At 36.5% G+C, this 72089-nt stretch overlaps 3 protein-coding genes across 7 annotated transcripts; 1 reads left to right on the forward strand and 2 right to left on the reverse strand.

The window, feature by feature from the left end:
* Positions 1 to 6928: 6928 nt before the first annotated feature.
* mnx2b (motor neuron and pancreas homeobox 2b) lies at positions 6929 to 11368 on the reverse strand. Its single transcript, XM_059553158.1, has 3 exons — positions 10646 to 11368; positions 8499 to 8659; positions 6929 to 7648 (listed from the first exon to the last, which is right to left on the reverse strand). Exons 1-3 carry the CDS (start codon positions 11073 to 11075, stop codon positions 7283 to 7285), a joined length of 957 nt encoding a protein of 318 aa, XP_059409141.1. The 5' UTR covers positions 11076 to 11368; the 3' UTR covers positions 6929 to 7282.
* Positions 11369 to 27178: 15810 nt separating this feature from the next.
* atic (5-aminoimidazole-4-carboxamide ribonucleotide formyltransferase/IMP cyclohydrolase) lies at positions 27179 to 34875 on the forward strand. Its single transcript, XM_059553537.1, has 15 exons — positions 27179 to 27320; positions 27987 to 28113; positions 28308 to 28451; positions 28938 to 29026; positions 29376 to 29527; positions 30729 to 30885; positions 30976 to 31101; positions 31180 to 31287; positions 31403 to 31488; positions 31595 to 31684; positions 32241 to 32366; positions 32635 to 32727; positions 32841 to 33023; positions 33465 to 33620; positions 33788 to 34875. The coding sequence occupies exons 1-15, from the start codon at positions 27305 to 27307 to the stop codon at positions 33905 to 33907; spliced, it is 1773 nt and encodes a 590-aa protein (XP_059409520.1). The 5' UTR covers positions 27179 to 27304; the 3' UTR covers positions 33908 to 34875.
* A 129-nt stretch (positions 34876 to 35004) lies between these two features.
* Positions 35005 to 57529, reverse strand: fn1b (fibronectin 1b). Of its 5 annotated transcripts, none has more exons than XM_059553541.1 (46): positions 57198 to 57529; positions 56652 to 56777; positions 56275 to 56412; positions 56037 to 56168; positions 55534 to 55671; positions 54791 to 54952; positions 54092 to 54289; positions 53479 to 53661; positions 53050 to 53226; positions 51552 to 51704; positions 50957 to 51085; positions 50563 to 50703; positions 49072 to 49184; positions 48211 to 48379; positions 47927 to 48103; positions 47588 to 47716; positions 47234 to 47323; positions 46910 to 47104; positions 45932 to 46210; positions 45526 to 45789; positions 45325 to 45419; positions 44503 to 44671; positions 44199 to 44285; positions 43604 to 43795; positions 42481 to 42759; positions 41853 to 42038; positions 41670 to 41759; positions 41303 to 41569; positions 41108 to 41224; positions 40842 to 41015; positions 40581 to 40736; positions 40338 to 40451; positions 39881 to 40177; positions 39586 to 39773; positions 39369 to 39456; positions 39093 to 39275; positions 38736 to 38825; positions 38414 to 38593; positions 38219 to 38308; positions 36700 to 36827; positions 36456 to 36594; positions 36201 to 36362; positions 35999 to 36124; positions 35815 to 35921; positions 35581 to 35670; positions 35005 to 35427 (listed from the first exon to the last, which is right to left on the reverse strand). In XM_059553541.1, exons 1-46 carry the CDS (start codon positions 57355 to 57357, stop codon positions 35350 to 35352), a joined length of 7125 nt encoding a protein of 2374 aa, XP_059409524.1. In that variant the 5' UTR covers positions 57358 to 57529; the 3' UTR covers positions 35005 to 35349. The 5 variants fall into 5 exon arrangements, with proteins under 5 accessions (XP_059409524.1, XP_059409521.1, XP_059409523.1 ...); XM_059553538.1 differs by having other exon boundaries at positions 36700 to 37172; XM_059553540.1 differs by lacking the exon at positions 45932 to 46210 and having other exon boundaries at positions 36700 to 37172; positions 45526 to 45805; positions 46944 to 47104.
* Between the last annotated feature and the right edge of the window lie 14560 nt (positions 57530 to 72089).

The raw sequence follows: 72089 nt of genomic DNA on the forward strand, positions 1-72089 counted from the left end.
CTTTAATTAGCATTTCCATCCATGCAAACCATCCCACTTAAGTCCAGTCAGCCCTCCCTTGATAATCATTCATTATACAGAAGCAATGTTTATGGTCTGGGGAGCGTGAGGGACTGGCCTCCATTGGCCGGCCGTCTCTGCTTTCATGATCCCGCAGGCTATGAAATGATGTCATGTTATAGTCCACATCAAGGTCAAAAAAACTTACTGTACCTTTGTTTTGTCTGAGGCTAATATTTTGTAGTATGTTTAATCAAAAGCATACCTTATATGATGATTAGGGTGATGTTTGCAGACGGACTAAATGCATTTAGAACATCTTGCATTTCACCCCAACGGACAAAGTATAGATATTTATAGCATAAATAAAAATTTTCTGCATGGTTACATTACACTCTCACAAATTTCATAAATCTCAAAACTGAATGTGCTTAATGTTGTGCTGTATTCCTTTTTCTTAAATTAAAGCATAGAAAAACACCAAGCCAAGTCAACATGCCAAGTATGAATACTTCATATAAATAATATATCAGTATTTTTGCATATTTTTGAAGAATTGAAAATAATGTCATAATGCAATCAATCAACCAATAAGTAAGTAAAATAAATATATAAATGCATATTTATTTATTTATTTAGATATACCATGGTCTATCACGTTTAAACCATCTGGTGGTAATCCGGCCTATTAATTATTTAAACCAGCTAATACTGTACCAATTAATGAAAGACCAGCTAAAAATCACCTTAGACTGGTTTTATCTGGATTTTCCAACAGAACAATTTGCTATTTTGATGTTTGTTAATTACTGGTTGATTACTGGCCAAAAGAGTCTAACCACTGAAGTGAATGACTAGTTTTTGTTGTTTGTTCAAATCACTAACTCTGTAGAAATAATAATATTCATGCTTAATAAAAATACATCATCCTGTATGCAACCAATTGGTCACCTATGCTATACCAACACAATAAACCATCTCCTGCTTTATTGATTTAGTGATGAATCAATTAGTGAATTATTTAATTAGCCAGGGATTATGGGTCAGTGTTGAGTGCCTTTGATCCTCCAGAGTTTCTCTCCTTCAGTAAATCACAGATGTGCCATAAAGGCCAGAGGAAGGACTAGGAAATACAGTATAAATGCGTCACATTTGTTAAAGTTCTGTTGCATTGACACTGTTTCTTTTATTCCTTTCTGTTTGTTTCCAGGTTTAAATTAGATTTAGAATCCCAGACCATCTTGCCTTATTGGACACCACTGGGTTGAAGTTCACATCTTTAAAACAGTCATTGCAAAATCAGCTATAGATTTTAAGTTAAGGTAGGCCGAACATTGAAATTAGTCACTAGCGTATAAAAGAAAAGATTAGCCGTTTTCTACATGTGCATTCAAAAATCACATCTCAAGGGTATAGGCCGATTATTTATTGCGGCAAGGAAAAACAAACACGGCCTTTTGCTGACTCCAAGCCAATCATAATCATCGTGACGGGTAGCTAGTCGCTTATCTTGATTATTAAGCCACATTTCGCATCTGTTTGATAGATTTCCCGCAAGCATAATAAATGCCTGTCCCGAACGCAAGCTTGCATTTAAAGAGAAAAGGCTGAGCCTTTTTCAATAAAGTTTATTACTAAAACTTGGCCTTTTTGTGTGTGTTTGAGCTGCGGTTAAAGTCGGGACAGATGTGAATTTATGGGGCCAGTCTGTCATTCTCTTACCTTCCCATTAGCTTAAGTGACACGACAAGGCCGAGGGAAATCTCAAGCAATAAGGGTGATTATTTTAAAAGATCACACAATCTGTTCATATTCCCGTAATGAGTCTGATTGATTAAACTACAGGGTATAAATATTTTACAGGGTCATGTCGCTCAAGTTATTGTTGCTGATTTGCCGGCAGACAAATTGGTAGAGTCGCATTTACTTATTCCACTATGAAACTGACATTTTCATGCGGATAAAAGGGAGTGGAGTAGAAAGCAAACTATATATAAAGCCGGGATATCTTTGATGCTATGCGTTCATGACTTTGGACGTATGGCAATGACGTAATGGTTAGAAGATACAGGTAGTATTGTAGTGTTTACAACAATAAAACCACCTGAAGCATTTCATTGGATATATGTTTTATATATGTTCTGCCTAAAAGACAGATTGAGTGTTTTACTGTTAATAATACTAATCAACCTTTCCGACATGACTATTTATATAAAAAAATTGATAGTGGTGTTTGATCAAGAATCATTATTACTATTTGAACAGTTGGAAAACAACTCCAATCCAGTGGTTCTCCATAGTCCCATGAAGTTTCTAGTTGATTTACTAGACAAAGATAAAAACTAAAATAAAATAATAAAATTAAATACAAAAAAAGTAATAATGTATAAAAATGAAATTATATACAGTATATACAGATTTGTTCAAAGGAAACAAAAAACTAAAATAGGAAATATTGTGATTTTTTTTATTTTATATATATATATATATATATATATATATATATATATATATATATATATATATATATATATATATATATATATATATATATATATACACACACAATTTAACTATGTTTTTGTTACACTAACCATAGTTTAACCATGGTATTTGTAATTAAATTGTGGTTATACAAATGGTACAGCTAATATGGCATAAAACACTGGAATTACATTTTTACTATAGTAAAACCATGGATAATTTTTGTAAGGGTTGTTATTAGTGTTATGTATTTTCAAAATAAGGTGGAAAATTGTATGAGACCAGCAATTACATAGAATTGTTTTTTTTTTCTTTATATATATATATATATATATATATATATATATATATATATATACACACACACACACACATATACACATATGATGTTATAGAGATGTTATAGATTTTTAAAGAAAATGTAACTGACATTTGTCTTGCTAGTTCTCAGTGCTTTTAACAGGTTGTTGTTTCTAAGGTATTGTGGGTGTTTTCTTATGGGCCCAAATCTGATCTCAAGATATGACTCGGGTCCCTTCTTCAATTTTTTTTTTCCAGCTATTTTATTGTCAGGCAAGCAAAAATATTACCACTTGTGTGTGCCATTTCTCTCTTCTCTTCTCTTCTCTTCTCTTCTCTTCTCTTCTCTTCTCTTCTCTTCTCTTCTCTTCTCTTCTCTTCTCTTCTCTTCTCTTCTCTTCTCTTCTCTTCTCTTCTCTTCTCTTCTCTTCTCTTCTCTTCTCTTCTCTTCTCTTCTCTATGAACACTGTGATATAAAGTATAACTTCTTTTAAGTTCTGTAGCATTCCTGTTGCTCAAACTGTAGGTTATATGATGCATGCAACTCCAAGGTCATGTGTTTGATTCCCAGAGGATGCATGAACGGATAAAATGTATACCTGTGGGTCGCTTTAGATTAAAGTGCCTGCCAAATGTAATGCAAATGTTAATGTGCAATTTACCTAATCAGGTAGACCGTATTAGGTGTCCTTTTCTTGACTTTAAAACCTATCCAATGTGAAACTTTTGAGGGTTTCATTGACAACTCTCAAGTTGTAAAGTCCTGTAATCTCCCGGCAGGAAGCGTATGTTATTCGCCTTACCCGGGAAATAAACCTGTGTAGTCCAATCTCTGAAAATGAGTAAACTGACTCAGACTGTCCTCGATGTCCCGGTCTGGTTGAGTTTTAACAAGGCAGAGGCACCTTTCTGAGGCCAGTTAAAAATGCATTTAATCACTATATAAACATGCTGTCCTGGAGCCCCCGTGACAGCGAAGTTATGCTGTCTGCACTTGTTCTGCATTTAATCACTGCCCTCATACAAACGCCACAATAAAGTGCCTTGTTTCAGTTGCATTCCCATCATTTATTTATTTATTTTCTGTTTTTTTGTGTGCATAAATTTAATAACCGTGATGACATCACCACCAAGGGCCTGATTGCTTTACTCCCTCTTCATTAACTTAATTATTTGACTATCAGTAAACCCGCCTGAGTAATTCATATTTGAGAGGCTGGGCTGTAAATAACCTCTTTCAGCTGGTTTATTATGGGCAGCACATTTGCAATTCTCCAGCATGTTAATCAGCCTCATTGGTTGTGTCTGAATATGAAGGCAGCTGTCTTGCTGCCCATGAAGTCAGTGACTTAAAGGGATAGTTCACCTTAAACATTTTGTCATTAATTGCTCATTCTCATGTCAGTCCAAACCTGTAAGACCTTTGTTCATCTTCGGAGCACAAATTAAGATATTTTAGATGAAATCCGAGAGCTTTCTGACCCTGTATAAACAGCAACGCAACTGACACGTTCAAGGCCCAGAAAGGTAGTAAGGACATCACTAAAATAGTGGGTCAACCATAATGTTATGAAGCTACGAGAATACTTTTTGTGCACAAAGAAAACAAAAATAATGACTTTATTTATCAATTTCTTCTCTTCCGTGTCTGTTCACGAGAGTACCACTTCACATGCACTGATGTAACATGGGCTATTTTAATGATGTCCTCACTACCTTTCTTGGCCTTGAATGTGTCAGTTGCATTGCTGTCTATGCAGAGTTAGAAACCTCTCAGTTTTCATCACAAATACCTTAATATGTGTTTTGAATATTAACAAAGGTCTTACGGGTTTCGATACGTGAACTATCCTTTTAAGTAATTTGCTTCTTTTAACCACTCTCTGAGATGCAATTTTGTCTCTTAAGTAGGATATTATTCTGTTAAACATAAATATTATGTGGGTAAATATGTCTACTACTCATTGAAATAAATACATTATTACATTATAAGTAGGCATTCATTTGTAAAGAGTTTTCAAACATTAAAGTTATGTCATAGCATGCATTTTTACGAGTCCATACTCCCAGAGATTGCATTGAGGTAACCATAACAATACTAGGCTTCTCGCACATGCTCTGTTGTGATTATGCAGCGGGACATCGGAAAATCGGGTCATTATTCATTACATTTATATCACAAAAATATCAAAATAACTTTGGGGTATTTAACGATCACCTTTAAAGTCGTAGTGTAGCCTAATCTTCACACTGTAGAGAAATGTAAACAAATATTACTTAAACATCTACATTTAAAGTCTAGACTATCGCTTCTGAAAGCAAGCTTTATTCAAATTTTAAACACAATCATTTCCACAGTTTTGTTTTTCATTTCATTTATTTGCAGCTATTTACAGCAACAAATATAACATTGATATAGCAGTGTATTGGCCTCCCTTGCATCTGTCAATGGAAATAAATTACAGACTTACACTTTCTTAAATAACATTAAAGTGAACAAACATTGAGCCACATATGAATGTAACCATGACATATAGAAATATACATGCCTCCAGCTCTTTTCCATCACACAAGTAAATGATGCATATGAGAGGTGGAGAGAAGGTTAAAAAAATGCACATAAATATTTATATGCACATTGTATCTTTCAACAAAACAAAAATATGATAAATGAATTCTAAAACAATGTATTTCAAGCTTATATAATGCCTTATAGTTGTTCTGGTTTGACACTTTGGTGTACTATAATGAGTTTATCCTTGTAGTCTTAGGAACTGATTGATTATGACTATGAAAAGTGCATGTTTCATACCACAATGAAGTTTGCTGTGGATTGTGGAGGACTATCAGCTGCCTGAAACACAACGACCACCAACTTTCTGACCTGGACATAGAAGCAGAAGGTCAAGCACCCTCTAGAGAAGCTCCGGGGAAATGCATCTATTTCAGATCCTTTTGTCAAATTATTATTATTATTTTATTTATTTATTTTGCTATTAATCTGTATAACGTTACTGTAAAACAGTAATTTGTGAGATTTCAGAAAAGATGCTTTCATTATTTCTTTGGAATAATATGTGCGCTAATGAATCTGGCACAATAAGACCAGAAATGTATTAAGAAGGCTAATTTAGATTTTCTATTCACTCTTAAAACCAGCACAAATGAAAGTTTTTTTTTTGTTTTGTTTTTTTCAGTTACTGTATGTTTAGTGGAGGATTATTTGCAGCTGATAATTATGAACCAAAAGTGTTTTACTGCAAAAACTGCACGTCTGATTCTATTTGCAATGAACAAAAATAATAAATTAACATTTATGTCTTGAAACAAGACTTAGCTCTCGGACATTAAATCAAAAATTGTGCATAGGCTTTCTGCTAATTGAATGAAACCTCGTAGGTGACTAATTTAAAATGCTCTACATAGGCAGCATATTCATGTGGCACACAAATAGCATGCCTCCTGTAAACAATTGATTCCAATAGAGGTTAAAATTGGAATGTTGCTTGCAAAATTAGCTAAATTATATTCTATATAGCAAACATTAGGTACCATACTGTTTATTATTTTTTATGATATTGAATGAATTATATATACACTACCATTCAAAAGATTGGGGTTGGATCTTGTGTTCACCAAGCCTGCAATTACTTTTGTTTAAAGAAAAAAAAAACAGTAAAAACAATAATTTTGTGAAATATTATTACACTTTAAAATAACCATTTTCTTTTTTTAATTTATTGTAAAATGTAATTTACTCCTGTGATGCAAAGATGAATTTTCAGCATCATTACTCCAATCTTCAGTGTCACATGATCCTTCAGAATTCATCTATTCATCTGTTGATTTGATGAATAGGAAAATTCATCCTTATTATTTTTATTAAATATTTATTAAATTTTCCTTATTATTATTATTATATTTTGTATTGCATTTTGAAATCAGTTAAATAATCTTTTTTTTTCAAGATTATTTGATACATGAAAAAGTTTAAAAGAACAGAAATTAATTATTTGTAACACTATTCACTGTCACTTTTAATTAATTTTATACATCCTTGCTGAATAAAAGTATTAATTTCCTTCAAAGAATCTTGATAACACCATACTTTATCAATTGTGTGTGTGTGTGTGTGTGTGTGTGTGTGTGTGTGTGTGTGTGTGTGTGTGTGTGTGTGTGTGTAGAGAGAGATTCTGAGATGCCCTTTCCTGTCTACAAAGTTTTGGATCTGTTCTGTGTTTTGGAAAACAGCTTGAATGTTTATTATTATATTTAATGTTTACTCTGTATGAGTGACATTGACACCTGTACTTACCAACACCATCAAATGTTGATGAGATTAGTTCTGGTGATTGGCTTTTCGTGTGTCTTTCGGTGGCTAAATATTTTGGCATTTATAGTCTCTGTTCTTTTAATTTTACTGTTGCCACAGTCAGACCACAGTACAGGGCTGTAATGCTGCTGGGAATTTATGTTCAGTTTCCATATAAATATGTTTTCAGAACCCTGCCCCAATCTGCCTGTCGCCTCCTCCCACCTCCTCCATGTCGTCCTCCGAGAACGGGCTGTCGGGGTGGTATCTTAACGCAGACGCATGATGCAGAAAGTCTGGTACATCAAGGTTGTCATTTATGAATTTGTGTTGCCCTTCCTCCTCATCTTCCTCATCCTCCTCCTCAATATTGTCCTCTTCCTCATGCTCCTCCACACTCTGAGCGATGGCCCTGCGACTGTCCCTTCCTGGTCTCTCATTGGTCGATTTGGTTCCCCCGCGTTGACGATCGACCTCGACCTGCGCGGCCTGTTCTTTAGCCTTACGACTGCGTTTCCACTTCATTCTGCGGTTCTGGAACCAGATCTTGACCTGTTTTACATACAATCCCATAAGTTTAGCAACAAAATAACCATATTCTACCAATAAACCAATAGAGAAGTATACAAAAGAATTGATGGATTCTAGACACCAGTGATGGTGATATGGTGTATGTTTAATCAGTGTTTTATGTTTATTTTGTTTGTCCATCCTAATGAGTAGAACTGAATATGATAACCATTTTACATACATATATATATATATATATATATATATATATATATAATTTATTTATTTATTTTTTAGTAAATTAATACGTTTTTATTTTTTCAGGAAGGATACATTAGAATTAATCAAGAGTGACAGTTAAGACTTTTAAGTAACACAAGATTTCAATATTCCTGAAAATGATTCAAAGTTTTCACAGATTTTTTTTTTAATTAAATAAATAATGATAATAATAATAATAATAATAATTATTATTATTATTATATATCATTTTTTAAATGTTGATAATAACTAGAAATGTTTGAGTATCGAATCAGGATATACTTTCTGAAAGATCATGTAACACTGAAAACTGGAGTTATGATGCTGAAAATTCTGTTCTGATCATCAGAATGAATTACATTTTCAATATATTAAAATAGAAAACAGTTATTTATAATTGTAGTAGTATTTCACAATAAAGTTTTTGTTATTAATTTTATTATTAAATAAATGCAGCATTGGTGAGCATAAGTAACTACTTTTAAAAACACTTAAAAATCATACAAATCCCAAAGCTTTGAACGGTCGTGTATTAAAGCAACATGGTGTTGTGATTTTTTTTTTCATAATCTAAAACGTCGGTTTATCATTTGTTCCACTCTCTCATCCTCTCACTTTCCCACTCCTTTACCTGTGTCTCCGTCAGCATGAGTGATGTGGCCACTTCGAAGCGTTTGGGTCTGGAAAGGTACTTGTTCAGTTTAAACTGGTTTTCCAGCTCCAGTAGTTGTTGACTGGTGAATGCTGTCCGTGGTCTACGACATTTCCCCATCAAACCGGACTGGGGGGCGGCTGTAAGACAAATAGAAAGAATGTGGACATGAATAGATCGTAACAGAAATTATGACCAGATTATGCACAAAAGACATTTAAATGAATGTTTCTAATGTGTGGTTTTGATTCTAGAATGATTCTGTAATCTGTTCTGAGTGATCGTTTCACTTGTGATCCAAGTCAAAACAAGCCACCTTGAGGTGATATCCTGTTACTCAGATGTGGCTCAGATCTTTGGGTTAAGGGGTTTGTTCAAGCCTGGGCACTGCTAACAAGTGCAATTATTCTGCTGCAGTTTAACACTACTTTATGATGATCTAATATAAAACTTTAAAATAAGCATTTAACATCATGTTTACTGAAAAGCATGTACTAACATCTAAGCTAAACCTGTAAATCTTTTCAAAATTAATAACAGGCCTCTTGTGCTTGCAAATTAAGCACCAGCCAAAAGGGATGCAAGCAAGGAACTGTAATCCACGTTTAGATTATTTTTATGAGATTTTTGTCTCTTTTATATAATGTCAAGGACTTGTAGGGTCAGACACACACACACACACACACACACACACAAAAGAAAGCCCAGAATTTGCTGCTATCATTTACCATAATAGCTTTACTGCAGTTTATTGTTAAGAGGAAGCAAGGCTGGGCAGCCATAAAACGCAAGAGCAAGCCATTAACTTAATGAAAATTCAATGAACGCTTTTGGGATTTTATTGATGAACTACAGTATGTTTAAGGTGTTTGTTTATAGTTTCCCTCTCACACAAAGACAATTCCATCCAGCTGACATTTATGGCTTTATAAAGAAGCCAAAAATAAAATTATATTATTACAGTTTGGTGTAAATCCTGGTAACACAATGTGGACCATTGTTCAGTTAGAGTGTCAGAATGACTTTATTGTTGAGTTGTCGTTTCTTTAACTATCCAAGGATAATATAATATTTCAATCATGTCTATGAAGAGTGCAATGTCTGGTAAATATATGGACTATTTTCACAACATATTGTTTTTTATTATTATTATATTATGTATTTAAATTTCTGCTTTCAGTTTGTAAAAATATGTTTCCCTCTATTTCGGTTATTAGCTATTTTTAAATACAAATACATTTAGAAATAACTAATATTTGGTCATAATTTCCTGATACTGCCTTATCATTGTTATTCAGCAAACTAATTTCGCCATGTGACCACCATGATTTCAGTTTAATAATCCATCAAACAGGAGTTATAAACATTATAATTGCTTAGTGACAAATTAACTCCAGGTCTTTAAAGAGTCACAGGTGTGTAAGCACATCTCTCACTGTGTGTGCTTTTCCTCACCTTTGATTACGTTGAAAAGGATTTCATGAGCTTTTACAATATTTGCTTTCAAACTGACAATGGCGGTAATGCAACACAATTTGGTCTATGACAGTAATGATGCTATAATGATGGAGGTGTACAAATAATAAGGGTAGACCTTACTCTGTTTTTCCCCCATTTATATCAAAGGCTTTTGTAGTTTTTAATTACATAAAAATTGTAATTTGCTCATGTGAATTGGGAATTTCAAAACTGGAATAAAGCATTATTTCTTTTGAACAAAGTTAGAACACTTTTTAAATGAACTTAAGTAACTTTTAAATAAAATGTGAATATTGTATAATTATTTAAAGCTCAGTCAGTGATATTTAAACAAGTAAATGTCAATAAACCAATTTATATTTAAAATTCTATATTTAATAGGTTTGTCCTAAATGCACATTAACTTTTTGAACAGATTATTGTTGAATTATTAATGAAAGGTTAAAAAGTGACACTCAGATTTCATGAACAAACATTATGCCGTTTCTTTGGACTTTCAAAATTTTCCTGACATTTACTAGCGTTTCTTAGTGAAAATTGCTACATACACATTTTTTTGTGCATATTGGATTCTCGAAAGGAATATGTAATGTTTATTAGTGACTTAACAGATTGTTACCCACTCATCTGAATGCTACTCCACTCACAGGTGTATTCGGGCAGTCGTGGTACCATGATGCTAGCTCGTATCCAGTGCTCCAGCGGTAATGATCCGGCCATCGCCGCCGCCTTCAGCTGCTCATGGTACGGCTGGGTCAGCTGCGTAAAACCCGAGTACGCCAGGGCAGGGTGCTGACCTCCCAGAGCTGAAATGGGGTACATGGGTGTCGTGTACATGCCTGGAAGCGAAGTGAGCCCTGGGTGTGGGAGATTGAGCAGCCCTGGTTTAGGTATGATTCCGGTTTGGAGGTGTATGGCACCGGGGGTCCCGCGCGGGGATGGAGTGTCGGAGCGCCTGCAGGACACCGGGCTACCCGTCGGGCTGTCGCTGCTCAGTCCAGGTGATACTTCTCGGGTCCCTCGACGTGGTTCTTCAGCCAGAAGGGCGTCGATCCTGAAGTTCTTTGATTTTTCCATCGCAACACTTTGAGGGTGTTTTGCAGAAAGACACTTGGATAGCTGCGTTTTACGCGCTTATACATGCGTTTTAATGTCGATTACTGATACTTTTTGTTCTATTATAACTTGGATATTTTGAGTTTAGTCTAACTGATAGTTACCCATTTGGCACCATGAGACTCGCAGAATATTTAAAGCAGCCTATCTCTGAAACTTTACGCTCAGCTCAGAAAAAGAAAACTCGCCCAGAAAGGATATGATTCGCTTAATCGTACTATATATTTCGGCGCTCTCTCCTGTTTAGAACTGTATCTCTGTCATATGCTCTTCTCTCTGTACCTCCCCGCGCGTTCACAGCTCACTCATAACGGCTGCGTCAGCGCTGATTGGCTGCAGAGGATGTCCTGCGGGAGTCGATCACTTGACATTTTTCTAATTAACTAATCATGCTGTAGTATAGACACTTCGAGCAAGTCCTTGGACTAAGAGGTGGTCCTCAACCAACATCAGAGCGGAGCCTATGCGAAGTTTCCAAAGTGCCTGTCATCAGGCGTTTCTCATCCTCTCATCCTCTCGCCAATTAAATGCACTTGTTGCAAGTTTAAAGGTATCACTAAATCATCAAGAATCGATCAAATAAGCAAATAATAATTTATTGTAGCTATGTTTATTTACTTATAGACCTGAAACACGTAAATCAGAATTATAAAGTAAATGTATAATATAAAATATAATGTATTATTATTATTCAATATCAGATAAAAAAAATAAAAAGTATAATCTCAAAGAGCAGTTGTCCAAGATCTATCTACATAGTAAAACTAATAAGTGATGATATATTTTTTACGACTTATTTAAAGAATCTCGGCTATAATATCAAGATAATTGCATTTTACGTCATCGTCCATAAAATTGTGCATTAGCTTATATATTTAGGATTTACTCTTCATGTCACGTCAAATATTTGCAGCCTTAAAGGGCTTGATAAAGGTGTCCGTGTTTAGGTTCTATAGCCTAAAAACGTCATATGGAAACAAAGTAATTGATTTCATTAAAATATTTAATTATTTAGAATGACTAAATTTCCCAGACTGTTTTAATTAAGACAAATGATACATATATATATATATATATATATATATATATATATATATATATATATATATATATATATATATATATATATATATATATTATATTATATATATATATATATATATTATATATATATTATATTATATATAATTAAAAGACAGATCAGGTAGAAATAGATCTAACTGCATGCATTCAATATCCAATTTACAATAGCCAGCATAAATAATAATATAGAATTTATTTCTCTTTCAAGATCTCATTGCTTCGTAAATGCAACGTGCTGGTAATTTTCATGGACTTCAGCATCTATAATAGTAGCCTATATATGAAGGGTTAAGATGCCTTTTAATAAATTTAAGTCGGTTATACGAAAACGCAAACAAGAATAATCTCCGACCGCATAAGCATCGTGAAATAAATAATTATCGTTGTAGATAAAAAATAAAACAATATAAGCAAGCCTGCGATCTTCTTTATACAAGCGCCAACACTCCGTATGCATTAGGCTATATGTGGAAAAAAATACAAATAATAAAAAGAGTTGTAGATCTATATAAAATAAATAAACGAAACACAGGCAATCCATTCAAAACCTTCATGGCATCCATGGATTGCTTGTCGTAAACACGCAATCAATCGAAACGAAATGGATTGAAATTCGCAGTTGTTATTTTAAATATTGCCTACACGAAACCGGAGTGGACTGTGGACTAATAACATGGGAAACAGTCGTGAGGCAGAAACTCATATTTTCGCTTTGACCCGAGAAGATTGGAGCGGCCCGCCCCTCTATCCCGCTAATGCGGTCCTGATGCAGGCTGTGTCTCCAAACCTAGTGTGTTCCCTAACTAGACAGCAAGTTTGAGGAAGCATTAGATAATTACTGACATAAACAACAGTCTACGTTGGTCATTTCTTTGATATTTCACATTATATGGTTTATATTGTACATTTCATATTACAACAAAATGCACAAATATGGTTTTAAATTATATATATTTTTTTTCAATGTCTCTCTCGCTTTGGTTTGAGACAAATCCAGAGCTAATTTTCTCAAGCGAAATCAAGTGCTCTCCGCATAAGCTCTCCCTCCATCTCGGTCGTTGCGCTGCTATTATGATTTAAAAGTAAGTTAAGCAGGCCGGGCCCTGGTAAATCCGTCATTGGCACCCGGTGACAGAGGTGCGCAAATTAAATTGAATCAATACACGCGGTGGCACGTTCTCTCTTTAGTAGCTAAGGTCTTTCGCATGTTTACCAGTGAGTCTGTGCAACGACAGCCAATGCTAAAACAAGGCGGCTGAATGAGATGAATAATATATTTCTTTTTTCTTTTCTTTTTTTGGGGGGTTGGGGGGTGGTTACATTTAAAACTGATTTAGAGAAGGTAAATAGGTGCATTTTTCTGTAGGCTACTCTATGTCCAAATGGCTTTGCTGTATCATAGTTAAATTAATGGGCATCTACCCTTTATGTTTAAGTTAAGAATACATTTTGTCTCCGATTTTTATTAAAGTTTTTTTATTTAAGTTCCTTAATTGCTGATGTACAGTATGGAGCTTTAAAATGAATGTAGCCAAATATATATTGTCAAAATTATTTCTTGATGAAAAATATTTGAGTTTTTCTTTATCAATGTTCTGTTTTATTTTTCAAACTGGCTACAGATGGAATGTTTGAGCTCAAGACATTTTGGAGATTGTAGAAAGCTATTTGTTATATATAAGTTTTATACAGACCAATGCTTATTTGAATGTTTATGTAAACAATCATGGACACTGTGCCTTAAAGGAATAGTTCACCTAAAAAAAATATTATTATTATTATTATTAATAATGATGATGATGATGCTGAAAATTTGAAGATGTAGATGAATATCTTCATCTGAAAAGATTTTTTATTATTTATTTAGCATTGTGTCACTTGTTCACCAATGGATCCTCTGAAGTGAATGGGTGCCGTCAGAATGAGAGTCCAAACAGATAAAAATATCACAATAATCCACAAGTAATCTAACTCCAGTCTGTCAGTTAACATCTTGTAAAACAAAAAGCTGCGTGTTTATAAGAAACAAATCCATCTTTAGACCGTTTTACTTTTTAGAGGACTATTTTAGAAGGAAGCAAAGTTAGACATTTCTTAATGATTTACATCTACTTCTGTGATAGCCTGAGAGTGAGTAAATTTACAGCAAATTTACATGAACTTATCACAGTTCATCAAGTCTCGATATGCCCTTCAAAGTCAAAGTTTATCATTTAATTTTAGGCCTGTAAACTTTAGTACCTGTCGCGTTTACAGAACATTAAAGGCCTTATCACCGATTACAGGCATATTTTGCGGTCATTATCTCAGCTCAACAAAGATCACACAGCCGTGACCAGTGGAAGTCATAGTATCTCATGACCTCTCTTTGATCTTCTGTCTGAGTCAGCGCTTTCTTTTATTTCATTGGAAATTAAACAGACGTTTGATTAGCATGGCCCAAATTCCAAGCCGATACAAACTGACCTGTTGGTCATTTTAATTTTGAACATATGCATATAAAACACATTACACTGCAAAAATGTTTTGTCAAGTTTGTTTGCAGAAATAATAATATCCTGGAATAGTAATGTTTGCTTGGACAAGCGCAACCACTTAAATCATAAAAAGTCAAATTCAGTTTATTATTAGATATTTTATTAAACGTGTGCCATTCACAAACCCTTTTAGTGTAGTAACTTTTGAAAAATTAGCATGAGGTTACATTTAATGCATTATACTAATTATTCCTGCTCTGAATACATCTCTGAGGACAGCTCCTTTCCTGGCATTGCTTCTGAACGCTGATAAATGTCCAGCTTTTACCCAAATGCCAGAAAGCAACTTAAAATCGTTATTTATCAATGTTTTTGTCCTACCTTCAGTGTAATTTGTGCAGCTAAAGTTAATATGCTTTTATCTGGTGTGGCTCGTTGAGACTCATAAATTCATCTAGGCTGGGATTAAATGATGTGGCTTTATTATGTTGATCAGTTTTTCCATGGCTACGATGACTCTGTGATGGCTCAGGAAGTAGTCATTCATTCAGATAAGATGACTTCAGATAATCATCACACCTCCTGTCCTCTCCATCTGAAAACATGGTCATTTTTGCAGATTATTTTTACACCGTAACTTTTTTTAATCATGGTCATTTCTGCATTATATCATATGACTGAATATTTATTAACATTAATTATTGTTTAATTACACATTAATTACATACATAATGTTTAATATTAACGTTATTTTATTTATTTTTTTTTAAGAATGAAAAATTAACGTTTTTAATCATTTAACTCTTGGTTTGAGTGGATGACTGCAGGTGCAGTCAAAAGTTCAAACGGTTCTGCAGAACAGGAATGAGCCACCTGCTTGTCTTTTCCACGCAGGTAACAAACACACCTTATGCATCCAGTGATGGTGAGAGGTTTATGGCGGTTTAATGGGCCGCCTTTAACAACCAGGGTTTTTATGGCCCCACACAAGGGCCTCATTGTGTGCTTGTAGATAAACAGCCCATATTGTACCATTCACACACAAGAAGACATAATTACTTTCACTCTGATATCCCTGCTATCTCAACGCACTATTATCTCTTTCCTTAAGAGAGAAGACGGAGGGCTTTGAAGTTTCCTTTCTCCCGGTGTATCCTGCTGTCTGTTTCCCGCTCTCACTAATCTTTCATTATCTCCATGCCTAGGCACTTACCTACAGCATATGTGCTAATTGATGTTGGTTTTGCGATGGATTACAATAAATCGGCTTTGAAGCTGGGCGGCAAAGAGACATATAAAGTCAATGAGGAAGTTAAAGTCATTAGCACACAGTAAGCGTGGCCTTTATTGGCTAATTTGTCTGAGAATGGCAACCTTTGGTTGGGATGGAGTCGGAACGCTTTCAACTTGTTACAGGGAACTAATCGAGACCTATCTTATAATTTTAAATGTTAGTGCAAGACACCACAGATTCACTGACAACCGTTGCCTTTGGTTAGCTTGCCCTATAAATGACTTTAGTGCAAAATATTTAAAAAGGATTACATTTAAATTTATTATTGAATTCAGTGGATAACCTGATAATCGCTTCATAATCACTGAATGACATGGCCTTTGGTCTTTTGATTCCCAGTCATCATGATACTTGATCAGAGTCATGCTCAGTTATATCATCCAAATTTTTTTTTTAAAAAGTGGTGCTTAAGCAAAAATAATCAACCCTTAACCGTAAATAATAAAATGCATAATAATTTGGTGCATAGTTGGTCCCAACATTTGTGAATAATACATGAATAATAAATACATACAACACACTAATAGTTAATTTAGCATGATTTATAAACTATTATAGTTTTTATTGATAATTTGAATATTTTAGTTTTCACTTTAATTTTAGTTTAAGTTTTAGCTATTTTATGTGCGTTTGTAAATTGCATTTGTTTTTTAATAGTTCTAAGTCAATTTGACTCTTTTTAAAGTTATTTTAATTAGTATATTATTAAAACATTTGTATTATAGCTTTTGTCTTTAAAATACCAGTTTTCATTATTTACATTATTATTAATGTGGATTTGTCCGTTTTTATGACATTTAATTTCAGCTTAAATTTATTAATATTTCAGTCTTAGGTTTAGTAATTTTCATATTTAAAACTTCCACTGAAACAAAAAATGTCGAGAAACAATTTTCACTCTGAAACTGCAAATAAATAATAAAGAAATGCCAAATAACACATTGAATTAAATGTGAAATTTTCAATTAGAGAATACTAAAATAATACTTTCTTTTTAAAACCTACTCCAATAACTTTTATTTACAATTTACATAATAGTATATTTTTCAGTTAGTTGCCAATACAACCTTTATCATTTTCATGTAAAATTATGTTTTATTTCAGCTTTGTTTCAATTTCCAAAATTATTTTTAATAGTTTTAGTTAGCCATTTACTTCAGAGGATATATTTCATACTTTTCAAATATTTTAATTCTTTATCATAAGCAGGATAATTCAGATACTATCCAATAAGATAATTTTTGTTTCTCTGTATTAGTTTAATCCTAGACACAATGGATTTTCGGAGTATTTTGACTGAATAATGCAGCTCAAGTCATTCTCAGAGAAGGGTGAGAAAGACTCAACACTTAGACATTGACCTCTCTTTGCCTCCCTGGTCTGAAAGCTTTATCTCCACATCCTACGAGAGGACAACCCTCAGAGAACAATGCACCACCAGCCCTCTCTATTCTTCCATTGTCTCGCTCACACGTTCCCTCTAATGACCTGCGAGAATTGAAGACTTCCCAGACAACAATTGTGACAGCTCACACAGCGCCTAAATGGCTTGATTAATGATATAGACATGTTATGTTAAAATGTGAGTGTGTGTGGGCAGCAGATGTTGTCATCATCTATTAACCACTTCAATTTGTCCTTGGTAAAAATTTGCATGGATATGCACAATTTAACCATATACAGAAAAGTAGACATCAGACTGTCTGATTATGATAAAGAGTGAAAGAGCCATCTGTTGGACCAAAATAGACATTTTGGTGGACATGTGCTTTCATTTTCAAAAGAAACATACAAGATCACAGTTGGTTGTATCAGAGGTCTTTGTCTAGGTTCAGTAAAAGTTTGAATTCTTAAGTTTTAACTAAGCAACATAGGCTTATTGAAAAAAGTAACTTTTATACAAGTTATATGATCACATGGGGCAGATTATAGAGTAATGAAGACTTTTGCGTGGTTCCTTGCACAATATGACCTCAAAACACTTTTATTGTAATGCATGACTAATACAATAATGACATTTTGACATTTGCAGCATATAATCAGCTCCATATGGCTATTCTGATATAGTAAACTTGCTCGGTAGCTTACCTGGTACAACACTGCACTTGTTAAAATGGCATGATTGCTTCAGCAAATTTGTTGGTTAAAATTAGGGTAGGCTTTAGTGTAGTTAGTTAATTAATTAAAAACTCAATAGATCATTAACCTTTTAGCATGACTCACTGAACTTCATTTCTGAACTGCCGTATTATGAACGTCATAATAAAAGTTTACTACCTGCAGATTTAACTTTGAAAGTGATGTGAAAGCAGCATAATATAATTTAGCAGAAATTTGTGTTTTTATTTATTTTTTTGTTTATGCAAAAATAGAAATTCTGTTCATCCAAATTCATCATAATTTTTTTCTCATCATTTATTTACCCACATTTCTAAAATGTGATAAAATAAAATAAAATAAAATATTATCTGGCTTATTTATATAATTTAATATGACTGATTTAAACAATTAACATCAATGGAATCATTTTTATCAGCCAGATCAGGTAGAAATGGTTGTTGTTATCCTGTGGGCTGTGTCAAGATAACTTTTACAAATGTTCATCCTAAAATAAAATTACAAAATGTACATTAAATTTAAAGAAAAGAAAAGAAAAGAAAAAATAATTTTTTTTATTGGCATCTTTGGTTCCATAATGACCCTCTAACATACACTATGGAACCTTTCTTTTGCACTGAAGGTTTATATAGCGGAATCCTTATATAGGGTTCCTTAGAATATTACAATATTCTCTATACCAAGAAAAAAAGGGTTCAATAACTGTTTACTAAAATATTCTTTGAGGAAACAAAAATGGCTTCTATGGCATGAAATACTTCAGATATGGACTATAACTGTTTGTTTAATTTCTATTTTAATCTTATCTGGATCTTGTCATACATAAATATGGACTTCTAAGAGGGACATTAATTCTTTCATTGCTATGAAAATCTGATTTACAATGTCTGTGTAGAAGTCTGTCTGAGTAGCTTTATACCCAAAATATTGACCTGATAGATTGCGGGTTATAGAGTTAAGTAGTTTAACGGTTTTGCCAATAGGAACCCTGTTGAAACTGCAACATGTGCCAGTTTTGCACTTCACTGCTGACTGTTGAGCTTTGACGACTATTGGAATACAAAATGAAAAAAAATCAATTACTCAGTCAAGCTGACAAATTTTATTCAATTCCTCATAAATTGTCTGGACAACAAATGGCTTTTTGGTGGCAGTATTTCGATTGAGTGTCTGTGTCACCTTAGCTGTGATCAAATGGAGTCCAACATCTCACTTGAACTCTTATTGGATGACATTCATCAACAGTTGCTAGGTAAAGGCCACAGTGTTGGTGAGTGGCTGCATTAAAATATAAGAGTATGGAAAGCAATGAACCTAATTGACTTCTGCCTGAATCAAATAATTTATGAGCACATGTTGCCACACTTCACTACTGTAAGTTAAGACAGATATGCATTCCTAATTTTTGTCTTGGTGTATTTTTAAATAATGTTTTTACTAATATTTTACGATTGATGTAACAGATACAGAAGGTAGTAACATTATTTGATAGATATGACAGATGTGTAATTCAACAAAAGTTAAACAATAAAATAAAATAGTTTAATTTAACTGAAAACAATAACATGCTTACAGGAAATCAGCAAATGAATGTTATCATTCACCACCATTTTAATTTTACACTTATATAAGGTCCCTTTAGATTATATTGAAATGAAAAATCCTTCTTACTGTTTTTTTTTTCTGAAGTGCTTCATTTATTCTTATTGACTTTTAGATATAATTTTTTTTTTACTTTAAAATTGAATTATAACTAATATGTAACATCATTGTGATTATAAAATCATTGTTTGACGATGATTCAAAAAATTTCGAGATCTCATTAAGTTTACACATATGGCAAAAATGTATTAATTAATAAAGAAAGAAAGAAATTATTTTGAAGTCCTCGATTAATAAATGAGATACAAAATCTCAACAATTACAATAATAACAACAATTTAAACAAATAGATAAGATCTTCTAGATTTCAATATGTTTGGCTTTGTTCAGCTGTTACTTTTATTTAAATAAAAAAGTAAATAAATATTTATTTAATACATTTCAGGATGTTTTCTCTCACAACGACCCATGAACTAGTCTGATGTCCTTCCCAAATCCTCCTGGAAACTCTACTGAAGATGAAGGCAGTCAGCGATGTCATTGATAGATGTGGTTGGGGATATAATACTGAGTTCATTTCATCAGTAGGGTTAATTAACTGGTGCTCCATTGGACCTGAGGTTAATCTGTGTGCCGATCTGACACATTGCCGTTCATCACTCTCATCACTGAATCTCCCTCTCCTCTGCTCTCGCACACTCGTCCAGAGGAGGACGGGTCAATTAGTTCATGTCTTGTTGCACAGATGGCCTTGTGGCCATGGAGCCGGCAGCTAATTGACTGAAATGAGCAGCCACGCCCACTTATAAAACACATTCAACATGTCAAGTAGCAGTGCACACTGACAAGGACTACTATTTGAACACACTAATATAAATGGAGGGAAAATTTGTTTTAAATGCTTCCCAAATGCAATTTTACATGTTGATTTAACATGAACTCTAACATCAGTCTTAAGGTTGTGAAAATGTACTTATATTGTTTATTTAATTTGCAATAATCCCTGAAAATGTGACTTCTCAGGTTTGAGAATGGAGTAACCTTGTTTATTGAGTTTGACATGAATGATACCTCAAATCTAGCAGCTTGTTGATGAAAGGTGTGCCATTACATTTCTAAGCAATTTTACTTAGAGTTATTGCTTACTGGATGATATGAAATTGGTTAATCTGCATTATTCGTTTAGATGATAAAATATAGGCTTACATTGTACTTTCCTTATACTTTAAATAACATTAGGGTTCTTTAGGATTTAAAGAAGACATGGTGTGCCTACAGATGGAGACATTTTCTCAAAAAGGTTTTATGATTTTATTTTATTTTTTTTACATTGCATTATATGATATGCACATGTGATATTACTTAAAAATGTATATCAATGCTGTATTTCCAGTTATCAACAAGGCATTGAATTGACTGCATAGGCACAAACCTGACGGTAATATTAGTATTCAGGAAAACAAATACGTTCTTGATTTTAACCAAATAGTTTAATTAACAATTGTTTTATTTACCCATAAAGATTGTCACTTATTTTGTAAATTAATAACCATTTCTGAAGGCTCACTCTTAAAGCCAGCCATTTGTTTCATTCCTAAATAAAACAGCTTTTGAACAAATCTGTTGAATTAATTAAAGACTTGTTCGGTTTCTGAATTAGTGATCGTTTTTGAATGAATCATATGAATGAATGATTCAATTACTCACTCAAAAAGACAGCCACTTGTTTGCAGAGTTTTGGAAGGAATCAATTGAACGAGACAGTTGCTGAATTTAGGCAAGCATATAACTTTTACTATTTCTGCCATATGACGAAATGGTGGTAAAATATGAAGAGTAATATGTTAGTACATGGTGCAAATTCAGCAAGTCTCTTACTTCCTTTCTGATTTCAGTTTTGAACAAATCGGTTGAATGAATGAGTAATTAAAGATGTCACATGACACAACCTACTGGTGTATCAATGTAACCTACAGAACAAGTCACTGAAAACTTTCCAGCACCGATAAAATGGATGGTATATCAGAAAATTACTCTGTTTTAACCATACACTCCCTTCATTAATAAACAAACACTTAACATAAAAACATAAATGACATGGAAATTTCTGTAATGCTTAATATATCTCACCGGACAGGCAAGCCTTCAAGGAGATGAATGTGCATATATGTGCATGTATATGTGTGAACCTGTGTATTTTTGTGTCTTGAAAGATTACACCCCTCATTTATCAGAGCACTTCAGCTTGTGGCAGAAGGTTGTAATCCAGAGTGAAACCATCCACTTGGTATAATTACAGCCATTAAAGGTGATGCCATCCTGAGTTCCATCACCTCATTCAACATTTCCCCTCATCGCTGTATGTTCCTCTAAAAATTGTTATACCAAAACTGACAATAAAGGTTATTCAAGCAATTGTAACAGTAATGTTTGCATGTCCAAATAGAAAATTGGATTTTCTGAATTATTACAGCACAATCAAACAATTGCATGAAATGCATCATTCATACAGTAATTTATAAACTTGATATAGCTATAAAGAGTTGAAAAATAACATTAAACACTCTCTTATAGGTTCATTTGGACCATCAATATCCATATCAACTAATATCACTCTTATCAACCGTTCTTTGTGTCAACATTCCAGCAAGCTGTTTAATGCAAATGGTTACCGCTTTCTCACTGTAATCATGATAAGTGATACTAAAATGTAACTGGATGAATGTGTGTGTTTGTGTATGCAATGAGATGAGAGGATGAACAGCGTCCAGGGACAGATAACCGAGTGTCACTCCATCTTTGCATTTGTCTCCTAACACTCCATCAATATGAAGCGGCTGTCAGCTGCCTATTTCAGGAAAATTAAACGGGCTTACGGTAAAGATGCTCTGTGAGGGAGGGGTGTGCATGAATTTATTGCTGTGTTTTTTTATAACCTCTGCTTAATACAAATGCAAAAGTGCTACACATACCTTGTGTGTTTGACAGGTTGTGTAATTGAGCAAATGGAAGACTAGTTGTCACACTTTTACTGCAGTGAAAAAGAACCTTTTTGTCATTGGATTAAAACTTTTGATACAGAAAACAAAAAGATAGAGTGAACACACACTGATAGTAAATCAATAAGCGAAATATTGAATATTACATTTAAAATAAGTAATTATAATAATAATAATTGTACCTTCATTAAAAACAGTATAACCAATATTGAAATAGAAAATTATTATTATTATTTGTTGTTGTCAATGTATGTTTTTGTAAATTATATACTATTTGTAAATTAAATATTCTTAAAGTTAAAATGCTGAAACTTTGATTGAAAATTGTATTGTTCAGTGTTATTTAGTATCATTGAGATATTTTATAGTTGGAATTTTGAATGTTTTTTTATATTAAAGTTTTACAAATTCTGATATGTAAATGTCATTATTATTTATTTATTTAATATTCTATATAATATATTTTTATTTTAACATCTTTTAGTTCTAGTTATTTTAGTATATCTAGGTAAATTAACTAAGTTATTTTAAATAATTATATATATATATATATATATAGTTTTAGTTAACTGTAATAATACTGAAAAACAGCCCTTCCCTGTGTGACAACTAGCCCCAGAATCCTCTATTTAAATGCATTTGTGTGCATAGTAATAGGGCATGTTTGCAAGACATTACAATACAAAGAAATAGATGCAAACACACACACACACACACACACACACGCACGCATTTCTCGCATGAGATTGATTGCCTGCAAAGCAGTCTCCTGCAGATGGCATCTCTCCTTTTGACATGATAATGGCTCTAAATTGATGAAGACACCTCACTCATTCTCTACCAGCTCACTGACAGGCCTTACCCAAACACTTCAACCTGCTGCAACTACCCATCAATCACCCGCAGCCCCTCCCACCTTATGTCCATGCGCTTGTCCATTTTAATCAGCTAATTCTCTCCTTCACATCACCTCGTTCACCGATATAACACTGTGTTTTGTCCATCTTCCCTCACACTTAATCTGTTTTAATGAAGTCCTGATCTGCCAATTAGATACAATCACAGCAGAGCAGAAGATAAATGATCACACTGATCAAGCTGGTAAAAAATAAATAAATAACCTGTAAAAGATATACAGATATGGTAAGCAAGGACAATTCAAGGACGCGGTTCCAAGATTTGTACTGTAGGAGTTTACTGTGTGAGATTTCAAACAAACCTTAACCCTAACCAGGGGCGCTGCACAAGATCCCGGGCCCTATGCATAGGCAGTCCTAATGCCCCCCCCCTCCCCTTGAAAATATATATTCCAGACTTTTCAAGGGCCCTCTCTTCCTTTGGGGCCCTGGTAATCAGTACTGGTTTTACCCCCAGTCCGGCGCCCCTGACCCTAACACCAAAAATTGTGCCGTTTGTTGAGAAGAAACTTGTAATTTTCATTTGATGGATGATAAAACAGGTGAAAAAAATCTCATAGGTTTACACTGAAGAAACCATTAGACATCAGAACAGATTTGGAGAAATGCAGCATTACATCAGTTTGCAGTGAATGGGTGCCGTCAGAATGAGAGTTCAAACAGCTGATAAAAACATCACAATAATCCACAAGTAATCCACACCACTCCAGTCCATCATTTAATATATTGTGAAGTGAAAAGCTGCAGGTTTATAAGAAACAATTTTATCAAGGTGTTGATGAGTCCTGAATGCATTATATTGCTTTCTCCAGTAAAAAAAAATGTCTCTTCTGAATCAAGAGAGAAATATGCACAGATCAAGCAATGTTTACCAGCAAATTAGTTGGAATTAGATGTGAGAGACTGACAGAAGATGGTGTTTTGGCCACTATAACTTGCACATAGCTTTTCACTTCACAAGATGTTGATTGATGGATTGGAGTTATGTGAATTACGTGTGGATTACTTTTTTTATTTTTATCAGCTGTTTTTGGGCTCTCATTCTGATGGCACCCATTCACTGCAAAGCATCCATTGGTGAGCAAGTGATGCTACATTTCTCCAAATCTACTCCAATGAAGAAAAACACTCTTAATTTCTTGGGTGAACTATTACTTGAAATAGAATGTTATACCACAAATAATATCATGTTAACCTCCTCAAATGTTAGCACAAGCAATCCAGAATATTTGACTGTTATGTTGCATATGTAAGTGGGTTTCAAAACATATGTTGTTTTCCCTGGTCTAGGCCACTCTCGCCTACCTCAGCATTTTGCGCTCCTCGACTAAAGAGAGTCGTGATGCATTTAAGAGCATCAATAACATCCAACCTGTGCTGACCCTGAGGCAAATAAAAAGTTATTGATTCCCCCAACCTCATGGCACCCTTAGCAAAAGATACTTTTTGTTGCCCCTGATGAAACACTTCCATCTAATCACTGGCAAAATATAACGAGGTGGACTGTGGAAGGCTAAATAAAGAAATAAATAATGGCTCTGGAGCTAGAGTGCACACCTTGGGAGATGAAATTAGCCTGAAGCTGTTGCAAATCAATGAAATCGATGCAATCAACTTAACTGACATAGGTGGCGCAAATCGTCCAGTTGGGGTTCACTCGCTCGCAATTCTGTCTTAATTGCCCTCCAGGGCCAAGTTTGCGCATGCCATTTGTTCACTTTAATTAAATTACAAAGACAGGTTTCCAAAAGTCATAAGTGCGCTTGGATTGGCACAAGCCCAGTAATTAAAACGACACCCTTTTTGATTACTGCAATGTGCCCTAATGAACTCGTTATGTATTTTAACCCAAACACACCAATTACTGAGCTGGCAGAAGACGTGCGGCTTACTGTAAAAACTCAAGGCTTTTGTAGAAGCAAATAATTTAAGTGCTCCTAACGGGTGGGTTTTTGATTTTATTTTCCACCTTGAAAATAAAGTGGTACTTGGAGATGTGGCTTAGTTGTTTGCACACATGCTGTGGTGCTGAGTTTGAATCTGGGCCAGTGTTATTTTTGTATCACTGTGATAAACAAAAAAAAAAAAACAAAAAAAAAAAAACAAAGGAATTATCTTTTCTATTTTAATTTCCATTTTAGGTGACGTTTTATAAATGTAGCGGTTTATTGTCACTTTTTATTACTTTTTGTGTTATAAAAATGCCTTTTTTATTTCAGTAAGTATTTTTTTTATGTAATGAAAATTTCATATTATTGTTTTAGCTTTAGTAATCTATAATAATCCTGAATTTGACTGGTTTTCTTCGCCAACTCATTTTGATGGCCGAATGCTTTAAAAAAAAATGCAACTACATATAGTGTCATAGTATTAATGATGTTCCTGCTAAATCCTGATTTGATTTCAACTACAGCACATATAAAACCAGTCTATATAAATTAGGCTATTAAATATATATACAAGGAGCAGTGTATTGAAGAGAAAACACTACATTGGATTGACATAAATGGTCAGTATATATTTTTATTATTATTTGAATATAGAATTTTTAAATTAACCACCAATTCAGCTAAACGTAAAATAGTAAATTGACATGAGATTAGTCTGAGATTAGATTACCTGAATGTACTTAAAACACACTGTTTTTATGACATGCACAGTGATCAACCAAAAAAACAAAAAACATAGTCTAGTTGTTTGCCTTTAAAGTTTGCATCATCTACATTATTATCTTGCCATAAAAATAGGTGAAATTGTTCTGTAAAAAGCCTACAGAAAAAAAAAAACATTTAATTACCTGCTTGAAACTTTAATTAAGTATTTAATCTGCTATACTCCAAAATGAGCTAGCTTACTTTACAGTTCAACTAATCTTTTATTAAGTTAATGCATTGTTACATTTTAGGTGTAGCTAAAATAGCTTTTGTCTTCATTAGAATTTTTTATTTTTTATTTTATTGTTTTTCATTTATTATTATTATTATTATTATCATTATTATTTACAAATGTGTTATCTTGATATGAAAGGCTTTTTTACATTTTGTTATCAGATATGTTGCATTCAGATAATTGGTGCCATTAAAAGGTACTGTAAAAGAGCTTGATGCTCTGAGATTTTCAGTTCCATTTTTTTAGATAATCATCATGTCAATCTCTCTGAACTGCTCATTCTCTACTGGATCAAAAGTGGATATTGAGGACAAAACAAGGAGCCTGAATGCATACAAATGATGTGACGTGTTGTACGAACGCAAGGTGTGCTCGAGGCGCCATCTATTGGTGTATTCAGGTAAATGTCAACTTTGTAATATCACTCAATTATAAGTGATTTCTTCATTCAATTTCAGATAAACTATAATATAATTGTAATACCTTGAATCCTAAACTTTACGTCTCCTTTTTTTAAGCGTTTATGTTTTTGTGTTTTCATTGCTTAACTTTCTATTTATAAGTTTGCTAATGTATTATGGTTTGTATTATATATGCATTATTTATTATATATTTTTTACGTCGATAATAAAATTGAATAAACACTTCCTTGTGCTAAGTTAAATTGGGAGTGTCGTTTGATGTAAAAACTACATTTCCCGTCATGCATCCACGCGGATAAAACTACTGCATCCACGTGTTTTGATTAACATCGCGCGGTGCACGAGACACTACAGCACAAATCTCAGATTTACTCTATTTTACCAGCAGCATGGCATCCGAGCTAGGTAATATTGTGTCTTTTTTACCTTCTGCACCTTGTTGCCTACAAATCAAATACTTTGTGTTGTGTTTGTTTTTGTTGAGAGCTGTATTGTCGCAGTAGCTTGAGTTGTCGCATAACTTACTTTACTGACATTAAAATGAAACTTTATAGACCATTTCAAATTGAGAAAAGTTTGTATTTGGTTCACATTGTGAAATAATACTTAAGATACGATGGTAATACTATGTTTTTGACACTACCGTGATAAAAGTACTACATGTGGCATGCTAATGTGTTTGATCTGGTCTGGATACAGTCCCGTATCATCAAAGTATCGCTGTTTTCTAAACCCTGGTATCAAGGTATAATGCTAAAACCATGGTTTTCTTTGAAATACTACCTATAATGCAGTGATGGACGAGTGATGAGGGTTTTTTTTGCATTAATTGTAGTAACGCTGATTATATGGAAGTACCTTCAGATTTACTATCTGAAATAGTACTGTTACAGTATTTAATGAAGTACCATGGTATTAACTAACTTAGTTTATGAAGCCTGGATTTGTGCAAACACATGCAGTTGAAGTAGTTAAAGTAAACCATCCTGCTGCAGTTGCTAAATACCAGCTGCATTTGTTTCTTGTAAAATGGGCATTGAATTGATATGACTAATTGATGATCTGTTTCAGCATTGCTGAGTGTTTCTGATAAAACCGGACTGGTTGAGTTTGCCAGGCGTCTGGTATCAGTGGGTCTGTCGTTAGTGGCATCAGGTGGCACTGCTAAAACTCTCAGAGATGCTGGACTCACTGTCAGGTCACACTTATTATTTTTTTTATTCATGTCATTTAAATGTATTTATAGCTGCTGTGATTTTTGTAATACTAAAGGAGTAACTAAATATTGCTGGTATAATTGATTTGGGGGGCTTCATGTATCCTTACTCAACCTCTTGTCATTTAAAAATGTTTTGTGTGTGTGTGCGTGTATATATGTAATTTGTCATACAGGGATGTATCTGAACTCACTGGATTCCCTGAAATGCTCGGAGGAAGAGTCAAGACCCTTCATCCTGCTGTCCACGGTGGGATTTTGGCCAGACAAACTCCCTCTGATAAGGCTGATATGGAAAAACTAGGCTTTAGTCTTGTCAGGTAATACTGTTCAGTAAGCAAACCATTCCAATGCTATCTATGTTACAGTGGTAATACCATGGTACTTGTTTTGCAAGTTCTGCTTTATTGATTTTAAATTCAGGTCATGTTATTTCATGAATGATCCTCATGTGACACCAGTCTGGATATAATCAGTTTTAGTGGTGCTAACATGCTTTCCATTGGCTTTTTTGTTAGAAGTCGAGACTCCACATGGGTAATCTAATCACTGATAATTCAAATAGTGCTGCTGTGGTGTAGCCAAAAGTCTTCATCACATTTTCTGGCTCCCAGCCATTTAGAGAGAAGTTTGATTGGCTGACATGGTCATATGATCACTGTGAATTATGTATAGTAGTAATGATGCAATCTAGTCTAGCAACTTGTAGTCTACATATTTTTGTTAACGGTAAATAATTTTTAAATGACTAAATCAAGAGCAAAGACAGTAGTGCTTCATATTTATGTGAACTTATGTTTTTCAAGAGTGGCTGTGTGCAACCTTTACCCGTTTGTGAAGACCGTTGCATCCCCCAGTGTGACTGTGGAAGACGCTGTTGAGCAGATTGACATCGGTCAGTACACTGTTAATAGTTCACAGGGTTTGATTTAAAGGGCTTATAATAATTGACTCCTTGTTTAATATCTGCTTTGAATGGTTTTTGTACGTTTAAGAAATGTGATGATGGATTTCTATTGAAGAAAACTATTAAATGTGCTTTAGAGTAAAGATTATAAGCATAAGAGTTAACTAAACTAGGAAATTATGCATTCAAATAAAATATATTCTGCACTGTTAGTCTACGGTAGTGTTACTTTAGTCTAATTTCTATTGATATAAATGTTTGTAAAAAAATGTTTACTTTATAGCCTTTAAGAGATTCACCCGGTTAACAAAAAAATGAATCCCACAATCACATTTAGGTGGAGTTACTCTTCTTCGAGCAGCAGCTAAGAATCATGCCAGAGTCACTGTAGTCTGTGATCCGTCTGACTATGATGTTGTTGCCAAGGAAATGGAATCCTCCGACAACCATAATACCACAGTGGAAACCCGCAAGACTCTTGCACTCAAGGTAACATTGTTCTTTCTCAAGATGCACACCTGTAAAAGGCATTTTTATGAAAGCTGCTTAAATACCTTAATTTAACTAAGGCCTAGTCTTGGCTTAAGCTAAGCACCGTCTGTGAAACCGGCCCTTAATATATAAAATACTACGTAATTCTAAATGATTTTGGCCCTTTTAAGATGCAAGACATGAATAGCTAGTGTTCTGGATTTTATGGTAAAACATGTTGAGACATGCACAAAGACTTGCTGTTAGCATTGAGCAATAGGCTTACTCCTATCCAATTCATGATTGCATGCCTTTTATCTGAAACAAACAGTAGACTTGGCCTATTAGTCATACTTAACCAAATTGAACAAATTGTTTTTGGTCCCACAGTTTAAATAGGGGCATTTTTGCCCTGCTTATGTTGTGACCCATTGACTTCTCATGTTTAGCTGTGCTGATAACCCTTTAAAATAAACAATACAGTCGTGAGATCATGAGGCGTTTGCATGTTTTCAATCGGATTGGGTTTCAGATGATTGCTGAAGATGAGGAAAATTGCAGCCAAAGTTCAAGCATCTGAGGTTATCAGTTTGAACATTGTGTTAAATAAAAGTATTTGTGTTATGACCTTTTTAAAAATATATATATATATATATATATATATCTTTTTTTTTTTTTATAAATGACATTTTTCCTGTGGTGGCAAAGCTGAATTTTCAACAACTTTTTCAGTGTCACATGATCCTTCAAAAATGCAGATTTGCTGTTCAAGAAACATTTATGATTATCAAAGTTGGAAAAAGCAGTGCTTCATATTTTTGTGGAAACTGATAAATTTTTCAGGTTTCTTTGATAAATAGAAAAAAACAGCAGTTGTTTAAAATGTAACAAACTTGTAACATTTTATAAGTCTTTCCTGTAACATTTGATCTATTTAATGATTTCTTAAAGTATAAATATAAAAAAGTTTGAACAGTAGCATGTACTTAAAACGGTATAAAATGTATCATTTTAATGTCAGCATTTATTTAACGGTCTCATCAAATTATCATCTAACATATTAGCACCCTTTCTTTTTAGACGCCTGCATTAATCCTTGATAAGCCCATCAGTCGATTTATTTTGTTCAACAATTAACAAGGACCCCAATTTCAGTTGTTCAAGTGTGACTTCAGATAACTTGGAATGTATGTGTGAATTTATATTTGTAATGTCTCAGGCCTTCACACACACTGCTCAGTACGACGAGGCCATTTCTGATTACTTCAGACGTGAATACAGTCGAGGAATTTCCCAGCTGCCCCTGCGGTACGGCATGAACCCCCATCAGGCACCTGCTCAGCTTTACACTCAACGCCCTGCACTTCCACTCACCGGTATATAGGATCACATATACTACTTCCAGATCAATTTTCAACCACAAAACAGAATATTAATATTCCTCTACATTTCTGACTTGGTCTCAGTGCTGAATGGATCTCCAGGCTTCATTAACCTGTGTGATGCTCTGAACGCCTGGCAGCTGGTGAGAGAGTTGAAGAGAGCTCTTGGGTTGCCAGCTGCCACTTCATTTAAACATGTCAGCCCTGCAGGTATGCATTCAAGTTAAGCTCACGTCTTGTAGAGTTTCAGGAAAGGGCTTAGAATTTTTAAGCATTTTCACCTTTCAGGAGCTGCAGTTGGCGTGGCTTTGAGCGAAGATGAGGCCAAGGTGTGTATGGTGAATGACATGCTCCAGGATCTCACCCCTCTCGCCACTGCATACGCCAGAGCCAGAGGTGAAAATTCTGTCCATGCATCTTAACTTTAGTAATAAGAATAATGCATCATCAAGTGTGTAGTTTGGCATGTTTAACACTAAAGTGTGGAAAAAAATTGAAAAACATCTTGTAGGATCTGACAGGATGTCCTCCTTTGGAGACTTCATTGCTTTGTCTGACATCTGTGACGTCCCTACTGCCAAGATCATCTCCAGAGAGGTTTGAGAGAACTTTCTGAATCGCATCTAAGAGTTCTCATTAGCCTCTTATTTAACAAATGGATTTATTTGTACATTTTATACAAAACTTCTCCCAATTTCTTTAGGTTTCAGATGGGATCGTTGCTCCTGGTTATGAGGAGGAAGCACTGCGCATTCTCTCCAAAAAGAAGAATGGAAACTATTGCGTCCTTCAGGTAAACCATACATGTTCACGACGCAAGAATTGTTACTTGACTAACTTTGCCATAGCATTATCTTTTTGGTCAGTACACATTTGTGAATGTGCATACAGTAGGTTTGGGGTCAGTAAGTTTCTCGTGCTCAGCAGGACTTCATTTATTTGACCATGAAAACGGTACTATTATGAATATTGTTACATTTTAAAATAGCTGTTTTCTATCTTATGATATTTTAAAAAACGTAATTCATTTATGGCAAACCTGAATTTTCAGCATCATTACTACAGTGTCACATGATCCTTTAGAAATCTCTCTAATATGCTGGTTTGCTGCTCAAGAAACACTTCTTATTCTTATAAATAATAATAATAATTTATTATTTAAAAAAAAAAATTATACTATTATTTTGTTAAAATTTTTTAAAAGTCTTTACTGTCCCATTATTTATTTTTCAGAAAAAAAAATTGCTGGCCCCAAGCTGATAAATGGTACTTCAAGGAATGCTCAAAGCCCATGTGTTTCAACTCTAAGGCTGCATAATGAAATGTATGTGGGTTTTTTTTTTTTATAGATGGATCCCGAGTATGAACCTAATGAAGAAGAGGTGAGAGTGCTGTTTGGTTTGCACCTCAAACAGAAGAGGAACGGGGCTGACATTGATAAAGAGCTCTTCAGCAACATTGTGTCAAAGGGCAAGGTGAGAGAAACTATTGTTTTATTTGTACAAAGTTCTGATTTCAATTAGGCAAATTGATCAATGTTTTCAACATGCATTTGATTTTGTGTTAAACTTGTGAAATATACTATTTGAAGCCATATTATATGGTAAAAAATTCAACATTGTATAGTAAAAATCTAATTTTGGTTTGCAATTTGATTGGACTGTGGTAAGAGGGCTGTGATATTAATGGTAATATGTAAATAAATAACAAATTAAGTGATTTTTATTTTTTACCCCATAAAAGCTCTCTGAGAGTGCGCTACGAGACCTCATTGTAGCCACTATCGCAGTGAAGTACACTCAGTCCAACTCTGTGTGTTATGCAAAGGATGGTCAGGTAACCAAAAACTAAAAAAAAAAAAAGTTTTAATTTAAGTGCCAAAACATGTAAATAGTTGAAAACGAGTTATACAAAGTAATGTATTACGTGTGTGTGTGTGTGTTTGTTAGGTGATTGGCATTGGTGCTGGGCAGCAGTCTCGTATCCACTGCACTCGGCTGGCAGGAGACAAGGCTGATAACTGGTGGCTCCGGCATCATCCACGAGTGCTCAATATGAAGTTTCGCAGTGGAGTGAAGCGTGCAGAGATGGCTAATGCCATTGATCAGTATGTCAGTGGAACAATTGGAGAGGTAGTGTATTCAAACATTGGTTTTGTACTGGTCATAGAGGGATGTATTGGCCAGGCTAGTTAACTATGTTCCTGTGGCTCAGTGTAGAGCATTGTGTTTGCAGTGTAAAAGGATGTGGGTTCAATTTCCAGGGAACACCCATACTGGCAAAAAAAAATAAAATGAGTAAATGTATAGCCTGAATGCACTGTAAGTCTCTTTGGATAAAAGCGTCTGCTAAATGCATAAATGTAACTAGCCGAATATTTGGCTTGGAGAATATTTTTGAGATCTACATCAGCCAAAAACCATACTTGACCAGTTCCAAAATCAGTACTTTTAGTAAATAATGCACATTTTCTGTTTTCAAGTAATTTGTTAACCAAACGTGCCATTGATTTAGTTTGTCATTTTGTTTTCCAAATTATATTGATTTTTTTTTTTTTTTTTTTTGTACATTAGGGTCCAGATATGGAAGTTTGGAAGGGTCTGTTTGATGAGGTTCCTGAAACTCTGTCAGAGTTTGAGAAGAAGAACTGGATCAGTTCTCTGCAGGCTGTGGCCCTCAGTTCAGATGCTTTCTTCCCCTTCCGGGACAATGTGGACCGTGCCAAACGGGTAAATACCCTCTGCTAGTGTTCCCAAGCTGAAGTCATCATTCACGTTTTATGCACCTCATCAAATTTGCTTGTTGCTGTATTATACATTCCTTATTGTTTCTTAAGATGGCATATTAATTGTAGATAAGTGACTTTAAGTGGTTTATATTTGTGTGTGATTTTTAGAGTGGTGTGGAGTATATTGCCGCCCCCTCTGGCTCTACTGCGGATGAAGTGGTCATGAATGCCTGCAATGAGCTGGGTATTACCCTGGTGCACACCAAAATCCGTCTTTTCCATCACTGAAAAGCACTACAAAACATCCAGTTGAATACAAATATCCAACTAGTTTCACTGTTACGAAAGTATATGGTTTCTTTTTAGATGCACATCATTTACTGTGATTACAAGTTGTTATGCATATTTCATAACTTAGCTAGTCCACTTTGACACTAACTCAGTAGTTTGAATTTTGCAAAGTTTCTCTTTGTCCTCACATCCTAAAGCCAAGAGCAAAGTGACATTATTGCTAAGTAGTTAGGAACATCATTCATACATGGCTTCTTTAATACTGATATGCTCAGAATGAGATGATCCATTACTGTTCTTTTATATTGTTTCTTTGCATAATTTCTGCCATGCCGACCTTGTTGGGAGCTGCTGTATGAAACCTTTGCTATGTGAAATTCTGTCCACAACACTTCCTGAGACATTCCAATGTGCTGCCATTAGTGTCCAAGAGCATTACAAAATAAAAACCCAAATCCGATATAATTGTCATAGATTCCGTCAAGGGTTTATTTGCATTTGTTGACCTGATTTGCAAGGTTTCTTTACTTTATTCAAAATAATCCAAAATAATTTATTTTGAGTGACATTTTATAAATACAATTTGTCATGAGTCTTGCAATATATCAGAAAATGGATTTAACAGTAATGAGAAATGGTGTAGACAGCAGAACGATGACCATCAAATGAAACAAAAATTAACGTTCTATACAATCCAAACACTTCTGAATGAAGGGGATAAAAACTCAAAAGAATTTAGAAAATTTACATTTGTATCAATCTGAAAACAGTGCTGACCCAAAATAATCAATAAGCCATGTTTAAAAAATTGTTTATATTAAAGATGCATTGAGACTAAATTTTTGGTACCTCAGTGTACCCCCAGTGGTGTGCTAACATTCTTATAAAACAGTGCTTATTTTTACTACTTAGTCTCATGATTGCCTCTATATTCATTAATGAAGTCTGAAAACCTCTGACAACAATGGTAAGGTTGATTTTTAAATTTAATTGATTAGAAAGCTGTGCACATATATATATATATATATATATATATATATATATATAATTTAAGTGCACTTCTCCGTTATAGTTTTGGTTTCAACAAATTGTTGACAAATGGGTTTAACAGACTGCAATAAGAAATATCGTTTTGACATTGCAGTCATTTTTTTTTTTATTGATTTGTATAAAACACACTAGCAGACAAAATTTGTAAAAGCCATTGAAATTCCTCAACCAAACAACAACCAATCAAAGGCTGTGAATAAATGCAGCTGTTACTATGGCATCACAACAGCTGCTGTAAAGCAGCAGCTGGACGGCAGTGGAGACATAAACAGTTTTAAAGCAGTATGTGATTAGTATGTTCTCATATAAAATCACATCTTTATTGCATGTCACAATGAAATGATGCATGGGGTGGCAGAAGGTCATGGTGCAGTTTGGTAAGAAAAATTTTACTCTCTGGGTTTGGCGTTGGCCACAGCATCTGCAAGAAGCTCAGGTCTTAGACATTCAATGGGGCATTGAATGTTCTGGAAGAACAAAAGGGAATATGTATTGAAAAGCAGAAGTATTTATCTACATACATTCAAATATATGTGATGTATATTTTCAATGAACATTTACCAAAAATGTTACACTTTTTGTCTTTTGAAATACTTGCATGGTTGAAAGCTGATACTCACCATCCTCTGGCCAGTGTTTAAGCGGACAGGTTGGAGCAGGTCAGAGCTTATCTCAGCACCAGGCCTTCTGCAGTTCTCACATCGCCAGCCCTGAGGAGCAGCACATATACAGTACAATCCATTTCACCAGACTCAAGCATATGACTTTGAAACACCCCCACTGAATTGCATTTTATTACATGTTTTAAAATTATCTTTATTCATGTTTTGGCATAAAATACATTCTGGTCTTACCTGCTGTCCGCCATAGCATGTGCAAGTGCAGATTGCCCCCAAGTATTCTTTCTGCCACTGGTTTCCAACCTGGTACATCTTTCCGTCATCGTAACATATGGACTCATCTATAATGAAATGCTAGATTTTTAATTCCACTGACTGGAATAAACTTGACTATAGTGTCTTTAGAGGAAGCACTTACGTGGTTCACACTTGAACTCTCCTTTGCCATTGCCCAAACAAGTGCAGCTCATCAACTGACCGTTTTCTGCCCGTCGCTCCCACTTTTCACCAATGCGGTAGTTGTTTCCATTGTCATGACACCATTCTGTTTAAAATTGATATTTAGAGTAGATGCACTCAAACAGGATTGTATACAGTAAAAGAATCCACAAGTTACTCACTGGAAGAGTCACATCTGAAATGTCCACTTCCCAGACCGAGACATGTGCACCAGAGTTTGAAGCCGGTGTCAGACATGCGCTCCCACTCCTGTCCGACATCATGGTGAGTGGCTGTGAAGGTGTCATAACACGAGTCCTTGCTAGATGAACCATCTCCTGGAACTGTTGGTTTTATTGGGAACAAAATCAAGAAACATTCAGACAAGCATTTTAAGTGTGTGTGTTTTTAAGCCTTCATCAATGTTGATCCTTGACCTGTGTTTCCAGCAGTGACCATTTCCTCCAAAATTTTGTGTTTGAGGGCTCCCTTCAAGGCCTCCACAATGACATTATACGAGGCACCAGAGGTGAGACCGATCAGGGTGGCACTTGTTGTTGTTCCTGGAACACGCATCTGCAAAACAAGAAAGGGTGAAGGGTAAGGTGATAAAGGAAGATTTGGGACCTCTTTCTTTTGCATTCATCTAAAGTTTTCTATAAATCCTTCCTAGGTCCTCACCTGAAACATCTTCTCATCTGGATGGGTAATGGGGTGACAGGACACCAGGTAACCAGAACTTTCCTGGTAAGGCTTCCATGAGATGGTGGTCTGGGTCTGGGCCTCCTGTGGTCTTCCAGTCTTGTCTTCTGGAAAACCAAAAGGATGGCCATTGCCAGGCCTCTCACTAACCTGAATAATTTGAGGCACACGACCCCCATCGGGTCCCACTTTGGGGATGTAGACTAGGGTCTCCCCAACTTGAGGCACATAAGGCTGGGGTCGGGGTTGGTTAGGTTGAGGGATTGTTTGACGGTGGAGAGGCTGGTAGCCTCTGTTTGGTTGACTGGGCTGATTATTGAATTCTGTGTACTCTACATGCTGCCCGTGTGCATCCCCAGTGGGACCCATTGTGTGAAACTTGTCAGGCTCAGGCACATCCAACTTGTCTGGGCCACCGTGGTGGGGTAAACCGGGCAGATCAGAGGTCAGCTCTGGGCGGAAAAAGGTGTTAAAAGCAAAGCAGCAGGTAAAGAGGCAGCCACAATTGGATCTACCAGCCAGTAAGGCACTAAAGATTCCGTCAAGTAATGACAGTACTTGCTGATATCGTTTTAAAGGGCAGTTGGTCCAAGAATATATCCCAAATTTACCAATGTTTTTCAGTAAAACATTGAGGATGATGTGCATTATATAGTTAACCTATATATATATATATATATATATATATATATATATATATATATATATATATATATATAAACCAACAGATTGAGAGTCAAGTTGCGAGTTTCTGTCTTTAGCTGTAACAGCTTGCAGGATGTTTGTTTGTTTTCAGTTTGACTGTTTGTTTCCTGCCCATTTGTTCAAAACTCTTTATTAAAAATCCCATATGTTCTCATTGTCTGTGGTTTTTTTAATCGTTAATGGAACTTTTTGCATCATGTTTGGTTTGGATATGGTGTTAGATTCAGTCCAAGAATATACTTTTCCTAAGAGTGAAAACGTTGGTGAAAGTATGGACCAGCCCTTTAAACACTTATATAAGGGTTTTGTCCATAGTAGTCCAATGAGGGAACACTTATTTTGAATAAATTAAACTGTGTTGTGATGAGCTAGCAGTCCAGTCAGCATAGTGCATCAGTTGAGCAACATTAAATGCATTTTACCACAATTTTGCATTACGGTTCTGTGTGAATTTCATCATTAAAAAGCTAAGCACTGGGAAAATGTATGGCTTTGCCAAGGATACTAGTGAAATGCAAGCCAGCATAATCAAGGTTTTATAAAATCCATTGTAGGCTAGTTCAACAAAAGGTGCTGTATCTGTTTCAATTGCTACAGCAGCAGTAGCTATCATGCTCGCCAAACACTTTTTGCTAGCTTGTACCATTCAGAAACAAAGCATTAGGGAGTACACCTTATGTCTCAATATGTGCATTAACATTCTGTATTCACATTTATCCATTAATCAGACACTTTTATCCAAAGTGACTTACAAATTTGGAAAATTAATTTTTTTATTTGCGCAAATACTTACGAGTTGTGGCCGTGCCAACCAGTGGTGCGCTTCTCTGGCTATTCAGTAGGACAAAGATCTTTATGATGTATTCTGTGCCTGGTTTCAGATCTGTTAAAATATCACAATATGGTTGCATAGTGCATCATAAATTTTGTTTCACAAGCCTAATTTACCAACATCTATTTACATCACATCTGGTATTCTGGGTCTTACCATTGATGGTAGCGTAGTTCTGGCCAACATCAGAGCGGGGTATAAGCTCACGAGGCAAACCACCTGATTCTTCATAAGTGATGTAATATCCTGTAATGTGTGTTGGAGGGGCTTGCCAAGTGAAGGAGATGGAATTGGGGGTCAGTGAGGTGAACTGGAGGTTAGTCGGCGATGGAACAGCTGGCCGAGGGGTGACAATATAGGACAAAAATAAAGTTTAAGGTCTTACTAGAAAATGTTAATTAGTTAATTTTCAGACTTAATACATTAGCATTAATACATATATTAGTCTTTCCACATTGGCAGATTTGCTTAGTTGTACCTGTGTTTACAGTCATTGTGAAAGGAGGGCTTCGAGTATTTCCATTTAGTGTGTACATGTTGACCACATACATGACGCCTGGCTGCAAACCTGAGGCATGGAATACATTTCTTTCAATACGTAACAGTAATAGTCCCAACAGGTTTTTTTTTGTTTGTTTTATTTAACATGGTAACCCCATAGATTTTAGAAACTACTGTGATGGTAATAAAACAGTAATCTTTAAAGTAACTTTATAAATACCATGGAAGTTTAAAATACCAGAGCCAGTTTACTTTTTGAGCAAACAGTGCTTAACCATTAATGTTGAAACAGATGGCCTATAAGGGGCTATTTATGGATTGTATGGTAACCTACCAGTGACAATGTAGGTACGGCTGTCAGCAGGAATAGTCTGCCTGAAGGTGGGGTGACCTCCAGTTTTGGGTGTGGCTTCAATAAGGAAACCTGTCATTGGCTCATTATTGACAACACGCCATGTGAGAGTGAATGAAGTGTCTTTCACATCAGTGATACGGACTCGGCGAGGAGGGGTTATATCTGCGGAGTCAATGAGATTATAGTTTCCATTTAATATAGGAAAACAAAAAAAAATCACTCTACTGTAATACAATATATTGGTAACCCACTTACTGTCCGCGGTGGTGCATTCTCCAGTGAGAGGAGAACTTCTGTCTGAACCTCTCAGTGCATAGACCTGAACTTCATAAGTAGTGGCCACCTAGAAGTAAACAACAGATATTTGGGCCAGAAATATCCAAGTCATGATTCAGTAAACAATGTTTCTACTTTTGCTTGTGCCTGCAAAGATTAAATGTATTTGCAAATTACAAGAAGGTAGACCTATTACCATAAGCCCAGGTATTAAGACATGTGTGGAATCTGGTGCAACATTCATTTCTTTGGCTGGGACATCATGATCCTTTGGTGATACCACCACACGATAGCCAGAAAGCCTAGCATTGGGTGCTTGCCATGCCACGACAAAAGAAGATGGACTAATGTCGGAGAACTGTATATTAATGGGAGCAGGGACAGCTGGGAAAGGTAATGGGACAAGAATCAGGATGGATCAGGACAGCGACTCAACCCTATTATCTAACTGACTAGCTTAAAAAACTAAGTTGAATTCAGACAGGTCATACCAGTGGACTGAGTCTCCTCATGGGTTTGCTGAATGCCCTCAAGAGTACGGACTGGAAAACGTCCTTTCATGGGAATGACTTTAATGTTGTACATGGTTCCTGGTCGCAGACCTTGGAGAACCACGCTTTTATCACGACCACTTACAGCTGGTTGGTATTCCCTTTCTCCCTCTTCTGGACTAGAGTACAGAACCCTGTAGGAGGTCACTCCTGGAACCTGTGGAACATCCCATGTCACAAGCATGGAGGTGGAGTCCACATCAGAGAAGGTCAGATCTCTTGGATGCTGTGAATTTGCTAGAGAGTTGGAAGGATACCGTTAAGGAAGTATGTATAAGGTGGCGTTGCATAGTGGCTAAAGCTCAGCAATGTTAATTGGAAGGTTGCTGGTTTGAGAGGTGATTTAACAAGTTGATTTCAAAGGTTAAAGTCATGTAGGATAAAAAAAACGAGTAACCTGTTGTAGCTTTCTGGACCAATGGGGTGCTTTCTCCTTCTTGGCTGAGAGCAATCACATAAATTGTATATTCCAATGTGGGAACCAAGCCACGGATGGTCATTTCTGTACGTTCTGAAATGGCAGAAATAGAATAGTTATTACATCAAGTCCAAGAACTGAACCAGTTCTTCCAAAATTAACTTCAAGGTTATGAGTAGTAATAAATGTTGATAAAAAGTTAAAGAGCAAGAGATGTCTCACCAGGGCCAACCAGCTCAGAGAATGTAGGACCTTGCCCACCTTTGGGCATTCCTGTTACTCTGTAGCCTGTGATGGGACCTCTAGCTGGGCTCCAGCGGACAGTTAAGGCATTGTCTTGAATATCAGTAACATCTAAATCTGATGGGGATGGAACACCTGAGAATGGAGGGAAAAAAACAATACAGTCACAAGAAATTTGTTGCAAGCTAATGATCAGACACTGTAATAGATACAGATGTCTTGTTGAGCATGAGTACTTACTTCCACCTGCAGTCCTGTGTGTGATGATGACTGGTGTGCTGGAGGCTGGGCTGTCCCCTCTGCCTGTCACAGCATACAACGTGATGGTGTAATCGGTGTCTGGACGCAGGCCCTGGATGGTGGCAGTGGATTGTGTTCCTGGAACAGTGAACTCTCTGGGTGCATCTCTTTCACCTAGGAGTCAATGAGAAGAAATCAGCTGCATTTACAAGTTCAAGTGAACTTGCAGAAACAGAACACAACACCACAAAAACACTTTGTCATACCTGTTTCACCATGTGTGATCTTGTAGTAGCGTACAGTAACTGCAGGGGCATCCCAGGAGATGGTGATGCTAGTGGGAGTTGAAGATGTCACGGCCAAGTCAGTGGGAGCATCAGAGACTACAGGAAGAAACAAGAGTTGCACCATTATACCTCTCAAATATGATTAAACAAATCCTTAATTTTTTAACCTCTTACCAGTTGCTCGAGTTCCAGTAAGTGGCAGACTCTCTGTATTGCCACTGACAGCATAAATATAGACAGTGTATTCTGTCTCAGGAGCCAGGTTCACCAGTGTGAAGAAATTTCTCGTCGGGGGAAGCCTCTCATCTTTAGCACGACCACCACTGGTTGGCTGATAGCGTAGACGGTAACCTGAAATGACGGAACGTGGAGCCATCCAGTGCACGGTAAATGAGTTGGTGGAGACATCAGAGAAGTCCAGATTTGTTGGGGAGTCTAATCCTGTGTGGATGATGGGAACAAAATCAAATGGATGAGCTAACGGACTAGAACAGAGGGTGGTAAGAAAACTGAAAACCATTTCTTATATACAAATACGTACTTGTTTTCTGAATACCAGTTACAGGTTCACTCTCTCTGTCATCATAGACGCACACTACTTTTACCAGATACTCTGTATTTGGCAGCAAGTCTGAATCGAGAAAGATCAGAATCAGTGTTTAGACTGTAAGATGTACATGGTTAAAATTAAGATCTTTAAATGAAAGCATCAGTGAACCCTTACTCTGGAGGAGGAAGTTATTGATGCCACCTCCTACATTGACTTCCTGAGTGTCATCATTTTTTTTGGGATGGTAGCGGATGACAAAGCGGCTAATTTCAGATGGCTTAACAGAAGGGGGATTCCATGACACACGCATGGAGTCTGATCCCACCTCAGCAAAGTTAAGGTTTGTGGGGGGTGGAATAGCTAAACAAGAGGGAATTGAGAGACAGTGAACTTATAAATGAAGTCAAAACTGTATCAGCATAAAAATAAGTAGCTAAGAAATGTGTCATTTGACCTTTTCTTATTAACATGAAAAAGGCATACAGTAAATACAAACAATATGATACCCCACACCAAGTGGAATTTATAATAATGCATTCCCCAAAAATGCAAATGCAAAAATTCACAAAATGCATCAATATTCAGATATAAGCATACGATTTATTCAAAATTGTGCATTGAGTTTGGGAAATAGCAAATTGTTAATCTTGGCTAGCCGGACTTATAAGTAATGAAATGAAGTGGCTTGAGTGAATGATGAGGATCTCAGCCTCTGGTTTATGTCCATATTCTCCATTCCTTTCCCTCTGCTTTTACCCCCGCCCTCTGAAATGCAATAAGAAACCTATGTAGGATAATTCACCGGTTTGGGTTTGCTGTGTGATCACCGAGGGGACACTCTCCGCCTCATCTGTAATGGTCGACACACTGATGTCATAATTGATGCCTGGCTCCAGTCCACGAATGGTATAATAGCTTACAGTGGAATTCACCACGTCCTCCAAAATAGGAAAACTCTGGCCGGCCGTAACAACCATAATATGGTATCTGGTAACTGCAGTGTAATTTAGCGGGGTCCATCTAATTCCAATTGTGGTATCCGTGAAATCAACAAAGCTGAGATCACCCACTTTGGGCACATCTTTAATTGGTTTACAAAGTTGCATTTGTGGGAAAGGGAGAGATGAGACAAGACACACAAAGGCAATGACTAATTAAGACAAGCAGCAAATTACTGTTCTCATGCCATCAGTGCTAACAAATGATTAATCATCAGAAGAGACATGCACACAATAATGGAAAATAAAAAGGCTTTTGATTTGAATTAGGGATACTACCAAAAAGAGTGAAAGAACCAAGCCATTATCTATCAGCTATTAAATTCAATATATATTTTCAAACATTTAAAACCAAAAGTGAAACAGCCATGCTTGTTGAGAATTACACAATTATTTTCATAATGCACAAGCAGATTAATCAACACCAAAAAATTATTGGAAAGAAGAAATTACCGGATTTAATTTAGTTATTCTAATATATTAAATGCAACTGTTTTTATGGATCTTTCCAGGGTTTGTGTGATTCCTCTAAAAGGACCTGTAGCATTTTACTAGAGCAGAAGCAGGATTATTTGGTGAAGTAGCTCAAGGATGGAGACTGATCTTTGGGCTGGAGACTAGTAGCAGGTTGGAGCCCTATGAGTTGTGAGTCATGAGTTATCACCATTGTGGCTAACTAATAGACCTAACTTCACTTTTGATATTTCAGAAGTATACTTGTGATCAACAGTCAGTCTATTATTCAAATATGCTTTAAAAGCAGCAATTGGCATTTTGGTTGGTTGGCATTTGTGTCTTGAGAGGGGGCAAATTTTTAAATTTATGGATCCATAATCAGGTGATTCTCTGGATCAGTCGTGGTGGTTCTGATCCAGCATAGCATGGCTTGAACTTACCTTTATTTGTTGACTATAGACGGGGTCTTACCTTGTGTAATGGTGGTTGAGATAGGCTCACTCTCCAGATGGTTTTTAACAGTGTAGACGCTGACATTGTATTCAACGCCAGGACTGAGGTTCTCAAGGGTACATGCGGTTTCATGCCCTCGAACACTCTCCTCTATAGTATTTCCATGCTGCCCATTGGTTGGTGTGCACGTCACTCTATAGCCAGTGATATCTAAGGGGATAGAGGAGATATATTAACAACACTTGACACTTACAAACTAGTATAGTGACTTTAATAGGGTCCAAAGATGGTATTACCATCTAATTTAATAGGGTCCAAAGATGGTATTACCATCTGATTACCATATTCATATACCATAGCATTATGAATATAAGGCTCTTCAAAGAATACCATAGTGTTGACAAATGAATATAGAATTAGAATTAAATGCAATAAACATCACAAACACTGGGAGAAAATGATGACTGGAAGAACAGATAATTCTTGGAAGAATTTAAACTGATTATTTGAAGTGGTCACATACACACCGCCTACACAAATAGCCAAGGTCCACCAGCATGCTTCAAAGAAAGGGTGAACAAGGATAAGAAATGGGTGTACAGTCAATATTTACCTGGACTTTTGGTGCTGCTCCATCTGACATTGATTTCGCCAGTGACAGGGTTAGACACCACATTTAGGTCAGTTGGTGGGGATAGGGCTAATATATAGGATATAGGACAGCAAAGAGTAATGAAATCCAGCATTAGAAAATGTTTATAGTACTCTGAGGTTAGAAAGCTCTATATTTATTTAATGTCTTTCATCAGCTCTACTAGAACTCTTAAAAAACAAAACAAAAAAAACCTATGCATTTGAGTTCTAAAACCTTTTGGGCATCATCAAATTTACTTGAATTAGACTTATCAGTAACTTACATGTCACAGCTTTGTTTGTGAAAGGGTTGCCATGCTTTCGGCCATTGAACATGGGTTGCAAGCTGTAGATATATTCCGATCCTGGAGTCAGACCAGAAAAGTGAATAGTGCCTTCTCCAGAGGTCACATCTCTGGGAGCCTCACCACCTTGGCTGGGCCTCACAGACATCTGAGAGAAAGACGCATATTTTTTTATTTTTTTATTTTTATTTTTTTTGAAAATGTACAAGCAAAATCCTGGTGATAACAGCTTATGGTGAAATATGGTAGCTGGTCCAAGTTGGTCTATCATCTTGAACAACAACTGTTCTCTAGGGCAATCTAGTGTTCCATATATGACCATTAATTACCAACTTGGACCAATTTTGTCAGCCATTAGGCACTCAATGCCGATGGATGGGGCCTATGGTGAGAAGATGACTATTCGTCAATGTCTTTCTCTAGAGGCAGTGTTTATGCAAACGACTGAACCTAGGTGGCATCACCTTGCCCCAATGGAACCAAAATGAGCAGTTTTTGGAGCTTGATTAAATAAGTGTTTTGTTTACAATGAAGAGGATATTTTAAGCTATGAAACTTGCAGGATGTTTTAATAGTACAAAGACCTCTTATATGCCAAGATATCAAGGCCTATTTGATTTCTCATGTCATGATGCCAATGAAAGATGATGCATTTCCAAAGTTCCTGAGAACAATATGCAAAATCTCTAAAGTTCCATCCAATTTATAATTTTTTTACAATATCGTTTAGTTCTTTTCAACTGTTTTACACAACAAACTTACAATGTGGTAACCAGAAAATTGTAAATACAGTGTTTATACCCTATAGCTGAATCGTGGTACTGGGGTCCAGGTAACAATGATGGATGTATCGGTGACATCTGTGCTGAATCGAGGAGCATTACCTGTTGGCTGAGCTGAAGAACAAAAGCCAAAAAAAAAATAGGTTTCACAAAGGGCTCAGGAGAGCACTATTACTCTATTGTTTCACCTGAGGAGAAAAAAGTTAGACGGGTTACACACATGTTCTGAAGACATCAGTGACTCCCTCGCTGAGTGTGTTCCCTTTCTCTGAGTGCAGGGTGACTATGTACTCTGTGTCAGGCTGAAGGTCGGTGAGCTTGTATTGAGACACGTGGCCGGGGATCCTCAGCTGTTTGGGACTAGAGCTGCCCATGCTGATGAAGAGACGATAACCTGTGACCTGAGCTCTGGGGACAGACCAGATGACCAGAGCGCTGTCATCAGTGATGTCAGTGAACCGCAGGTCAGTAGGGGCATCAGGCTCTGAGAAGGAAATGTGGTGAAAAGTTGACCAAAATGCTATGTATAATAAAAATTGTTTTAACTATAAACAGATTGAGTTTCTTTTGTGAGTTGCAGTTTAGAAAATGATTAGCTTAAAGATAAATATTTGAATGTCACCCACTTGTAGACTGCTCCCCAACCAAAGGTTCACTCTCCACTCCTCTGTTGACTGCATAGATATGGAAGCGGTAGAGTGTGCCAGGTTGCAGGTGCGTGAGCTCAGCATAAGCATTCTGGGTCACGGGAAGCTGAAGTGGTCTCTGGGCCCGGCCATCTGTGCTTACGGGTGCAAAGGTCACGCGGTATCCTGAGACCTCATTAGGAGGACCAGTCCAGGTGATGGTGATCTTGACATCGGTAACTTCATAAAACTGCAGGTCTGTGGGAGCTTGGACCTCCTCTGTTAATGAGATTGAAAGCAAAATTACAATATTTCGGCGCTCTACTACAAGAGGAGGTAGGAATGACCATGTAAACACTTTGGGCAAGCTAGGATTAGGAGCCCCTAACCATAAGTAAAAGCAAGAGAAATAGTGATGCTTGGTTTAACAAGTACTACTACATATTTATTTAATTTGGGAATGTCTGTATCATCAGTGCATGCTTTTGTGGAGTTCAAAACGAGTACTCTGTTAGCTTCAAGAGAGGAAAGCAAAATCATGCAAAGCAGAAAAGACTTTACAAAGTTCTCATAAGGAAGTGTGTGTTTGGTAAAAGACCTCAGCTGGCAAGACAAGAACAGAAAGACATGCTCAAAGCTTCCCAGTCCATCCTTTTAAGGTTGTTTTGGCACAGAGAAAACACTAAATCTCCCAGCTCAGGCATTTGCTAGTGTCATCGAGAAGAGACAGAGAACTGGCAGACATGAAAGGTGAATAAGAAACTTGGGCACTCTCACAAGCTTAGAGAAGAGTGAGAAAAAGCCTCTTAAAAAGTAGTTTGAACTCCAGTACAGACTCACACATACTTTGTGTGTGAGAGAAAAACACTGATGCAAACAGAGGTTAGTATACAAATTCTGAACTAAAATACTAGATGTATCAATAAGCTATAAAAAATAAAGCAGGACGTACAGGCTGCAACTCATCTGAACTCTTACCAGGCTGTTGCTCTCCAGCGGTGCTGACCTGTAGGACCAAAGGTTTACTCTCCAAGTTGTCTTCCACTGAGTAAATACTAACATTGTATGACAGACCAGGTCGAAGGTCACCCAGTGTCACAAATGTTTGAGTCTCAGGGAGGATGAGCTCAGTGCTGCTGCCCTCGATCGAGGGTGTGTACACCACACGATAGCCTGTGAAAATACATTACATGAAACAAATTAAAACCTATTCCACATTCATACATTATCTGCAGATGTAGTATAAATGCAACTTTAAAGACCATCTTAATTGCATGATATTGGTACACAAATGTTACTCACCAGTTATAGGTGCTTTGGGTTTGGACCATCTGATAGTAATGGCTGTCTCCTGTACATTTGAGACCTCATAATTAGTTGGAGTGTCAGGTGCTGTGAATAGATAGTCGATTAATTTGAATGTGCAATGCAATCTGATCATTTTAGTGTATGGATGTTAAATATGTAAATATAGTAAATGTTTCTTTTGTTGTTGTAACCAACCACTTCTTGTGGCAACCTTATGTTAGAATAAAACCAACAACAAAAATTGAGCAACAAAGAATGCCCTTGAACTAATTCATGCCTAGTAGAAAATATTCATAGCTGTTAAATTATCTCAAAAAGTTAATTTAGTCCCAGTGATGGATATCTTACCAGTGGTCTGAGTAGTTGTCAAGATGAGATTTTTATCTCCTTCTGGATTGACTTCAAAAACTTGGACGTGGTACCTACGGCCAGGCAGAAGATCGTGAATGTTCACTGATGTAGCTGTTCTCGGGAGGTCTGTGGAAAACAAAGGGTAATTATGAAGTCAATAAAATTTTAAGAAGCCACGTTCAAATTTCAATTAATTATAATTGGACAAGATTGGTATTATAAATGTAGCTTCTTTAGCTCTGAAGTTGGAACATTTCTTCTCACTGCTGTCCATTTGAGCATTACTATTTCTCCTATTCAGATTTTAACAAGTTGCATGTCTCCTACAATACTTACCAATCACATTTTGTGGGGCTCCTTCCTCAGAGAGTTCATATTGCACTCTAAATCCAGACACTGTCTCGGATGCAGATACCCAGGAGATGACGAAGCTACTGGAGGTTATTTCGGTAACGGACTCTGAGGTGTCCACTATTGGCGGAGGCTGGTTGGTCTCACCCTCTGTTTTTTCCACTGCAGAAATGGGAATATGCTGGATGAAGTTTTCATGTTTTATTTCATAAGCAAAGTTTTTGGAATAACTAAAGAACAGAAAATAATTGAACATGTACTGTACGTACAAGAGCCATACGTAGTGGTGAAGTCAAAGCGCGTGACCTCTCTCGGTCCGTAGCGTAGAATGCTGATCAGCTGACCTTCATAGGTCAAACCTGGTTTAAGCCCTGAAATAGTGTGTGAGTTGATGTGCCCAGGAATGGTTACCTCTTTCCAGGGTGTCCGTGTGTTTTTCTGGGAAAGGAAAACATTACACACTGAAAATATAGAAGCTAAAAAATCTTGTTCAAAGGGGTGAATCTGTGGTAAAATTAGCATGAATATTTTTATTTTGCCTTTACATGTTAAACAATTCTGCTTTATTTACAGGTTTGAAATAGCTTGCAGAGTAACAAAAAGCAGTTATTTTGATATAAAGGCTAGTTTCTTAAAAGTCTCTTGACATTTAGAATCAAGTAAATTGAAAGTACATTCCAGAGATATTTTTGAATGTACATTGGCTTGGAAAAATAAAATATTGTCCAAACAGAGCTTCAGACAAATTGCACTTAAAAATGACCTAGCAGAAAAATGTAAATAAATACAATTCTGAAAAGCCTCTTTCTTTTAGTTAAATGCACAATTTTGCAACTTTCCACTGAAGTAAATGTTTCATCGTTTCAGACTGAAGAGTAAATGTGTATTTTTAAGTTCAAGGACAGTAGCTTGTTTGTGTATGATGAAATCTCATCCTGTGCTTTTAGCATAGGCGATCATCCCTTGCAGACAGAGTTACACAAACAATGAAGGGACGAAATGTCTCTCGTTCCAGGAATCTGGGTTACAGTCGATGCTTTTGTACTCTACCTTATCGACATGAAACTATCTCCATAAAATTTCAGCTATGAAAATCCTCATAATGTGAGACTGCAAAACAAAAGACTTACGACTCTCCACTTGAGGATATATTGTGTAATGTGGGCAGACGAGGGAGCGTTCCATTGGATGGGATGGGAATTTGGCTGATTTCCAGCTTCTGTGATGATGACCCGAACAGGAGCTTTTGAGGAGGAGAACAAACATTAATGATTGTTAACTGATTAGATAGTTTCATATTGTATAGGGCATGTTCTCTGCAACTGTATTTAATAGAGAATATGAGACAAAATGGGTGATAAACTCACTCAGAAATGAAAGGAAATCAAAGAAAGGAGAAAAGTCTTTGAAAACTGTTCGTATTGAAAAAAAAAAAAAAAAAAAGTTTGCATAAGAGAGGTGAATCTGCTGTATGGCCACATCTGAAAATGGAGCAAAATTACCCCAGTTTGTCAAGTGAGGGGTGTTAAATAGTTAAATAGTCTGGAGGATGATTGCAGGGGTGCGGTGTTAAAAATCACACCCGGACATAACATTCCACACCCACTTTAGCCTTTATTATCCCCAGGCCTTCACAGAGTTTGGTTAACAGCTGCATGCAATTCAAAGCAGTGAGGTCATTTTGAACAATTCTTATGTCCTCTTCACCTCTGGCAGAAAATATATCTTCCTTTGTGGTGTCAAACCAAAATTACACAAAACAGTAAGATGATAACCAAGATACAAATTCACAGTGGCCCTTCAAAAGTTCGACCTTCAATATACAGTGCTAAAGACAATCATTTACAGATGGTTTGAGATGCGGCTGTTCTTTTTTTGGTTCTGTGAAGGTTGTAAAAATACAACTCACACTTTCCTCAAAAAAGGCCAAAAGCGAACAAACAGCAACCTGTCTAACATTACTACAGGCCTTTTGGTTGCACAGAATTGCAAATAAACAGTAGACCATGATATTAAAAGCTATAGACGGTTTTTGAGAATCACATTTGATATTTTGCACAATTGTGCCGTAACCACAGACAAAAATAAAACTTTGTAAGGGCTCTAACACAATGGTGCTCAAAGGCAGGATTGTCAATGAAAAACAATTATTTCTCACACCACAACATAATTTGGGTATACTTAATGGTACTTTCTGAAGCTTGACAACCCTAGTTACTTTATATACTTTTATTCTAAATAAAAGGCCAGCCTGGATATTCTGCTAAATCCATGTTCCATGGAAGAAAATAAAATATACATAAACACCTGTCCCATCTGGCTAACTTCAACTGGTTAATGTTCCCCCTGTAAAGACATTAGAAGGAGGTTGACATCTGCTGAATTTCAAAGAGATTATTGATTGTAAACGACAGACGAGAAATCCTTCAGTCGGACCATTTGAGACTTTTAAAAGAAAAACAAAAATGAATAATCAACTGTTTGTAAAGTTAAAGGAGGGTAATTGCGAGAAAGTGACTGTTGGCAACAACAGATGTCCTGTTTCTTGCCTTTGAATTCACAGTCATTCTTAGTTATCTAGATCCTTTTTTTTTTTTTTTTTAAGTAGTGAGATCTCTTACCGGTAGACTGCAGAGGCTCACAGGACAGTTCTCCAATGCCGTTACCATAGCAGGAACATCTATAAGGGATGCTTTGGATGACCTTGTTCCATGTCTCGCCAATCTGATAAAAAACCTTGGTCTCTTGGTCCTGGCACTGGTCTAAAGAAAAAGATTAAATGTTTTTTGTAAACAAAGCAAAAGTAGCCTTTCTTTCATTAAAACTCTAACATGTTGACAAAAACTATTGTTTAAATCGGGTCTGTTCGATTTGAATTGAAGGAAACATGTGCTATTCATGGAGTAAAATACTTTCAACATATAAAGGGAAGTTCTGACATTTTAAAGAAAAGGTTAGAAAAAGAAAACCGAACAAAACACTGAACATAGCAGCAAAATTAGAGTGTCGGCTTACCGATGGCATCACATTTCCAGCGACCGCGGCCTTGGCCAAAGCATGTGCAGTTCATCATGTAGCCCTGGTCATGACGCTTATCAAAGGTCTCGTTAACATCATATGTCTGTCCATTCACTACGCACTGGTCTGAAATAGAGCAGATTTTAATTTTTTTAGTAACTTTACGATGGCTATGAGTGACAAAAAGGGAAATCTGGAAAGTGGAAGTGTTAAGCAGCACAATTAAGCACACTTTTTCAACAGTGATAGCAAATAGAAATGTATCAAATCAGCATATTAGAATGATTTCTGAAGGATCATGTCACACTGAAGACTGGAGTAATGACATAGAGAAGTCAGCTTTGCCAGAGAGATAAATAAAACAACTATTTTAAAGTGTAATAATATTTTACCATTTTTGATCAAATAAATGCAGTCTTGATGAGCATAAATATCATTGTAAATAAAATGATCAAGTATATATAAGAATATATATTCCATGTATTTTTTTATTTACTATATTACACAATGTCATGGCATAATCTAATGTCATGTCCAGAACTACTTTTTGAAATATCAGTAGTATATTTGTAAGATAATTGTGTTTAATGACCTCTGAACTGAGTGTGGGAAATGCAGTTCCACTCTCCGCGTCCGTTGCCCTGGCAAGTGCAGCGCATCATGTGACCAAGAGTGTCATGGCGTTTGTCCCACTCATCACCCACACGGTACATGACATCATTAATGGTGCAGACTTCCTCATGAGCTGGGTTAAAATAAAGAAAGGGAATTTATGATTACATAAAATCCATCCAAAAACTTACAGCAAGCACATCTATTCTGAATGCACATAATGATCCATGTTCATTCTGATCTCATTCTCCCTGGTACTCAGCCAGGAACTTTGTCTGGTCTGGACCAGAGCCAGGATTAAAACCCTGACTAGGACAGACCCCAAAGATCCAGTCAGTGGAGCCACAAATCAGTACCCCATTACATGGCCTTAAAAACTCCAGCTCCCTTAATATCTTTTAAATACATCTCGAGAACTCATTTGCAGGCCACTGAGTGTCATGGTCTGAGCACATAAATGCTATTAAATGCTATAAATGCCCAATATAGCTATTAATGTCTATAAAACCTGACTTCAGCTGAATGTATTAAAAAGAACCAATAATTTAAACATATAACATAGTGAAACACTGAGTACATGAAAACTATATTGTGACTGTATAAAAGTGACTTTTATGCAACAATGTGCTGAAATCTTTCAGTTTTTACAGTGTACTCAAATTTAAGTAAAGTTTTAATGTATAAAATATGTTTTTTAACCTATTAATTGGTGCTGTCAAACGATTATGATTAATCGCATCCAATATAAAAGTTTTTGTTTATATAATATAAGTATGTTTACAGTATATATTTATAATGTATATATAAATACACACACATAAAGTATATATTTTGAAAATTTTTCCATGTATTTCCATGTATTTATTTTTATTCATATACTTGATATTATAAAAAAATATTTTAAATGTAGAAATGTAACATTTTTCTTAAATATATAAAAGCATGTGTGTGTATTTATATATACATAATAAATATACACAGTACACACACACATATATTATGTAAACTAAAAGTTTTATTTTGGATGTGATAATGTATCTCTACTGTCAGGAACCATTTCCTCTGTTATCCTTTGAGGAAATAAGGGCCTTTCGCACCGCTTTAGTTCCAGAACTAAATGTACAGTAACTATTTCCTAGTACCATTTAAAGGGTTGCATTCGCACAGACAGCGTGTACTAGGATGTGACGTATGCCGATTGACAGTGATGTAATTTGTGCACGGCATTCAACAACAATGTTAACAAAAAAGAACAATCTTAACAGGAGGATGGAGGATGCTGTGATCGGAGCTGTGTTTTTGTTGTGTCTCGCGGGTTTCACAATAATGTACATGGAATGTCAACATATATGTAAAGCGATTGAAAGAACGGAAAGGGGGACTAAGAATCTCCAATGACAACTGGCAGTGCAACATTTGCTTCATGTGCCTGCACTTCAGCGTCCGTACATTTACCGAAAACGATTAAACATGCTCACCAGCCATGGGACAGAATCCGTATTTCCGATCTGAATCATAGTCAGTAGTAGTACCACACCACTTCATGCTGTCACGGCGGCCGTCAGATGTGCAGTCTGTGTAGTTGCGTCCATTATACTTGAAGGGAAACTGGCACAGAGCACCATTAGAGTTTCCTCCACGAGTCGTCACAAGCTCTGAAAGACCAAAAAAGGAACAATCAGACAAACCAAGAGTGAAATCTTGAATCATCACATTAATCTGCACCCTACTAAAAATCTATTGTATACTGGTTTCAACCAAGGCTTTGCCAACTTGGTCAACCAGTTTTACCAAGAAGACCATATAGTGTGACTACGCTGGTTGAAACCAACAAAAACTAGGTAGTTTGCTGGTTTAAGTCAAAGTCTTCAAGATTTATAAAGAAAGAGGCTCTGAGATGCACTTACGGTTCTTTCGGGTACAGAATGAGTACAAGCCGTCACTATCATAGTCAGATGTAGTACTACACCATAACTGCCCATCTGTTCGGCCCTCAGAGATGCAAGAGTAGTGGGTGTTCCCACTAAAAACAAATGGGAACACACATGGCTGCCCAACGGAGTTGCCACCGTAAACAAAGGACTGTCCATCTGCATAAATCAAGTAGAGGACAACTTTAATAATGGCACTGGGGTGTTGCGAAAATTCAAAACATTTAAACTTGTATACTCATTTGGGAAATTACTCAATAATTGTTTTAGGCCTTTTCCTGTAGCTCAAACAGTACAACATGGCGAAACCGGGTTTGATTCCCAGGAAATGCATGAACTGGTAAAGATTTTATTGCATAAAATGTCATTTGCTTTGGATCAAGCATCTTCCAAATGCATAAATGTAAAGGTTGTTTTTTTTTATCCTTTTCATGCACAAAAGAAGTAGAAAAAAATACAACAAATGGGTGAGAAACTACTTAAACCTACATTGGTAACATGCCCTTCAAGGTTTCCAAGAACTGATTACATAACAAGTGTACTAAATTTTCCTGAATCCCTAAATGCAATTGAAATAGGTAAAGGTCACCTTGCTCTTCGCAGCTGATTCCTCCTCCAACACAAGTGCAAAGCATTTCCTTGCTGCCCTGACTTCTGATCCAGCTCATGCCATTGGAATAGTACACACCAGAATCAGTTTTACAGTTGCCCTCCTCAAGAAGTTCAGTCAGGACATTGACTTGGTTTATCACTGGTGAAACCCTTTGAGTCGCAGAAGAGCCAGAACCTAGTCACAAAGACAACAGAGACAAGCTTTTGAAGCTATGGCAAAAATCCCATGTTTTTTTTTTATCAAAATCAGGATCGGTCACATTAGGAGAATGAGATATATGACCCTACTGAAATGGCTTCTGTTGACTATACGTTCGAAAGATTATTAAGCAACTTATTGGTCACTTGGGATATATGTGCTTAAGGATCTAGATTTTGTTTTATATTATTTTTCATTCATGGAATTCCCATTTGGATCCTTTTAGATTATTATTATTATTTTTAACATAGATATTTCAATAAGTTTCCTTTGGTTTATGTAATGAACATCGGGGCTCCTACACACTTATGCTACATACTTTCTAGGCAAATTTGGCCTAAAATTGAACAAATGTTGCACCTTTCATTAGCTTTAGTGTGATCATGTGAGCATTAACTCACAAAAGCAAGGAGAATTGGAATTTAATAATGCAATAACAAATTTTCATCTATCTAACAGCATATTTTTTACACGTACCAATGGCGGTTGTTGTATGGGAAGCAGCATGTCTCTCACACTTCCATTCTCCACGACCATTGCCTGTGCAAAGACACTGCAGATTGTTTCCATTGGAGTCAGTTTTGGTCCAGGTCTCACCAATACGGTATGAGGTTCTAGTATCCTGGTCATTACAGCGATCTGGAAACGACAATGGAATAAGTTAAGGTGACAAATGGCACATACTGTAGCAAACATGGAAAATCCCTATTTACTAAGATACATTCACATTTATTTATTCAACCCTTTTTTTCCCACTTTTGCTTGGCACAAGCTTGTTTAGGAAACACCTCCACACCGTCACACTTCAGTAGGTTGTCTTTATTTATGACCATGATGAAGTGTTTTCCGACACTTTCCAAGCAGAGAAGGTGAAGGAAGTCAAGATCGTAATACTGTTTGTTCACCTCCTCCACTTCCTTTCATTACAAGACTTTAACTTCAATAGGCCTGGAAAGTGTGCACTGTAATTTTCCTTGTGAATGCTCCCATTCAGCTACATGAACTGAGTTTGCATCTCTGCAGAGCTCATTGTTAATTATGTAACAAGGGTGTGTCAAACAAATAACTATGAAGTCATGAAAGAAGACATGGAAAACTGCTGTGCTTTGGAGAAAAAAGCAGGACCTTAGAAATAAATAGGCATCTACTGAGCAACAAACACAACAAAAAGGCGCTTCTACTGATGCTGAATCCATGCAATATTGAAAATGAACTTTTACTTCTGGAGGTGCAGGTGATGCGTCCATTGCCCTCTCCCAAACAAGTGCAGTCTACTATCATCCAGGTTTGGTAGGGTTTCTGCCATGTCTGACCAACCACGTATGAAGATCCCAGCGATTCATCATAGCAACGCTCCGCTGTGAAGATAAAGTAAACTTAGCATCTTGTTCTTTCCACTTGGGTGTGGCATGCCAAATTTCCAAAAAGCTTCACATGTAGTTTCATCTCAGTGTGCATATACACATAACCAACCAAGCAACAAACAAATGACAGGGCTTTTAAATAAATACATACATACATTCATAAAGAATGTGCATAACATTTCAAAGAAATTCAGATTTAATGCAATTTTAAAATTGTAAAAAAAAAAAAAAAAATCTGCTCTGTAACTGCTTGCAAAACTTGACTAGCTTATTTATACAGATTTACAGGAATAGCCATTAGTTTGCAAAATGTTTGCAAAGACAAATGCACAGTAGCCTACGAGTAAACACTGACTCACCAACTGGTTTACAAGTCCACTCTCCCTTTCCATTGCCAAGGCACACGCATTCAAGCATGTAGTCTCCAGTGTCGTGTGGACGGGTCCAGGTGTCTCCGATTCTATATGAATTTCCTCCTTCATGGCAACGATCTAGAAACAAGAAAAATCGGATAGTTTAATATTGGATTATTATTTTGTATTTTTTTAATGTACAGTTCTTCTTTTCTTTCTTCTTCTTCTCCTTTCTTGTACTTACTTGCGATGGTGCAGCTAATTTTGCCTCTGCCGGAGCCAATGCAGGTACAGTCCCATATCATGCCATCCTTCGGTCGCTCGTAAGTCTCTCCGACTCGGTAGGAGCGCGCATTGAATTTGTCATAGCACGTCTCCTCGGCTACAGGTGACAAAACATGCAGATTAACCATATATATCTTCACCTACATCATACTGCAAATGCATCACCTAAATGAAGCTTCAAATTAAGTACAGAAAAAGACCAAACAACTCGTTAGGCGCGCATACAGTACGTGCGTAATTGCCCATTACTGCTCACTCAAAGTAAATCATAAATGCTAATTTAAACATAATCTCAGAAGCTCAGAATAAAAATATTTGAATGATAAACACGCTCACCAGCAGGTTTGGATTTACACTTGACCCCTGAAGCCCCCTCACAAGTGCAGATGAGAGTGCTGTCCATGTACTGACGCTCCCATTGATCGTTCATTTTATAAAATCGACCGTTGTCGTTGCAGCCAGCTAAAGTTAAAAAAGACACTTTTTAACACACCTTCTTTCTTTTCCTTGTACATTGGTCTTATTTATAATATAAATATATAGATATAAAGTTTTGGTCACACTCAGTTTTAAAGATCATTTTCCCCCTATTAACTAACATGCATTACTAGCATTTTATCTGTTTATTAGTACTTTACTTTATTAGTTTATTAGTATCTGTTTATTAAAGCACATACTAATGCCTTATTCTGCATGGCTGTATTCTACATCCCATAATCCTACCCCATACATAAATTTAACAACTAGCTTACTAACTATTAATGAGCAGCAAATTATGGGTTTACTGAGGCAAAAGTTAATAGATATGTAGTTCAAACTGAAAAATTGATCTTAAAATTACGTATGCAATTTTTACGCACCAAATAAATAAATTGAACTTACTTTCATGGATCGCTAAACTCCTGGCTTCCTCGTAGACCGTGTCCAGACTGATTTGTTGCTGCGATTGTCTTTTACTTTTCCCTGCAGATTGTGGCATACAGTGGACAGATCCCCCGATGCACAGCAGGAGCACAAGCCTCTTTAGTGAGATACGGGTCATTTTCACCCGCTACGGAGAACAACTGTGTCAATGTGCAGTGTTTTCTGTTGCGCACTAAAGATGAAGGCGCGGAGAGGTTTGCGGGGGTTGTTTGTCTTTGCGCACGGTTGTATTTCAACTGCCTTCCCCTGACTGTAATGAACCTCCGCCGTCCAGCTGATGTGGGACGACTGCTCTTTTAAAGGGGGATTTTATGTGGAGAGAGAGAGGGCGCGTGCGCGCGCGTGTGTGTTTGGGGGCTTGAGGGGAGGGATCTCACCCTCTCCACTCTCTGCGTCAGTGTCGGGAAATCTGGCACAATGCAAGCATCACCTGCGCAGTCATGAACCCGCAGGTAACTGTCAGAGTTCACAGCTGTTCAGAGTTAAACAAGTTCTGTTAACATTATATTTGGAATGATCTAACCATATATATATATATATATATATATATATATATATATATATATATATATATATATATATAGAGAGAGAGAGAGAGAGAGAGAGAGAGAGAGAGAGTATACTTACATATTTTAAAATAGGCCTCTAAATAAGGTTTAACGAATGCAATAATGTAAATAATGAAATATTTATATTATTAAATATTAGCAACATATTAATATTTAATAAGATTAAATATGAATGTGACATAAAATATATAATATAATGCTTTAAATATTTATTCATCAGTAAATAATATATTTATCTCAAATATATTATTAAATTCATATTTGTTCAGTTAGAATAACATACTCTTTATACATGCTAACATTTTTTTCAAACTTCAGGAAAGTACATTATTACTAGATTAAAGTTTGAATATATGAAAATATATGAAATGTTTACTAGTTGTTACTAATTAAAGAAATGTAAAAATAAATAAAAAAGCATTTTAAAAATGATACTATTAGTAATTTATTTATTTATTTACATTCATGTACTTTATTTTAATAATTAACAGTTTTAGAACCAAAAAGCCTTTGATCAAAATAACTCATGACATGATGAAATTGTGGTGAATTTAGAAAGTAAAACTGAAATATTGCTCTGTGGACGGTCATTTGTATAAGGTTTGTCTTAAATGTATTTCTCAAAATTCACATGTAACAAATGCGCTATCTTTTCTCTAAGTCTTTATGTTTTTGATTTGCTTCACTTTAGATGTATCCTCCATGCTGCATAAAGTGGAAAGAGAGCAGAACGATTCTGGGCACGCTGCTTACCCATCATGCCTTGTGTTCTTTTTCATGGGTGGAAAAGATGCAGTGTTTCTGATGCATGTTTATGTCTAGCCTGAGTGATTATGGAAGGCACTGAGTAGAAAAAAGAAGAAGAAAAAAATGATTTAGTACTCTAAGGCGCACAAACAAACACTTACAGGAACTGATGTCCAGTACCTGGTGTCCATGTCTAGGCATGTGACTCAGTACAAAACCTCATTGCACACAATGTCAGCAGTCTGCTGCTGCAATTTTGTTCAGTTTTGTCATCCAACTCTTTCCTTTTCACATCTGTGGAACACATCGAAAGATTTTTATTCATCATTTGAGAGGATCATGTAAGCTTGCTGTCAGTAAAGCAAAAGAGTCCAAACCAAGTAGTACAAGAGCAAAACATTCATAAATTCCCATACATTTTTCAGTTCTTTTCACTTTTCACTAGGAATATATGCTATATATATATATATATATATATATATATATATATGACCTTTATGACTTAATGCTGCGATTGACTAATCATAACCAAGCATCCCACAGAGCAGACTAAGTTTTTATTAAATATTTATTCTATACAAGTTTATTTATTGTAAATAATTTTGTATTAAAATACATTATTGAAATACTTTATATGTATTAATAAATAGGTATCTACTTCAGAATATTGCTTAATTAATATTTTATATATGGTTTGTAATTATATAATAATTACAATTTCAATATAATCTATGTATTCTAAAATATAACAAACATCAGAGAAGCTCATGTAGATTCCAGTTCGAATATTAAAATATATTACTGTTTTACTTACTAATTAAAAATTTTAAAGCACAAAGCAATGCAAGTTTTAACTAAAAACGTGTGCTAATATAATAGTAATTAAAAAAAGAAGCAATTGCAAAATAAATTGTGGTCTCCTATTGTATATAGAATGTAATGAAATATTATGACTTCACACTATAACTGACCAATCAGAAGCAAGCATTCAACTAAGCAGCATAATAAAATTAATCAATTAAAATCCCTGTGGGAAAAGTAATCATCCCCTTAGACTTAAAACAATTAATCAATACTGCAATACAGTGAATTGTAATACAGGGAAGAAGTTAAGAAGTTTGTAAGAGGTGACATGAGCTTGTGTGTGAATTATTTTAAAGAACAAAATAAAATCAGGTTTCTCTTGTTAAAATATTACAACTTGTACAATGCTGTGCTTGTTAGCTGTCTAAATACTTTTTCCGAACTCTGTATATGGCACATACTCACAAGCACTTCTCTGTATGAAGTCGTCTCACACCTCATATCCAGTTACAGTACAGCGGTGTTGTAAGAGACCTTCTGAATCAGAAGCAAACAAGCACTCACACAAACACCACAGTCAAAAGTACACTGACCATCTGACAAGTTCAAAAATGATTCAGTGAACTGACATAACAGGCCGTGACTCAGCGACAGACAGGTGAGCACATCAAGACAGAGATGCGGCCTCTACACGTTTTTGCCTCCAGCTATTTTTTTTCCACTACATTCTGTTTAATACTGCAGTCTCATCACATTTTCTTTTTCTTTTTTTTAATTTAAATACTGAAGAATCAACAGAGGATTAGCAGTTTAAATATCATGTAACTGAGAGAGCCATATAGTTGCATAACAGAGTGGATCTGTATAGGGTAAGTGTAATATAAAGTCAGTGTGATTCACTCATAGCACTTTTGCTGAACTTTTCCCCTCAAAACTGATGCAAAACAGGACTTCACTGACAGCACCGCCTAGCATTCTCCAAAGGTTTACAAGCCCTCTACTTCTGTTAGTGCAAAAAGACATTTGCCTTCTCTTTCATGCGCACTGTAGTAGATGTTGAAATAGACATCTTTAGAGATTTTGTGATTTTATGCTCAATTCGCTGAGTTCAATCAGTTTAAAACATCCTTTGCATCTACTTAAATCAAAATTTGAGATCATAAAATAAACCAACTGTAACCCTAGACAGAGGTTTCCATTGTTGTGGGTGAAAAAAAAATAGTTCATGCAAAAAGAAAAGAGAAACAGAATGGCTATATTAATAAATATAACATTTTAATAACAGAAACGGTCAATAAATTAATAAAAAAAATATTGTAATTAAATTATTTAACCACAATTACACACTCTAAAAAATGCTGGGTTGTTTCAACCCAACTTTCGGTCAAATATGGACTAACCCAACTTTTGGGTTAAAAATGTAATTACAAAATTAAACCCAACAGCTGGGTTAGTCAATATTTGACCCAATAAATAAAATAAATAAATAAAAGCATATACATCAACTTAAATACAGTTATCTAATAAGCATGTGACGTATTCTGTGTAATAAACTCCTGAAACATTGGTGTTTTTTTTTTAAACTGCTGTCTCTTTGTATATGATTATTGTTTTCTCAAAATAAGTAAAATGCACATGAAGTGACACAGAGCAGTTCTAGAAATTATGTTTATGTGCTCGTGTACTCCTATATTGAGATGGCAGATGTTGAAAACACTGCGAGCTTCAGTAGGCATGTGTAGTAAATAAAACAATGTCTTTGCATTTACAGGAGGGGCGGACTGGGAAAAAAATTCAGACTGGAAAATTCTAACTCATACAAACAAATTCATGGACAAAAATATTTTTTGTATGGACCTGACATAAAAAAGGTTTAAATCTTTAATTTGGGGACATGCAAAATAATTAAAAGTTCTCTCCTGAACTGCACCTTCACTTCCATTTTTCTCTTCAGTCTCTTTATTTTGCCCTGTTATCCATCTCTCTCATGACTTTACTACTCAAGATTGAACAAAACTATACTTTACAATACAATACTCTACAAAACTACAAAAAATTACCATGCTTTTATTAGCCTATATAAAAGTAAAATAACCTTGTTTTTTTTGTTTTTTGCAATTGGATTTGTACTTATTTTTAAATAAATACATTTGTAAAATAATTTTACATTTTTGGTTATCACAGTTAAACAATAGTAACCATTTTCTCTGGATTTATAGTTAAATATTAAAATGTTAATTTTCGTAAGGGTTGTGTTGTTGTCTGTCGTAGCTCCCCCTAAACCTATAAAAAAAAATCGGAATTTTTTTTCAGATAAATTCCTACTGTAACATTACAATAAAGCCCCAAAAATGCAATATATGACTTGCACATTCTGCGTGTCTGTGGAAATCAGGCGCGGACTGGACACAGAGAGAACCGGGACAATTCCTGGTCACCTGGCAGCCGATTTTGCCCCACTATTTAATATCATTATTGTATAATTGCCTGCCGAATGTACTAAAGCGATCATTTGCAAATCTGCCATTTGATAATTAAATCTCTAATCAGTCATGAAGTGTTAGTCATGACTCGCGCGCTCTCCGCCAAACGGTTTGGATCAGACTCAGAGTAATCAATGCGAGACAGAGAGAGAGAGAGAGAATAGAGTGGACTGGTGGAGCAGAGAAGCAGAACTCCTGTTCAGGGTTTCAGGTCAGTTGCAGACAGTTGACCTACTTTTGATTTAGTCATCCAAAATGTGGCATATTCCGTCCGCGTTAGGCATTCCGTTTTTATGACTGGATTCTACGAACCAGACTGTATTTCCGCATCCCGGAAATTATCAGGGCGGTATGTCTCAGAATAGTCAGTGCAATTTGGGAAAGAAATCAGTTAAATCTGTATGTGGATGTGTGTAAATATTCAAATGTAATCCCCTTTGTAATCGTAAAAAATTTCATAAGTAACTGTAATTTAATTACTCATTTTTTCTTAGTAACTGTAACTAATTACAGTTACAATAATTTTGTAATTAAATTACGTAACGCCGTTACATGTAACTAGTTACTCCCCAAAACTGACCGTGATCTCTGGGTTTTGCACATTGTGGGTGAAGTCTGTGTGTCACGCATCAGCACTGATAAGTTTGTGGGCGTCTCCGTTAATTGTCATCAGCAACAGCTGTCACTCATTACTCATCCCTATATAATGGCTTGTCTAGCATCTTGTATTCGTGAGAGCGTTGTTTCCTGTTTGTAACCCGTGCCTTGCTTTCTTGTGTGTTTCTGCGTTGGATGTCCGTGTCTTCCCCGGAACCCCGTCCACTCTTCGCAACCACCATCAAGCAACACAACTTACCTTTCGCCTCGCTTCCCCGCAGTTCCTGTGTCACCCTCTCCTGCTGCCAACTCACCTCCGCCTTCCGGATTCATCACTCCTCACCACCATCTTGGACAGTACATTCCTCCCAGCGTTATTTGTGTTCCAGTTTTGTATTGTCTCCGTATTCTCATTAAACATTATTAACCTCGCACTTGCTTCCTGCTCCTCCTTCACCCAGTCATCACAGAACGCTCTCACCCACCATGGAAGCAGCGAGCACCACTTCACTGTCGGAATTTATTCACCACAGCATCAACCACATGGATCAGCAGCAGGAGAGCATCGTGAACATCGGACGCGCGATCCAAGCGCTGGTGACACAGGTGTCCGAGCTCACCCAGCAGATTCATCAACTCACCTCTCCCACTGCGCCCACCGCACCCACCGCACCGCCTGCGCCGCCCATCCCCCGGGAGACCTCCCAGGACCACTTCGGCCAGAGCCGCGACTTCCGGCGCCAGAGTGTTACTCCGGTGAGCCAAACTTTTGCAAGACTTTCCTTAACAAATGTTCCATGCATTTTGCATTACAGCCCGCACCTTCACGACAGAGGATTCCAAGGTTGCGTTTGCGCTTACTCTACTATCTGCCAGAGCCGCCTTATGGGGGACGGCGGTGTGGGAGAATCAACATCCGTGTTGCGCTTCGTTCCATGCCCTCTCCGATGAGATGAAACGGGTCTTCGATCGAACCACGGCTGGCAGGGAGGCCGCCCACCAGCTCTCGGACCTGAAACAAGGAAGATCATCAGTGGCGGACTATTCCATTCAGTTCCGCACCCTGGCGGCCGCGTGCCAGTGGAACGAGGCGGCGCAGTGGGATCGATTCCTGCATGGGCTGGCCGACCGTGTTCAGAAGGAGATCTACCTCCTCGAGCTGCCTCCAACGCTCAATGGCCTTATCGACCTGGCCCTTCAGGTAGATGCTCGGATTAACCGCCTGGGTAGACAAGTCAGTCCTACACGCCATCCCATCTCTCCGGAAAGGGGCCGCTCGAGTCGAGAGAACATGGTCGGTCCCGTCGAAGATCACGAACCCATGCAGGTGGGTAGAGCTCGGCTTTTCCGGAGGGAGAGAGAGCGGCGGAGGTCCCAAGGACTGTTTTTATATTGCGGTGGCTCGGAGCATTCCATCTATTCATGCCCGGTAAAAGAGCCAGCCCGGTAGTAAGTTTGAGGCTACTTTCGGGTGGGATCTCTGCTGGGAAGTCCTCAACCACATCATTGACTGTCCTTCCGTTGAAACTGCGGTGGGAGAATCACACTCACGACTGTCACGCCCTTCTGGACTCTGGAGCCGAAGGTAATTTCATTGAGTCTCTCATTGCATGTCACTTGATTATTCCTGTCCTTCCTTTGTCTCATCCCATCCATGTCACCGCACTCAATGGCCAGGAACTGCCACACGTCACCCAGTACACTGAACCCATCACACTCTGCTCACCTCAGACAACCACAGTGAAACCATATCCTTTTACCTCATGGACTCCCCTGTAGCTCCCATTGTTTTAGGTCACCCCTGGTTAATCAAACATAATCCACGAGTGGATTGGGGTTCCAAAACTGTCACATTGTGGAGTGAAAGTGGTCATGAGTCTTGTCTGGTTTCTGCTTGTCCTGTTGTGCCTGTTTCTGTCTTTCAGAAAGAGAACATGGTGTTATCAAACGTGCCCGCAGAGTACTTGAACCCGAAGGAGGTGTTCAGTAAGTCCCGTGCTGCTTCTCTTCCTCTGCATCATCCCTACAACTGTGTGATAGATTTAGTGCCAGGTAAGTCTCCGCCTAAAGGCAAACTTTACTCTCTTTCTATTCCGGAGAGGGAGGCCATAGAGAAATACATTTCTGATTACTTGGCATCGAGGTTCATCCGCCTTTCCTCTTCTCCAGCTGGGGCGGGATTCTTTTTTGTGGGTAAGAAGGATGGTTCTCTGCGACCTTGTATTGACTACCGAGTGCTGAACAACATCACGATAAAGAACACCTATCCATTACCGTTGATGTCTTCAGCTTTTGAGAGGTTACAGGGAGCATCCGTATTCACAAAATTGGATTTACGTAATGCTTATCATTTGGTCCGCATCAGGAAGGGGGATGAATGGAAAACAGCCTTTAACACCCCTAGAGGGCACTTTGAATATTTGGTGATGCCGTTCAGGCTCTCCAACTCGCCAGGGGTTTTCCTAGCACTCATTAATGACGTGTTGAGAGACATGGTAGATCAGTTTATATATGTTTACCTGGATGACATACTGATTTTTTCTTCATCTCTCCAGGAACATGTTCAAAACGTCAGACGAGTGCTCCAGAGATTACTCGAGAATGGGCTTTTTGTCAAGGCGGAGAAATGCGTATTCCATGCACAGTCTGTTCCCTTCCTAGGGTATATCGTCTCGTCAGAGGGAATACGTATGGATACTGACAAGTATAAAGGCTGTGATAGATTGGCCATCTCTAGATTCCCGTAAGGCCCTAAAGCGGTTTCTAGGGTTCGCCAATTTCTATCGACGTTTCATCCAAATTTTCAGCCAACTATTCTCACCTCTGACAGCCTTGACCTCCCCCAGTACTCCGTTCAGGTGGTCGGATGCGGCCGAAACTGCATTTACCAACCTCAAGAGCCGCTTTGTTTCGGCTCCCATCCTTGTAGCCCCTGATCCCACACAGCAGTCCGTGGTGGAGGTCGACGCATCAGAGGTGGGGGTAGGAGCAGTTCTTTCCCAACATGCTGCCTCGGACGTTAAGATGCATCCCTGCACGTTTTTCTCCCATCGATTATCTCCTGCTGAACGCAATTATGACATTGGTAACAGAGAATTGTTGGCCGTCAAATTAGCTTTAGAGGAGTGGCGTCACTGGTTGGAAGGTTCAGGGGTACCTTTCATTGTTTGGACCGATCATAAGAATTTAGAGTATATTAGAACTGCCAAAAGACTCAATTCCAGGCAGGCTCAGTGGGCACTTTTTTCGGTCGTTTCGATTTTACTCTGTCGTACCGCCCGGGTTCCAAAAATGTCAAACCCGATTCTTTGTCACGTCTTTTTGATCCCTCCACCCGCCCGGTGACGGTCAAGACGGCCTTAGAAGGGGTAATGCCTCACAGACACATCTACTTTATTTAATGCTGATTAGAATTTAAAACAACCTACTGTTGAAATGTTTGGGGTCAGTCAGATTCAAAAATAAAAAAAAATGACTACTTACAACCAGAGAGGACATATTAAATTGGTTAATTAAACTGACAGTAAAGATATTAATGATTTAAAAAATATTTCCATACCAAATAAATGCTGTTGTTTCCTAAAAAAAAATCCTAAAAAAGGATCATGTTTTTCACAACAAATACGAAGCAGCACTGTTTTCAACATTGGCAATAATAATACATGTTTCTTGAGCAGTGAATCAGCATATTAGACTGCTTTATGAAGGATCGTGTGACATTAAAGAATTAACCCTTTTTGGTTACATGGTTTTATTATAGTAAAACTGTAGTAAATATGGTTTTCTACAAATAGCATGGTTACTATGGTTTAACTATATTAACCATGGTTTTTGGTTTTATTTGTAGTGAACCATGGTTAATTGTCGTAATGGAATGGCTGCTGAAAATGGCTTGATGAACTCCCTTCTCCTTCCTGTCTGACACTTATTCTTTCTCTCTTCCTCACTCCTCACCTTCTTGTGAAAAGTGCTTCACATTCACACACAGAATTCTGGTTTCTGCATACTAATCTCACAGAATGTCACTTCAGCTCATCCAGCTCATGTTCGGCTGATGGAGCTTTGACAACGTGCTGGATTCCACATAAACACGTTGCTCCACTGAACCAGATTCTGTTTTCCGGGACACTAGTGAACGGCCAGTGGCGGCGAGACTCCCTTATCCTCAGGGAAACTCAGTGACTCAGCATTGCTGCACAGGTAGATGTGTGTGTTTGTTGAGAGTGTGAATAGTTACGGTTGTTTCAGTCGCTCTGCAGTGTCTGTGACGTGTCTTTAGACCGTGCTTGTGTCTGCTGACTGTTGGTTCGTTGATGTGTCTTGTTTGCTGTGTTCCCATGATGTCTGGGATAAATAATGAAGCCTTTCACAGGGGTCACTCAGGTCATCTGTAAGTTCACTAATAAATAGCATTCAGTTTGCATTATCAAAACATGCCATTAAAGCAAAGAAAAATGTGTTTGATTGGTCATACTTAAACTCAAGACTTGCACAAAGAAAATAGATTAATAAATTTTTCCAATAATGTTTTTTTTTTTTTTTTTTTTCAATTAGACACAATTCCTTAGATGCATTGTAAATTGTCAAAAAAGTAGCAAAGATCCACCATGGTTTTGCTCATGGTACTGTGGTATTATTTAAAGTACCTTGGTATACTATAGTAAATGAATGTGGAAATCCACTGTTCTGCATTTACACTTAAGCTGTACCATCGTATTATTCTGGTGCACAATAGAAATTTAGTTGGGTAGCACTTTGCATAAAATCAGCTGCTAAATGAAAAATAATAATAAATAATGATAATAATAAATATAATCCAGTACCATGGCACTTTCATCTGATTCCATCATTAAGTCATGGCACCACCACCAAGGTTTCACAAAGGGACAATACATACAAAGCTCATCCAAAACTCACTGTTTTGGTGACATGATCCCATTTCCAGTCTCTACCACGAATGTGTCCTATAGAAAAAAAAAGAAGACAAAAAAAAAGCAGAAAAGAATAGATTGTAACAATTTTAGGCAGTTTTACAAATGAATATGTTAAACCACTCATTAGAAGTAGTTTATTTCCATGCGATATCCCAAATAACCAGATGGGTTGCTTAGTTGTTCCTGTCTAGACTGTGGGCCTGGGGTCTGCTAGTCACACAGAGCCAGACTTGCAATTATTATCGGCATGACGTCTCTTCACTTTTTTAACTTATTCTTCACCATCATGAATTTTTAACCGACATGGGGGGGGGGGGGGGGGGGTATCTGAAATTTTATCTGAAATTGTAAGAAATGTCATAATTGAAGAAAACAAAGCAGTCTCCACAAACATAGTAGAAAATACTGTAGATTCATATTCTTATAGACATTCTGCTTATGCAAATGTAATAAAAGAAGATTTATATATAATAAAGCCACAAATCACGTAATCAACCATTGCACACTGATATAGCTTGAACTCGGGTCCAAAACGTTTGCATTGTAAGGTGCTTGCAAGACTTCAGATTTCAGTCAGCACACCTTAGTGAAGTCTAAACAGTGTCTGGAAACTGCAGTGCAGGGTGGGATTTGATCACACACACACACACACACACACACACACACACACACACACACACACACACACTGCAGGTGCAGGGAGAGAACTAGTGAAACAGCTGGCTCTACGAGACCCAAGAGGTGCTGTTTGCTAAGGTGTCTGACTGGTTTCTTTTTCCAATCTCACGAGTCCACTAAAATGTCTGAATGACACTGTGGTTCTACAGCAGGATTTTTTTTCTGAACCTAGTGAAATGCTCTTTATATTTGCACATAAATGCAATATCTTAACCACACATCTTAGCAAAAATGCTGCTTGAGATGTACCCACAGTAGAAGGGATAATCTAAATGCAAATAATGAAACACCACTAACCATTACAAACTGTAAAAGCATATCATCTTTTAAAAGGGTGGGGAGAATGTTTCCCTTATCTTTTTTTTTTTTATTGCATCTTTTTGGTAATAATTGTATACATGTTGTTTGGTCTATACTGTTCATGGTAATGCATTTTTGAGACATTTTTGTTTGCTTTTTTATGATAAACAAGTTTGGTATTGTGTTTGGTTGCCAAATAAGTTGAGAACCACCAGCTGAAAATTTTTTTTTTAATAATACAATAAAGATAAGTAATTGTAAGTAATTTGTAAGTAATAGTAAGTAATTTGCACACTTTTTGTCTACTATTTTGCTAATACTTTTAATTTGGACATTCTACTCTTTCCTCATATGGTAGGGTTAAAAGAGATTTCAGATGCAGTCCCTGAGACCACTTGGTTAAAAATCATTGCAATAGTGATTCAAAAAAGTGAAGATAGTGAAGAAAAAAATGCCATTGCAAATTCCATTTTGTTTCTGATGCAATGGCTTTGGTATGTACGTGCAGGTCATGCATCCAATTATTTTTCCAGGGCCACTGTGTTATTAAGCAATTAACAAAATCTATATATACTCATTTCAGGGGCGTAGCAACCATTATAATTTTTAGAAATGTCTATGTTTGTCCCTTCACGTTTTGACTCATGTATTCAAGACCTCCCACACACATTTTTCAAATATTTCATACGCCCTCATTTTAATTTGCAATAGAAAACTAATCCAGTGCAACATTAATTTCATCATTATATCTTCTGAATATCCCATGTGAATACTATGAATCCTTGATGTCCTTTCTGATTACTATCTCTCTGTTTGGCAACATCCAGACATGCAGGTCCTTTTGCCCAAACCAGGCAAATGAATGTGTTGATTTAGTGGCTGTTGATAGAATGACCAGACCAAGTAATAGCCTTCTCTGTTCCCTAAATGTACAGACACACACACACACACACACACACACAAAGTTGGGTTGAAAGAGAAAAGCCTAAAATGGGCAAGTGTTTTCTCTACTAGCCAAGAGCAAAAATGTCCTGAGTCATTTCATTCAACCAAAGTCTAGTTAATAAATGCAGTCTGTTTTCTTACTTTATCATGTCATCTGGTTGAAGTTTTATTAGTGCTTATCATCTCAAATAAGATTTGTACATACAATAACAGAACCATTTTAAAGTTAAATGCTATAAATTAAAACATATTGCCATACTGTACATACTGTAAGATTATGATTATAAAGAAATTATAAGATCCGGTCAGCCAAAACAAATGAGCCAGAGCAGAATTTGTATCAGATTTTCTCTCTGCATTATCTGAAGGTTACGTAAGCCAACAGCTGTATGTGTTGTTGATGCCCTGGTATTTCAGCTTTCAGACCGTCTGAAAGATAACCAGCTCCATCCTGTTCACAAAAATTTCAGCGTGTTTATCTAGAGAACAAAATTCAAAGGATAGTAAAGATTTATTTAGACCTAATGCAAGAGCACCGAAACAGTCCAAGACTCTGGTGGAAATGAAACACTTGCTCCTTGAAGTAAACCTTCAAAAATGTTCTCCGATAAACAGCCAGTCTTCTTAAAAGCATAATTTGAAATGAGCAAATATTAACTTACAGACCACACAAAATGCTTGAAAGTAAGGTTTAGACATCCAAATCTCTTCTAGCCAAAAACAAGAATCAATCTGTACCAAACACATGTTCGGCTGTGATTCGTGATTCATCTAATAGTGAAAGCAGATACTTACAGCACACCACCTTAAAGGACAGTCTCCATAGAGTTGCTTTCTCAAGGGTTCAGTGGCTCTCTCTGTAGCTCTTTAAAGTCACAGGTCACTCACAGCTATAATCTTTGTGTTAACAACAGCTTACAACTTTTAACTCTTGGGGGCAACCAGCACCCAAACATGAAAACATCTGGGCCCTATCGAGAATTGGGTGCATGCTTCTTTGTAATACTCAAGTGGCTATTTCATTTCATTTCATTTATTATACAGGAAAGGTTAAAAGTAACAGTTAAGTCACCATCAAACGGGCCTGGCTCAGTTTAAGCAACTGGTTTACAGCAGGTTCCTGTTCTGCAGCAACATAAAACAACGAACAAGCTCAGTACATTTTTACAAGACTTAGACATAGACTGAACAGAGTACCGACCAATATAACAATAAAATACATGAAGACAAATCTATAAACAAATTAGTGTGTGCAAGTATGACTATCCCGAAGAAATAGTTTATATGTTTTTTTAAAAAGTATGATAGAAGATAATGTTCGAATGTGATAGGGAATGTCATTCCAAATTTTGGTGTAAGTATAGAAAAAGGATCTCTTACCAAAATGATTTTTGTAAGACGGAACTGGGATAAGTTCCTGAGAAACTGGCCTAGTGAGACGTTGTGGTCTCATCTTGTGTGTCGGAAGAAGCTCTGTGAGTGCTGGTGAAGTGCTGTTTAGAATCTGAGAGTAAAATGTAATGGCATGACAGTTTACATAGTTCTGGAAAGTCAAAGCTTTTGTATGTGTTAGGGCATTGCAATGATGAGACCACCTTGGGAGGTTACTATGAATCTTGAGTGCTCTGTAGTATAGTCGTGCTATCGGTTTGGTGATTTCTTTTGTAGTGAGAGACCATATTGGCAAACAATAAGACATTGTTGAGAACACAATGGCATGTAGGTAAGTTTCAGAGATTGAGGAAGAGAGATACGACCTTATCTTATTATAAGCATAGAGTTTCTGATTCAGCTTTTTTGTTAATTTGGAAATATGCTCTTGGTATGTGAGATGCGAGTCCAGTAGAACACCAAGATAGTTGTAGGTCGTTGTGATAACAAGATTTTGGTTTGCAAATTTGATACAATCATTAAAAGAAAAACATTTTCTGGGTGAGTGAAAATACATGCATTCAGTTTTTTTACATTAATGGTTAGATGGTTCTTTTTCAACCAGTCATGTAAGAGATGAAGGTCAGATGATAATTTGGAGTTTATGACAGTAGGATTTGAATCAGAAAGAAAAATAACAGTATCATCCGCATACAATAAGCATTTTGAATGTCTGCAGACTCGTGAGAAATCATTGATATATAAAAGAAAAAGTAGGGGTCCAAGAATGCTGCCTTGAGGCACCTTGAGGCACCTAATGGCTGCGATAGGACATGGTTAAAATTGACTGTCTGTGATCTGTTTGTCAGATATGAGGAAATCATTTCAATCACTGATGGAGACAGTTCAAACGAGTGGAGTTTGTTCAGCAATATCTGATGGTTCACTGTTTCAAATGCTTTGCGAAAGTCAATAAAAATAGCTCCCGTGATGTGACCTTTATTAAGAGAGTCCCGTAATTGTTCAGTGAAGAGAAGTAGTGCTGACATATTTGATCTCTTAGCACGAAAACCGTGTTGACAGTCACTGAGCAAATTATTGGATTCAAGGTATGCACTTAGCTGGTTATGCAGGACTTTTTCCAGCAATTTAGACATTGCTGGTAGTATTGCGATTGGTCTGTAGTTTGAGACAAGAGTGCGATCATCAGATTTAAAAATTGGAATAACTTGTGCTGCTTTCCACTCAGTAGGAAAAATGGAAAGCCTGATACAAAGATTGGTTATATGTAAAAACAGAGGTATCAGGCTATTAGCATGAGTCTTTAAAAATATGGTGTTTAAACCGTGTATATCATGGGCATGAGAATTTTTTAACATATGTAGTACTTGTATCACCTCATTCTGTGTTATCTCAGAAAAA

Source organism: Carassius carassius, chromosome 7 (genome assembly GCF_963082965.1).
Source record: "Carassius carassius chromosome 7, fCarCar2.1, whole genome shotgun sequence".
Classification (NCBI taxonomy): Eukaryota; Metazoa; Chordata; class Actinopteri; order Cypriniformes; family Cyprinidae; genus Carassius; species Carassius carassius.

Bases quoted from the DNA above. Each gene is read 5' to 3' on its own strand.
- mnx2b (XM_059553158.1), bottom strand. From the start codon at position 11,075: ATGGAAAAATCAAAGAACTTCAGGATCGACGCCCTTCTGGCTGAAGAA. The intron at 8,660-10,645 runs GTGAGTGGAGTA...TTTGTCTTACAG, and splicing joins ACGACTGCCCGAATACACCT to CCGCCCCCCAGTCCGGTTTG. The intron at 7,649-8,498 runs GTAAAGGAGTGG...TATGTAAAACAG, and splicing joins TCATGCTGACGGAGACACAG to GTCAAGATCTGGTTCCAGAA.
- atic (XM_059553537.1), top strand. The intron at 29,027-29,375 runs GTCAGTACACTG...AATCACATTTAG, and splicing joins TGTTGAGCAGATTGACATCG to GTGGAGTTACTCTTCTTCGA. The intron at 32,728-32,840 runs GTAACCAAAAAC...TGTGTTTGTTAG, and splicing joins GTTATGCAAAGGATGGTCAG to GTGATTGGCATTGGTGCTGG.
- fn1b (XM_059553538.1), bottom strand. From the start codon at position 57,357: ATGACCCGTATCTCACTAAAGAGGCTTGTGCTCCTGCTGTGCATCGGG. The intron at 44,672-45,324 runs GTATAAACACTG...TCTTTCTCTCAG, and splicing joins TACCACGATTCAGCTATAGG to ATGTCTGTGAGGCCCAGCCA. The intron at 36,125-36,200 runs GTGAGTAACTTG...AATTTTAAACAG, and splicing joins TTTCAGATGTGACTCTTCCA to AATGGTGTCATGACAATGGA.